Here is a 72089-nt window from a genome sequence, read left to right on the forward strand (position 1 = left end):
TTGACCTTGTAATAATTCTGAAATAAACTGCAATGGAATCGCACCTTTTATGGATCAGTAGGATTTAAGTGTGTATTTAACAACAACAAACTACACAGGCTTATTCAGAAGTCACTCATAGGCATCAGCACTGAAAGGCACATGTTCGGGGGTTAGGTTTCTGCGCATGAATGCACAGTTGCTGCTTCCCTCTACGTGGAGGGGACTGGAACCTCCACAGCTCTGGGTGGTGGCCACTATCAGAGGCACTGGCTTCTTCCCCTTCCTTGGGTGATTGCTACTTTTCCTGGCCTCTAGAGTGTAATCAACTCTTGGTTCTTATTCAACATTAACTAGCCTGTGAATGAACCATGGGGGAAAAGTTATAGTTAGTAGATGAATGAAAACAAAATGTAATTTGATATAATTTAACAAAAATATCTACATTTTAGAGGAAAACTGCTTGAAAGTATATACCAAAGATGCAAGGCCAGTGTCACCCAGCCAGTTGTAAACACTCCCATGTGCTGAAACCACCCCCCACCCCTTTTCCTCCATATACACAGGGAGGGAAGGGGCATAAGACCCAACCAGTTGGACGTTCGCATGGGGGCATATTCCTTTTCTTTTAAGGTTTGGGCCAACCAAGGGCTTCGTAACTCTCCCTGCTTCTCAGATTTTGTGTTCTTTTAATCTGAGAGTAGAGAGAAAGATAGGGGGTATGCTCTGCAGAGAAAAACCCCAGGACCTGGAGCTTTTAATGTAGTGCTAGAACACTGAGGGGCCAAGGTTGCAGGGAACCACCAGGGAGGAAAAGCCACTGAAGGAGCTGACATTAAGAAGGTGGGTAATTTACCTTCCGAGCTATGTGGCTTGACTGTGATGCATGGGACCTGGGGTGTGAGACACCGCACAGTGACACGTCGCGCCGTTGGCTGGCGGAGGAGCCCTGAATGATTGCCTTAGTGGCAAGTAGAGGCTGCTAGCAAAAACAAGATAAAGCCAGTGCTGCACTTTATCACCTCAACCATCTGCCGGATGACTTAGAAAGCAGAGGACCATTTGCTAAGTGACAACCGATGTCATTTTATTCTAATGTTCAACAATAGAAAAACTCTGCCAAGACAGAGACAGTAATAGCACGCTATTTTGCCACTTTTCATCAAGCAATTTGTGTGATGTTTTGAATCCCTTCAGTATTATTCTTGTGTTATGCTTATACTTTGATAGCATCTGTAGAACAGGAAATGTGTGCCAGAATATTAGATGTCATTTTAAGGAAATTGTTGTTCATCAAATCCATTGTAGACAAAGTTTCACCTGGATTTGTTGGGCTGCCATTGAGGTTACCTGTAACTTCTTCCCCCTCTTGCACTCTGACCTGTTCATGTGCCTGACCTCAAACACCTGCCAGCTCATGGCATGTGGGTGCCTCTCATGATGCTGCCAGTGACTTGGATTTGACTTTAGACTTGCGCCACCTGGAGCTGTAAGCAGGTGGTCTGCACATTGCAAAACCCTAGCCAAGTCCTTAAAAATTCCACAAGCCCCTTACATGCCCTATCTTTGTCTTTGTAAAGCATATGTTTGCTCTGCTATAAATGATGAACGTTGCTTCAGAGTTCTGATGGATATCACTGTTGATCACACATGTGCATGCATGCACAAACACACACACACACACACACACACACACACATGCACACAGACTTACAAATGATAATTCCTTATGCAAGAAGCTTTGACTTGATCTCCTCCACATTTTACCTTTGTCTCCGTCATGGAGACATCTACATATGGTTTATAATACCGGATTTGTAAGTGACCTGAGGATAAACTCTTACGTTTTACCAAATATGCAAGCTTGTCTTCTTTTCGTTCTTCCCCTCTTTTCTTCTTAGAACTTAGATTTCTCGTGATGAAGCCATCGAACTACTCACTGTTCCTCTTGGTGGTCCTCAATGATAGAGATAGAACAACTACTATCATTTATTGAGGTCCTATTGGGTGCCATGAGCTGTACAGGTGCTTCTATAGAATTGTGGTTCTCATCGTTTTCATGTCATGGCCTACATAGAGATTAGTAATACTTTAAGAGCACATTGATGTAAGCGGATGAGGCTGTCTGGACCCAGAGGCCCCTGGCTTAGAGCTCCAGCTGCTCTAGGTGGGGATCCTGATGGTTAAGGGGACAGTATCTCATCCTGCCTTTCTCCCTTTTATGGTACAAAAGTAGGTCATGGCTCTGATAGACTCTTTCATTTATTCTTCAAAATAATCCTTGGCGGTAAATACTTAGTAAATGGTAAAGCCAGGGCTTGAATCTGGTCTCTTTGATCTCAGGCTATTTTTTTCCCATCACAAATCAAGCTGCTTTTATAGCTGCTGATGCTGACTTTATCAGCCTTGGAGACAGAGATGGTGGTCTAGCTCACATGCAGGAAGACCTGGGTTCTGGGGGCCAGGCTGGTACATGAGTCAGGCATGCAAGAGATATCCCTATGTATCTTCACATAGGGATCTGCAAAGATCAGTGCTACCAAGAAGTCCTTCATCAGTCTTCTGAAGAAGTCTGAAGAGAAAGGCAGGTTGACCATCTAAAGGTGTCATCCATCCAAAGGAGCTAGGCACTAAGGACAGCTACAGGTGACAGGTCACCCCAGAAAGGCACCAGAGACAAGAATCAAAGGCAAATCAAAGCACCAGGGAAAGGTGATGACTGAGACAATTCCCTGAGCCAGAGATTCTTAATCTTTAAGTCCTCAGAATTGTATGGACAATTTATTCAAACACAGATTGCCCCACACACAGAATTTCAGTTCCAGCAGATCCAAGACATGGCTGCTAATTTGTATTTCTAACAAGTTCCATGGAGATGCTGATGCCACTGATCAGGGCCATTTGCCTTAGCAAAAAGTAAATGTGGCTGCTTTATATGGAGGGCTAGATTCTTGTCAGGGGCAGAAAGGGAACAAATGAAAGGACAGGGGTCTCCAATTCTTTGTCTCTAGCCACTTACACTGCCCTTACGGTGTACCTGAGTTAGGTCAAAAGTCATTAGAGCGACTTCATCTAATGCCTTGTGTCGGGCAGCACTTGCTATCTCCTGCCAACAAGCATCCCAGGCACTTAGGCCCCCTCCTAGTTCAGGGTGAAGGAAGGAAACACACATTGGTAAACACTTGCAGCCCCTGGTGTGTTTAACTTTTGATGTTTTTGCCGATAATCCAGTGTTCTTCTAGTTCCCATAGTTTCTTAACCCAAAGCTTAGAAATAACAGTGTTAATTGCCCCCAAAAAAGTAACGGACCTCGTCTCCATTTTCCCTTCATTCAGCTGAAAAGCGAATACCGAATATTAAATCCTCTTATTTTAGTTGTGGGGTTATTCAGTCAGTGAGATCCTTACAATGCTATAGGATCCTGAGTCTTTTAAGGTTACCTATCCCTTAACCACAATTTCTTTCCTCCTTGTATCCTGAGCACAGCTAACACAATTAACTGGGCATGGATTGGTGGCCTGTAAACTATTTCAATCCCCATCTGGCTTCATTCCCTGTTGGAGAGCTTGTCAAGGCAATCCGACTCTAAATTTGAGTAAGCCTCTCTTCACTTATACTCCTTGGGGGTTGGGGGGTTGGCAGTGAAGAGGATTGAATTTCTTCCGGAGCAGGTTTGTTGGTTGTTTTGAAGGATGCAGGTAAGGCACAGGCAATTGCACCTTTATCCCTGAACTTTAAAGAAGCCACAGATTTCAAAAGAAAATAAATCTTTTAATCCTTCTACAGCTATTCTCCCTTTTACTAAGTAACTGGCATTTAAAAGAAACCGTTACCGAGCATGCCTTCTGAGCCCTTTTCTAAGTGTTAACAAGCACTTCTCCTAAGAGACAAGAGCTCCTGTCTTTCCAGGAGATAGGTCCCATTGTGAGTATTTAAGAACAAGTCATATTTAGTCAAAATAGGCAATTATTTTTATTTCACCAGAAGCAAGCTGAAAATAATACCAAAATACATTTGTAAGCCCATAGTCCGTTTCAGGCTTTGAGAACTCCTGTTGGGATCCGTGTGTGAGGGAATGTGGTCCAGAGAGCATCCTGAAGGGACCAGCAGGCAGCTGTGCGCTAGAGCGGGTAACGAAGTTTGAAGAACGCCAGCACCTACCTCCACCATAACCAGTTCATTGGTATCAAGGGAAGAGTTACATCATTAACAAAAGTGACCAAAAACTAAAAACTAATGAGGAACCCAAAAAGAAATATATAGGACCTACATTAAGAAAACTATAAAGGTTTTACTGAGAAATGTAAATGAAGGTTTTATATAAGGCTAAATATATAATATTTCTAAGTGGGAAGACTAAATAGAGTAAAAATACCAATTCTTTCCTCTCTAACATTGTGATTTATAATGAGAAATAAATACATGGTCTTCCTCCAGTTATTGGTGCAGAGCTCCTAAAACCCTTTGAATTTCCTAACTGATAAGAACAATAAAAGTATCTTTTGTTATTCATAACAAGCTTCTTTCAGCCACTCCTGAGTTTATACTAGTGGGGAAACTTTTGGAAAGCCACTGAGTTTGGAGGCTGGTTGCCAAGAGAACCAACCACGTGATTGGAGGGGTGAAACTTTCAGCCCCGCCCCTCAGCCTCCAGGAAGAGGAAGGGGGCTTCATCCCAATGGTCAATGATTTAATCAACCACGGTTATGTCATGAAGCCTCCATAAAAACCCAAAGGATGGGAGGCAGAGAGCTTCTGTGTTGGTGAACATGTGGTATTGGGAGGATGGCACATCCATGGAGGGTATGGAAGTTCTACCCCTGCTCCCACATACTTTGCCCTATGCATCTCTTCTATCTGGCTGTCCCTGAATTGTATCCTTTTATAATAAAGTGGTAATCTAGTAAGTAAACTCTTTTCCTGAGTTGTGTGAGCCGCTTTAGCAAATTAATGGAATCTGGGCAGGGAGTCATGGGAACTTCTGTTATATAGCCAATCAGAAGCACAGATGACAATCTGGACTAGTGATTGGCATCTGAATTGGGAAAAAGGGACAATCTTTTGAGCTGAGCCCTCAAGCTGAGGGATCTGACATGATCTCCCGGTACCAAGCATTAGAATTGGGGTAAATTGTGGGATATCTACCTGATGTCACAGAATTGCTTGGTGGGGTGGGAGGAGCCCCACAGGGGTGACACCTTTTAAGTACAAAAGTATTGAGAATAGAGGAGAATTCCCCACTAGTGTTATTACAAAACAAGTATATACAATTAATGAAATTCTAATAAAAAATTCAATGAGATTGGTGTTTTACCACCCTTCAGAGAGAATCAGTAGGATAAATACAGATACACACACACACACACACACACGAGGAGATGTATTAGAGGAATTGGCTTATATGATTATGGAGGCCAAGAAGTCCCATGATTGGCCTTCTCCAAGCTGGAAAACCAAGAAAGTTGAGGTGTATTTCAGAGTGAATTTGAAGGCCTGAGAGCCGGGAGAGCTGATGGTATAAGTCCTAGTCCAAGACTGAGGGTCCAAGAACCAGAAACACCAATATCTAAGGGCAGGACAAGATCGATGTCCCAGCTTAGGCAAAAGGAGCAAATTTGCCCTTCCTCCCCTTTTTGGTTCTACTTGGGCCCTCAGTGGATTGGATGATGCCCACCGACACTGGTGAGGGTAAGCTTCTTTATCTACCAATTGTCCCAGCCTCTTTCAGAAGCGTTCTCACAGACACGCCTAGAAATCATGTCTTCTCAGTTCTCTGGGTATCTCTGAGCCCAGTCAAGTTGACACTTAAATTAGCCATTACAGCAGGGTTTAGGGGAGAAAGGAACTTGATAAAGCTACACAAAAGTTGACTCATAAAAATAGCTGTGAAAATTTGAAAGTGAGTACCAAACTGTTAATGAAGTCACAAGAATCAGAAGGGTGGATACCAGAAATGGTGTACAGAAAATGGCACTGTGTAGACAACCCTAAAACTGAGGCCAGTCTAAGTACATTTTTCTCAACCAGTGGTTTTGTAAGAGTTGACTACTCAAAACAAAAATCAAGTTCTATCCTCATCTCTCTCATACACCAGAATCTCTCTTATGATACCATTTAACAGATAAAGGAGAGATTTTTAAGAAAATATTTATTTATTTGAGAGAAAGAGAATGAGGGAGAGGGAGAGAGAATCTGAAGTGGATGCCACACTGAGCACAGAGTCCGACGTGGGGCTCGATCCCACAACTGCGAGATCATGACCTGAGCTGAAACCAAGAGTCAGACACTCAACTGACTGAGCCACCCAGGTGCCCCAAAGGAGAGATTTTGAATACCAGAAAAAAGTATGAAATCAAGAAGAATGGTAATTTTGACTATATACCAATTTTAAAATTTGGGAGGTCAACTCACTCCTCATTACCGTGACATGCTGCCTAAAATTCCATTCTGTGTTGTAGAGTGAGGCATTGAGAAGCCAGGCATTCTGTCAAAATATAAAAACCTCAGGAGTCAGGGATAGAAATGGAGACCAGCACATACCACATGGCTGTTTCAGCTGTAAATATATTGAAGCACTTCTGTTCTCACTTGTAAATAGCAATTTCCCTGAGACCCCTCCGGTGCCTTCTCTTCACCACCTTGGCCACCCCGACCCTTCCACAGGATTCATCCTGACCACCCCAAGAGCTAGCAACTAGAGGAGTCATGTTTGGTCTGAGAGGGCCTCCGCCTGTGTCCCCTTCTGATCCATGAGCGCCTATGCCAAGTCATTTGTTACATTTTTAAAATATTCTCCCCTGCTAAGAGGTGTGACAAATGGGTCCTTATTAAGGTTTGGTTGATGCAGTAACTGCCATGTTGGACAGAAAATAGGGCCCTGGAAGCAGAGGTGAGAAGTCAGATATGCTTTGATGGATGCAGAGTAAAATGGCAGGTCTCAGCGAGAGGGCTGCTAAGAGTGATGCAGGCATGCAAAGGGAAAGGAGGTAGTTCCTGATCTGTAGAGGAAGCCTGCACGAAAAGAAAAAGAGGGGGGAAATGGAATATTGAGGATTCCACAGACTACCCCTCTCCAATTACATAATTTTACCAAAGGCCCTCCAGGTAACTGGGTCAACTTTAGATGCTGCCTACTCTGACACTTCGTTCTGGGTCAATTAAAGTTGTACCAAGCCAGGAGGTCACAGTCCTCCTGCAGGATGTGCGTGAAACAGAGTAGGCACAGAGTGTGGAGTCTTTGTTGGTCAGCACACGCCCTCTGGTTTGTGGGGGAAGGGAGTATGGCTGGTAGCAGGTGCACGGGTACAGGAATGCCAAATGTACGCCCTGCCTTGCACAGGCAGGCATGCACCAGGAAAATTGTCCCATCCAAAATGCCAAAAGCATTTAAGAAGTATTGAGAAACATTGAGAAGGAAATCCAGTGCCATGGATTGGCCGAGATTTGTCATTTCTTTTTTGTTGGAGGAGAGGAGCATTTCTTTAATACAGAGCAATAGTTTGAAAGGTTTTTTTTTTTAAGTCACGGTATTTTTTTTCTTTTTTACTTTCTTTGGTGTAAAAAGAAAAAGATTCTAATAATGATATTTTGTACCAAGAGTCATTAGACCAAAGTATCTGCCTGAAGCAAAATTTTATGGGCAAGTTATGAACCTGCAAACAGAACCTTAACTATTGTGATAGGAGCTGACTGTAGTAATAAAAGCAAATTTGTTAAATAAAATATGTTTATAATTCACTGGGCTCAGAATCAGGTAGGTGGGAAGAAACCTCCTGTGAGTCATTATGATTTTGCAAAATAGTCAAAAGAGCAGTTTGCTCGGTAGGCAGGTAGAGGAGTGCATGCCCTATTGTCATTATTACAGTGTGCGATTTCATTTATTCATGGGGTGCCAGGGATGCGTGGCCCTTTTGAGCTGCTAAAACACAGTGGACAAAAGCCAGAAAATGAAATGAAATCCTGGCCTTAAAGAGACTGCAATTGAAATGTGTAAGCAAGTTCAGTTTGGCTGATGACAAGCACAGAAAGAACATTAATGCAATAAGCTTTTGCAGATCCTGGTGGGTTTTGCACCGATTTTGAAAGAAAGTAGGAAGGACAGGATATAGATGCATTTGGCAGTTATTATTGTGAGCGGCTAAAGCAAAAGGAAATAAAATAAGTCCTAGCCCAAAAGTAAGAATCTCACTGGGGCGTAAAGACTAGAACCAAATGAAGGAAGGACACAGGCTAATACTGCAGAGGTTGGAATTCAGAAGTTTTTTTCTATGTAAAAAAATATCTTGGCTAGTGTATAAAAGAAAAGCTGCTCTAGCTTTTCCCACAGATGGATGGTCTATATCATCACCATCAATAAGTGAGATGAGGATCAAACACAGGGTGAAAGGACATAGAAAAGAGAATCCCAGCTTAGGGAAGGTTGTGCCTCCATACCAGCCTAGGTATTTCTGGTTGCAACAAGTTTAGTTCCAAAGCAGCTTTGAAGAGAGAGAATTATGGGCTGACTGTGGCCCCTCCCCAAATTCATATGTTGAAGCCCTAACCCCCAGGACCTCAGCATGGGACTGTATTTGTATTCTCCACCTGCCCTCACCCCCTGCTCCTTGGATAGTAAGTTCTTGTTCATTTTTCAGGACCATAGGTCTTCTTTAGAGATCACTTCTTCCAACAGCCCTGATTCTGGATTAGCTGGGCTTCTTTTTTTCCCTAAATTCTCCTTGAATTTCTCCCATTTAGTGCTCATTGTATTTTATTGTATTTGAGACTCCAATGGGCCATAAACTGGATAAGAGCAAATACCAAGATTGTCTCATGCCTAATAAATACAAGGTGGGTGAATTATTATGTTTTAGAGAGGTATCATTTGTGCTGCTTTGGATTTCACAGACATTTGTTAATCTGACTAGCCCATTGTTCCATGTAGACGCTTAATAAATACTAGCTGAATGAGTGAAAAAGTTCATACAATATGTGCTATCAGAACACAGGAGGGAGGCTGTATATTGTAGCTGCCTATGCTTCACCAGCAATTTCTTCATCTGACCCATTTTACCCATCTCCACCCAAAGAAATTATAAGACCACAGAGCACAGGATGGGAGGATTCCTGGAGGTCATCTAGGAAATAAGCCTGCTGAGAAGAGGGTTGAAAACCTTGAGGAAAAGGTAGAACTCTGGGGAGCCTCTGGAACAGGTATTTCTAGAACCAGTCCAGCTCTGGTCCTGCCAGGGCAAGCCGACAATATCCCCAGGGAACTCAGGGAGGAGGGGCCGAGGTAGGCTTTTTATACAACAGTCTTCAAATCTAGCCAAAGCCCTGAAGACCTCGAGGCTAGGTGATTTGCCCAAGGCCATGAAGCCAGCCAGCTGGGAGGGCAGGGGCTGGGATTAGGTCCTAGGAAGTGTGTGACTCCAGGGCCCATGCTTTTAACCAGTACCCTTCCTGGTAAGATGAATTTCCTGAATTCTTCCATTGGTGAGAAATGGTGCCTGAGGGTCCTAGACCCAGACTTCCTCCCTAGGGTGGTTGAGTTGTTGCTCTGCTTCTTGCACGTTCGGCATGTCAGAGAGACCCAGCAGGCCTGTTCAGAAGGAAGATTTTTCTCTCTGCAGGTCCAGATTCCTACCAGTGGAATGTCACCAGTCAGAACAGGCAGGTGGCAAATTTAAGTAATTAGTGAAAATCAGGACTCACAGTCTTGAGAATAATTAATGTTGTCTTTTAATCTCTTTCCTCTGGGGGAAACTTTGCATATTGCTTAAAAGAAATGTCATCTATGCCTCACTGTTTCCAGAACCTCACTGTGAATAGCAGCACTTCCAGAGCTCTGTGAAAGCATCATTTAAAGGGTCTTTCCGTCAATTACCAGCCAAGTCTGTACATTTCTCTGCAAATTTGACACCCCTGTAATGGTAGAACTGTCAGCAAAGGTCAGATATGTTGTTAAAGGGGACAGGGAGCTTCCTGTCCCCCATTACCCCATTGCCAGCTGCTACCTCAAGAGCAGTGACGGGGACCCCACAGAAGAATACAGCCTAGTCATCTGGAGGAAATACAGAGTTGCTTCACAGGAATGATACTGCATGGCATGCAGTGAAAGGTGAGAAGAACATTCACAGGTGAAGAGCGGCAGAGGTTGTAGTCAGAGAAAAGAACAAAGGAAAAGAGGTGAAAATGCAAAATGCAGGGAACAAACAAGGAAGAGACAATCATGTTGGGTTTTCTCAGGTGAGAGAAGGAAAAATACTGCAGAGAGAGACTGGAGCTACTTTGTGGTGAACCTTTGAGGCCAGCCAAAGAAATGAGTTTAATCTGGAAGACATGAGAGCATCATTGAAAGTTTTTGAGGAAAGATATGCTATAGAGTGTTATTATCTTAGAACTGGAAAGGATCTCTGTTAAGGGAACAGAGAAGAGAGAGGACTTGGCCAAGGCACACCCAGAACTAGAGGCCACATCTCTTGACCCACAGTCTGGGGCTCTATACACAGATTACCCACTCTTGGCCAGTCCGTTAATTAATTCCGATTGTATGGCACCTAAGTAGTGTTAGCCATGGTGGCTTTCTATTTGTTGTTGTTTGTTTATCATACTCCCATCCTCATCTCATAAATGCAGGGAAGAAACAAGGAAGAGACGATTGTGTTGGGGTGTGCTCACATGGTTAAGAAGCAACTAGAAAAATTGTCCCATCCTGGTTGCTTAGCATGTCCCAGGCCGAGAGCTAAATGCCTTATATACATTTTCTTATTTAAGCCTCACCATATCTCTGTCATGTCTTATTATCCACATAGTAATTGGTCAAGTACTTTGCCGGAGATCTCACAACCACGAAGAGGTGATGTCAACAAGATATGGAAGTATCCTAAATATTTGTTGATGGATGAATCAACAGAGAAAATGTGTGTATATATATAAACACATACATATAAGGGAATACTATTCAGCCTTAAAAAAGGATATTCTGCCATTTGTAACAACCTAGATAAAACTGGAGCACATTATGCTAAGTGAAATAAGCCAGACACAGACAGACAGATACTGCATGCTCTCACATGTAGAATCTAAAGAAGTCCAACAACTCATAGAGGTAGAGGGTAGAATGGTCGTTGCCAGGCTGGGGGATGGGGGCTGTGGAAAGATAGTAGTCAAAAAGCAGAAAGTTCCAGTTATGCAGGATGAGTAAATCCTAGAGACCTAATGCACAGCATGGTGACTATAGTTAGTAATACTGTATTATGTACTTGAAATTTGCTAGGAGAGTAGATCTCAACTGATTTTACCACCAGAAAAGGTAACTCTGTGGTCATGGATAATTAGCTTGATTGTAGTAATCATTTTACAATGTATATACATAGACCATGTTGTATCCCTTATGTATGATACATACAACTTTTATTTGTTGATTATACTTCAATAAAGCTAGGAAACTGACAGATGATAGATAGATAGATAGATAGATAGATAGATAGATAGATAGATAGATGATAGATAGATGATATTGGTGAAAGGAAACCGTTGTTTTCTTTTCTTCAAAGACAAAATTCCCTCCACTATGCCTTCATCACAGGGTGATGCCCAGGGTCCCTTGAAAACCCCTGAAATCAAAATAGGTAGACATAATTCTACTTTCCCCATGATTGAATACCAATCGTCCCTATCCTGACATTGCTCTAACCAGAGTGGCCATGGCAGGGTCTTGATCCACAGCTGCCTGGCTCACCTCCTTATGAGTCTGTGTGAGCATCACCCTGGCAATAGGTGATCCTTACTTGGATGAGCACAAGCAGCAAGCTCCTGTGCTTTGGCCAGATACAGTTCACCTCCCCCATTTCTGGGTGGAGAGAAATCACACATATATTGTAACTTGATGGACATCAATGCCCCATATGCTGGGTCAAATGAGATTTGAGAGGGGTGGGCATGAGAGACAGGATGAGATTTCCTTCCATCACTCTACTCAATGGTCATATATCCTAACATGGGATTGAGAGAGGATATAGAAAATTGCCATCCTTGGGTCATCTCAGTCCTGGGGTGCTTTTCATAGTGACAGCGTGTCACCAGATGGAGTTCATTCTGGCAACCAAAAATATCTTTTTCATGTAATATAACCCTTCAATTCAAACCACCTTCAACCCATGCTGAACAGAAGAAAAGCAGTGGGCTTGTTCAATGCTGGGAGAAGAAGAGGCATGTTTTATACATCTCCAATGCAGTTCCTTCCTGAAGAATTTTCAAGGATGATTTGCACTGTGTGACATGTTTTCTTTGCATTCTGCCTTTAAAACCTAACCTCCAGTAAGATGTAAGTCCATTCTCTGTTCCAACTATTATGGAGAACTCCCTTCTGCTTCTTTCATCTCTCCATATAATCTCTCCACTGTTAGCTCTTTTAAGTCCAAAGCAAAAAGGTGTGTGTGGTGGTAAGAAACTCAGGGTTGATGAAAGGGTTGACTAGGGCTCGGAATACCTGGCTTTTTTTTTTTAATGGAACACTATCTAGTACCATTCTTCATTCATTCTACCAGCATTTTTTGAGCACCTACTTATGAGCTAGATTCTTGGCTAGAAACTGGGTAGAGAGTTGTGACTTCACTGGCGACCTGGTCAGTCTTATTATAGAAGGAAGCACAAAGTGCCTGGTTTTCTCTATAATATATAATGCGTGCCACAGGCTGCATTAACATTCCATCACACTGCTCTCATCCTGCAGTTAAATTCACCTCATTGTTGGTACACTAAGGCATTAGAATATTACTCCAGTATTACTGCAGTAGCTTTACAAAAAAGGAACAAACTTCTTCACATGCTCATTCGTTATGGACTAAATGTCTGTGGTCCCCTCCAAATTTATACATTGAAGTCCTAACTTCCAGTCTTCTCTCTCCTATTTTGCCATCTTGTTTTTTTAACTTTTCATCCCTAAAAAATATGAGATACAGTACTCTCCAAATCGAAAAGCCTTGACAGCTAGTCTTTGTTTACTAAAATCCTTGTATGGACTCCTCTGGCCCGTCCTCTGTAACATACTCTCATACCTGCCTTGCTTGCCTTCTTGTGGAGGGCCCGCCCCCTGCCTTTCCAGTGGAGACTTGCTGCTTTCTGAGCATCATCATGCTCCTGTTTTTCTGCCCCCATACCTCGGCTCTCTTGTTTCCTCCCCTGGAATGTCCTCCTGCCTGTATTCACCACAATCCTTTCTTCACTATCAAGGCTCATCTGAAAAGCCATGAACCTGGCCCTGGTCTCACCAAACACATGTGACTTCTCCATCCTTTGAACTTCATTTGAATGCCCCTTTGGAAATTTATCTGACTTCACCTTCCATTTAGCTATGTCTGTAGTGTCTTAGACCTCCTGCTAGACTGTGGGTTCTTTAAGAAATGAGGGTGCAGCTTGGTCACTTTTGCCTCCCCGGAACGGCACCTCATTGGCACCCAGTCCTCGGCTATGAGTAGGCAATTAAAGAGTCCTAGAATGAGGTTACGGTTTTCTGAATCATTTGAAAGCAATCTCCAACCACACCTTTCCTTCTTGACTGTGTGGAGCACTGGTCATTCACTGTATACATAATGCATGTGTCTAATTGGGTGCTAGACAAGCTGGACCAGAAATAGCCAAAGTGGATAGTCAGAATCTTTCACTTGAACATCCAGAGTCCCAGGTTCCATTAGAATACTGAAAAATCTGACGACCCTCGACTTTCCCTCACAGCGACCATCAGCAAAGGCAAATGTGCAGGCGCCCTCTTTGAGGGGGGCACGACTGCTCCGGTCCTCCACAGTCCCCTGGGCCTGCCCTGGTATGTGTCACCCATCAGGTCCTCTGCTTGTTCGAATTTGCAAGCCCTGGTTTAAATCATGTGTGGCTTTTGCCATTTCCAAAGCACCTAGCCTTGGATGTTGCTCAGAACAAAAATCGAACACTTAAAGCTTGCAAGTCATTTTTTAAAACTGCACTCCTCTGAATACTAACACTGAGAACTGATGATCCTGATGTACTTCTTTCTGAAAATCTCAACGTAAATGAATCCTGAATGATTTCCTGATGTACTTCTTTCTGAAAAGTTGTCTCCAAGTGCGTTTAGAAATTGTAAATCGACAGCACACAAAGGCAGCATGAAAGTCACTTCAATGAATATAAAAATAAAACAAAATTGTAACATGTGAAAATGTCAAACCCTCATTAAAATACTGGAAATGTCATTTAATAAAAGAAGCTCGGAGATTCACATTGTTAAACTGAGATACTGAGGAACCTTATGCACATATTTTTAACACATAATCAAGAGAAAGAACTGAACTGGGAACTGTAAGGAAAATAATTTTGCCATATGTACCCCAAAATGTAGTAAATAAACAATGAGCAGAGATATGTTTTTACCCTTTGAATACAACATCGGGTCCCTAGAGCTGTGCTACAAGTCAACAATGTGTATTGCATTGAGAAAAAGAACTCACTTTATTAAGCATCAAGAACAAAATCCTCCACAAATGTCTTCTCTGATAGAAATCACTTTCACTGCTAATTTGGAATTTGGAGCAATAGCCTTTTATTAAACTATTTACAAATAGCTTTTATACGTCAGAATATATAATCATAAATCAAGCCGAGATTATTGCATTAGCCTCAAATAGACTCAGTCAGAGAACCGCAATGGAGATTTTTTAATGCCCTTCCTTCCAGTTTTACCCATAATACCTTGCAGTGCAACTTAATTTTGATATTGAGTCTTTCATATAAGTTCTATCTTGACTAACTCAGATAACACTGTTAGAAATTTAAATGAAAAACGAAACATGGCAAGGAGAAAAAATTAACAGAGGTAGTCAGGGACTCCAGATACATCTTCAAGAGAAAATAGAAAATATATGGAAAGTCAGTAAAGAAGTGAGGCAGAAAAGCAGGCTCCTATATTTAAGCTGCATAGCAAGTGAATTTTCACCAGCTGTGGCCTACTGGCTTGAATAAACAGCACAGAGATCATGGGAGAAGTCTGCATGAGGAAGTAGCAGGAAATCATTCAAAACAATGTGGGCATTATAATTGGATTTTGCAATTATCTTCGAGTGCCTTTCCAGCCAGGTGGTATATCTTAACAGAGGAGAGCATAGACTTTGGACTTGGATTGCCTGGTGATAGAGGGCAAGTTACTCTCTGTCCCTCTGTTTCCTTATCTGTAAATTGGAAATAACAGTGCCCACATCGTAGGGCTGTCGTGAGGTTAAAGGAGCTAATGCATGTAACACCTTTAGGACAACTGATGTTACCCTGGCATCCTTCATGTTGGCATCAAGGCAGATTGATACATTGAAAAGTCTAAATAGGTATTAAGCTTCAGAACAAGCACACTCAGTCTCTTGACTTATTCCCTTTGAAAAGGAACTTACATTGAGCCAAGTCACAAAATAAAAATGCAACATTTTTGAGCAAGAAAATAAAAAAGATCTTTAAAAAAAAATGCAACCAAGTCGACCACTTGAAACCTATAAGTAAAGAGACATAGAACGATTGGACCAGAATAAAATCAGAATATCAAAGTGTTTTCCAAACAAAAAGCAGAACAATTGTTTAGTTAGGTTCAGTCCCTGGAAGAGAAATGATGAAAAAGAGGCAAATAACGATGCCCACAAAGTCAAATGATTAAGTTGTTATAGGATAGTGTGAGCCTAGGTTTGTGGCTCATCTTTCCCCATTCGTTAGGTGTTGGCCTCGGCCTCCAGGATCTGGTTTTTCTGTTCAGCCTTTGCCATAGCCGTTCTTGTTTGGGAATGTATTTATCTTTCGCTCCCAGTGGATTTGGTGGCAGTGGATTAGAGGTGGTGCAGCCGCGTATCTGTGATCCAGGGAAATCCTGGTCTGACCTGAAGGCCAAAGCAGTTCTGAGAAACCACTTAGTAGGCCTGGTGTGGAGATGAGGACCTCCGGCCAGGCCTGTCAAGCAGATACCAGTGGTTTCTGATAACAGGAAACAAAAGAACCAGCCAAATCCAACACCTATATGGAGAGCAAAGATCAGGACCAGTTATGAGTACAAGTGAGGGGAATGGACAGAACCGAAAGGTAAACGAAACAATGTCAAGAGTTCCAGGCAATCTATCAAGAACCAGGCTACCCAGAATAGAGCTGGCACATAGTAGGAAGTCAATAAATGAATGAACAAATTAATGACTATGAAGAAATGAATGAAAGAAAGGATCATGGAAAAACAAGCAGGAGGACAGGTATAAGCTGTGTGGGGGAAGGTGGGCGACCCTTGATAACACTCTTGCCTCTCCCTGAGAGTGGCCAGGAGCCTCCTTTAAGATCAGAAGGGTGATTAAGTGTGGCTAGCTAGGCAAGTGCCAGTGTGAGTGCATCAAGCTTGCTTCAGTAGGAGTAATGAGGGAAAAAACCAAATTGTCACTTACAAGCTCCATCTCCTACACCTAAAGAGCTTCTTTCCTTTTCCTTTCCTTTTCCAAGTGCCCTTTTATTCACAGGTCTCTAAGCAGACCTTCATAACTCCAGCTCCCATGGTTCCAGCTAGGTCTCACGGGATCTACACGACATTACTACACTGTTTGTTATTCCCCAGGGGTGAAGTTCTCTGGGGTTTACCTTATTCCATTCCATTCCTGGCCTTGTTTAGGACAAAGGAGGGAGAGAAGGGAAAGGAGGAAAAAGGGTAGTGATTTTTTACAAATTTAAGTTGAGCCTTATGGAGAGAAAAAAAAACCAAGACTGTATAAAAGAAATAGTGTTGTTCCTTCCTACCTCAGTCTTTGTCAAAATTCCTTACCCAGGATTTCCTAAGAATGGGGCTAGGGGATAGATGGTGCTCCTAGATCTCTCCTTAGGACTAGCCCCTCATTTCTCCAGCTGCTGGGAGTATTAGCGGCTGATCACTTGATCAAAATTGCTTTTGGCCACAGGGCCATGCCCCCTCCCAGAGAGCAACCCAGAGCCAATGACTAGATGATATGGAGATACAGAGGTCATCTCAGCCTCAGAGCGTCCCCCTAGGACAAGCTGAGCTGCAAGCGCAATGCAAATCCTCCACCACTCCTGACTTCCTCACTTTCCTGCGGGAAGCACATAATCATCTGCCTCAGAGTTTGTTTCCTGAGAGCCCAATCTAAGACAAGGCATACCATGTTTAGGGACACATGTCACATAAATTCCAATTGGAGAGAAAATAGACCAGCCATATGTGCCATTTTGACTAGCCATTGACCAGATAGTCATGATGTCAAGAGATGGTTAGCCTGAAGGAATGCTTCGAAGCGGCAGAATTACATTTGGAAAAAATAGAGTTGTTCCTTTTCCTGTGAGAGAGATGACAAAAGGAAGGAAGCTATCAAAATACAGGCACCACTGTTACCTAGAAATAGCTTATGATTTCTCACACTGCTATGTAATTGGGATATTCTCTCATTAAATATAGAATAACATATAATCCCTTATTGAATCCAAACAATTTCAGTAATGTTATAACCCTAAAAAACTCAGCATGAGTAGTTTATGTAAAGCAGTGGATAGATGGGATTTAACGACTGTCTTGGGGTTTGGTAAAACTGTGTGGTAGTATTTGGACGATTGTGTCCAGGAATAATTGTTTCATTCATATTGAATACCAGGAAGGCCTTAGGAATTAAATAATTTATATTGAATTAAGTTAAATAATCCAGCCAACAAACCTAATGAATCATGTACCACATTCTGATTGGTGGAGAGACATTAGCCCCCAGAGAGTAGCTGTTTTCTCTACATAACCATCCAGGCATGCTACAGATAAATTTGCAAGTTTGCCAATATATTTGCAAAAGATGAACTGACTCTACAAGATAGATACTGAATTCCCCAGGGTCTGAGCTGACCAGTGCTGACTTGGTGGTGAATACTAAAAAAGTCTTACAGAAACAATTTAAAGTTAACCCTCAAATTTAGGAAATCAGTTCAAGTTATGCAGCTTGAGAAATTAACCATGCTATTTTTTGTAAGATTGCTAATTACAGTTAGGGAGAAGTGTGCCTTTAAAGAGATACACTTAAAGCAAGAATGGCAGATTGGCTTCTGTCAAAATATTGAGCATCTATAACGACAAAAGGAATAGGCAAGAATAACAGGATGATTTCTCTGAAATATATGTAAAATTACCTTTTATTTGCCATAGCCATTTTGAATAGTAAACACAGGGTTAGAATATTATTTATCTCTGAGGATCTTGAAGAACATCCCATAAAAGCAAAAGAATGAATGAAAAAGATAGCTAGATGTTTGACATGTTTTCAATAAGCACAATTAATTTAAGAATTTACGAGAGCTCTGCATGGTGCCTAGGTGGAGATGTCATCATGTTAGAAGTTGGCGTTTACAGGGTGTGTCCTCCTAAAGCTTTTATTTCTCTGAGGAGGCTGTTTTCTTTAAGGAAAATCGCCAAAGTATCAAAAGTCCTGCTGGATCTGTAGCTAAGAGGACCAGGAGGATGGCTTCATCGGCAGCGGTCACCAGGACCCCTAGAGAAGAGCTGTCTCTTCTAGTTCATTCTTTTTTTTTTTTTCTAGAGAGTTGAAATCATGATTAAAACAACCAAACATAAGATTTGGTGATTATCATGTTTATTAAGGGAATATACAACTTGAACAAAGTTTTAAGACCTAAAAAGACCTACCTGTCTTTCTCTTTAATCTTTATCTAACTGTAGAAGTCACTAGATTTTCTCACGCTGGATAAAACATAAATTTCCAATATTTTTAGTTTCCTAAATTTTTCCCACACATTCTCACAGACTATCCTTTAGGCTTGTAGGTCAGCTCTTTTTAACTGTTTTTTTTTTTTTTCCTTTCTTTTAACAGAAGATTTTACCTACCTCTCTATTATCCATGGAATGGGTCTGATCACCTTTCCAGATGTCTGGCCCAAAGTCCCTTCCACTCCATCTTTAGAGGGTCTACGTCCGGATTTTCAGCACACGTTTTGCTCACCTCATAGAGTAGATGCACTTATCAGAAGTTGGGTATGACAGATAGATTCCCACAGGACAATAAAACTGAGGATGTTTCTGAAAATCACACTTAAGAAATCAGAAAAACATTTAACATTATTTAACATTTAACATTTCAGAAATGCATTTTAGTAAGTATTAGTAATATTACAAACAAAGTTACTATGTAGCACAGAACGAGAAACTGTTGTGAGTACCAGTGTTAGGTGGGCAGAGAGTAAAAAACCTGCATCTCACTGACATGCCACAAGAAAAAAAGGAATCTCTAGTAATAGTTGTTTTGAGCAGCTCTTTCTCCTTGGTTTTTCATCCACACATTCAGGGACCTTACTAGACAACCTTAGCAGAGGCGATAACCTTGTAATTTGATACTAGTAATGGTAGTAGGGGTTACTACAATCAAAAAGCCATGTCTGTGTTCAGGTGGACCCCCCACCACTGATTAGCTATGGGCAGGTTTTCTCAAGGCATTTCATTCATGTGTTGTCATGACACCTAACATGCTGTGACTTACCTTCTTATTGCTTTGCTTAATTATCTCTCTCGACTGGAGTGTGAGTTCCTTGAAGGCAGAAATTGTGTCTTTTCTGTCCCCAACTCTCTGCCAAACACCTATAATGCATGTAGTAGTCACTAAAATATTTGATGAAGGAATAAAGAAGTTAATAAATTTCCTTAAGCCTCAATATCTTCATCTGTGAAAGGGGAGTAATGAGACCACCTACCTTAGGAGGATGAGCTAGCATGCATAAATGAGATAGCGTACAGAGCAAAGTACAGTACCTGCCTAGTATTAAGCAAATGTAAAACATTTTCTTTAATTTCTCCCCATTACAATCCAGGTTAGTCTCATGATATGTTTATAGTGGTGATCCTCAACCTTACCATATTGTTCTTATATTTTATTACGTCCGCCATTACTATCCTAAAGTGTAAGTGACAGATAGGTAACCTACCTGTCTACATAATTAAAAATATATATGTATACACACACACATATATATAAAATGCCTTGTTGTACAAAGAAAAAAATTTTAAATATGTGAAAAGAAAACCCATGTGTTGTGTCATTTATTTTTTTCATGTGTTTTAACATTTAAATGTTCAAAATTTACTATACTAAAAGACCAAAAGCCCACAAATTTCCAAAATGCTCCTTGGGGTGGTGAGTACTGTGCCCAAGGATAACTGCTGGTTTATCCTTGGCTGATCAAAAGTCATTAAAATAAAAACTAAACAAAGGTGGAAGAAAGGACATGAGAACCAGAAAATTACATCAGGACAAAAGAAGATCCCCTGGAAAGATGTCCCCCCTTTACAGCCAGGCAAGTTACTCTGCAGCCCAGTGACCAGCAGGGGAGCTTCTGAGTCTTCACACACTGCCCACTAAGTCTACACAATTTTCTGTTGTCAAATCTAACACTGCAAAATGCAATTGTGTACTCACCAACTCACAAAATGTCAGCAATACAAGGAAACTTACAGATCATGGGCTTCAACCTCTTTGTTTTATCAGTGAGGACACGGAGTCCAGTGAGGGCTGGTGAGAAGCCCGTCTCCCTGTTCACCAGATCTCATCTTAGCAGTATAATTAATGATGAATCTACTTGAATCAGGGATACTGTATGTCTTGGGTCAAGCTCTATAACAGAATACCACAGATCGGGTGGCTTATAAATAACTCCCAGGGGCCCGAAGTCTGAGATCCTGGTGCCAACATGGCCAGGTTCTGTGGAGGGCCCACTTCTAATTGTATCCTCCAACGGCAGAAGGGGTGTCTTCTGGGGGGGCACTCATCCTGTTCATGAGGGCTCCTTGTTCATGACCTAAACTGTCAGTGGTTAGTGGCCAGAACCTGAAGCATCTTGATAGTTTGGTCACCTCTTTGTTCATGTCATGCAGCAAGCTTAGAAGCTCTCTGACCATGCTCTACTGGTTGTCCTCATGGAAGATGGGAAAGAAACCTACCTTCTCTTTAGTCTCCACTAAACTGATACAGTGTTTTTCCCATGATCTGTGGCAAGTGGATCTCATTTTTCCAAGTTTAGTGTCAATTTTCAAAATGTTTCCTGTAGGCCCTCACAGTTACTGTGTGCTAATTAATGTGATAATTTTCCCCCTACAACATCAGGCCCATTAATTTGCCCTGCTTACGTCTGGGACTTCCCTAGTATTGTAGCGCCGGCATCAGTGTGGGGTCAAACAACACTGAGATTGAATTCCAGCTTCTTTGTTTATTACTTGGATGACTGGAAGAAAATAATTTGTATGAGCCTAAGTTTTGTCATCTTAAATGGGGGTGTAATTTCTACTTTCTTGGGTTATTGGAAAGATGAAGTGAATTATTCATACTTAATAAATGTTTCTTGCAAACATTTAAAGGCTCTTTAAGCCTTTATCAACTAACACTTTTATTGTTGGTTATATAGAGGTCTGAGGTTGGGAGGAAAGGGGTATACTTGTATATATGTGGTCCTTGAGTGATTTCTCCGCTTAGATTACTTTTTGTAGAATTGCTCCTTTGGTATTGTGTGGGGTGTTGGTGGGTTGGTAAATCCAGGTGCCCAGCTTCCACGTATAATCAAAGAGGCCAGATCCTGCCTCTCCCTGGCCTAGGCATCCAGAGGCTGCGCTGGTGACTTTTATCATAACCAAGCAGATATTCTCCTGGAGAACTTGAATTTTGAGCATGGGTGAAAGAGATGGGTAAACTTACCTATTTCTCATGGTAGCAGAATTCCTCCTGCTGCAACTAAAACTACAGGTCTCCCATATATCCCAGGAAGAAGTGTTGAACCCACACCATCAAAAACAAATAAAAAACATGTTTCTTATTGGTTCCATTTCTGGGGCCTGAAGAAAACCTAAAAGCCGTCACCAGCTGTTGGTAGTCAGGTTTGGGATTTCTTGAGCAATAGAGCCCTCTAAACACTTAGTAGGCATCTGTCTTTTTGCTCCCAGGCAATTCTGTGTATCTGCAGCTAAAACCAGAGGTCTGACATCAAGTTTGGGAAGCCTGTCTCCTGATATCAACCCTCTGGGGAGCCAAAATGATCTTTAAAGAACGAAGAAAGATACAAGTAATGGAAGTTGAAGAGCCAGCAGCCACACTTGACCATTTATCTATGGTCAGTTCTGCTCGTTGATTTTGTTTCTTTGCAATGATAACCAACGGCCTGAGTACATGGAATATAGAGTAGGATGGAAACCCAGACTAAAGAGAAAAAGTAGAGTAAGAGGCTCAGAATATTCCCCTCTGTCTGCCAGTTTGTGGGCATATCTTGTTCATTTCAGTTTGTTTATATTTCTTTTATGTCCATGGGTATTTGGGGAATGCCTTCTATAGGAATTGTGGTCAAATAAAGCATATAGTTAATGAAAATGACTGTAGTTCAGTACACCCACAAATCTATATGGCACAAATACTCAAGAATCCTCTCATCTTTGAAAAAATTGCTCTTACAGAGTCTCCTCAAGAACAAAGTAAGTTTTCTGTACTTTCAGTATGTTCTCCTAGAGTCTCTAGAGGGACCTCAGGAAGCCAGGCATGGATGTTTTTAAAATGTCATTATTATCTGGTGCTTAGGATGAGTAAGCATTGGGTCCAGTGATCATTTGGGGGACTGTGTATTCTAAATGTTAATATTACTTGGGAAGATTACTTTGTGTAGGTCATAGAAAAGGGAACAAATCACCTTTTGCCTTTTGGAAAAAGGATAAAAGAAGATATGTCTTGTGTATCTGTAATTAATGGGGTTTACAAATGACTCAATCTGCTTCCCACCTGAGTCCAGGGTTTAGGGAGCAAAGTGATAAATGGCCAAGGAGATGATTTTAGCCAAAGGTAACTCTGCAGCACAACACAGAGGCCTATTATTACTTTTTTTTTTTTAATCTGCACAGAATTTAACATGTATCTGGCTTTCAGTACGATTTCTTGGTGGATGGAAGAAGGAGGCCCTGAGCAATGAGCTTATCCATTACTTTCTTATCATTAAAGCTCTAGGCATCATTCCCTGGTGATGAAGTGCCTCTGCCATGATTAAGACTATAGAATTATTAAACCACCTAAGTCTCAAAGATGATTTAGAAATGTGTCTATGGAGAATTGTCTAATCAGGTACTTCACAGAGGAGGAGCTATCCAGCCATGTACACACGTACCCAGCCTTGACCTCTTTGGAATAAAGATCACTTGCTCAACAAGTAAATGTTTTCACTTTCTTATCAATTTGCTTTCCTTATATTTTTAACTTAGTTTTCCCTTTTCATGAAAGATATGGGCACACACACAGAGGGTAAAGACATGCATGACCTGTCTTGTAAGACAGTCATTGTGAAGGCTCTACCTGTATTTACACCTCTGTCATGAAGACACATGTTTATGGTATTTCTTCTGGACTCTTCCTTTGTAGACATTATCTACACACTTACCACTCTCACACTCCTCCCCTCCTCACCACCAACCAGGTGCCCTTTCCATCTCCCAATTCACCCATCCCAGTTATAGAGCTATACCACAGTTTCGGTTGGAACAGCTTTAATATTGACATTATCGTAACTATAAAACTTCTGGACTTGATTTCATTTCTTGCATAACTCCCTAACCTTAAGGGAATTAATAACTCTGTGTGTGTGTGTTCATTTTTTTATGCATTTACCACTGAATCAGTTCCAAACTCTCCCCAGGAGTCTAAATCTCTCCCAGAACGTTCAAACACGTAGCAGGCCATCTCTCAATTTCACCATCTTGCAGACATTGCTTCTGGCACCTCCTGACCTGCTCCAGCTCCCAGTTGTTTTCCTCTATACCCAGTGCCTAGTTTTCCCCTGGAATTTCCTTCCATGGCAACTGTGGAGATTTCCTTTGTTCCATCTTACGTTGGTCTTCTGGTTTTCAGATTTCATCTCTTCTGTCCTGGCTCCTTGCTCATTTTAGTGTGAAACCATGTTGAATGACTTCCTAGAAATTTGATACATGAGAGGAAAATTGTCTTTATTTATACAAAAATGTCTTTATTCTACCTTCATTCTTTTTTAAAAAAAAATTTATTGAGTTATTCGAGAGAGAGAGTGAGCACTAGAGCAGGGAGGGGCAGAGGGAGAAGCAGACTCCCCGCTGAGCAGGGAGCCCCGTGCAGAACTCGATCCCAGAACCTTGGGATCATGACCTGAGCTGAAGGCAGATGTTTAACCTACTAAGCCACCCAGGCACTCCACTAACTTCAGTCTTGATCAGTGATTCATCTGAGTAGATAATTTTACGTTCAAAATCATTTCCCTTAGAATTTGAAGGTATTTTTTTATTTTCTACTAGCTTCTAGTGTAACTATTGAGAATTCTCATGCCAATCTCATGACTTTTTTCACCCCCTCCTCCCATCTCCTCCCATTCACCTCCCCTCTGGTAACCACCAGTTCGTTCTCTTTGTTTAAGAGTCTGTTTATTGGAGTGCTTGGCTGGCTGTCAGTTGAGCATGCAACTCTTAATCTCAGGGTCATGAGTTCAAGCCCTGTGTTGGATGTGGAGCCTACTTTAAAAAAAAAAAGAGTCTGGTTTTTTATCTCTTTTTTTTCTTTGTTCATTTGTTGTTTCTTAAATTCCACATATGAGTGAACTCATATGGTATTTGTCTTTCCCTAACATTTCACTTAGCATTATACCATCTGGATCCATCCATGTTGTTACAAATGGCAAGATTCCATTCTTTTTTATGGATGAGTAATATTCCATTACACACACACACACACACACACACACACACACACATACACCCCACATCTACTTTATCCATTTATCTATCAGTGGACACTTGGGTTGCTTCCATATCTTGGCTATTGTAAGTAATGCTGCAGTAAACATAGGAGTGCATGTACCTTTTCGAATTAGTGTTTCATTTTCTTTGGGTAAATATCCAACAGTGCAATTATGCATCATATGGCATTTCTAATTTTAATTTTTTGAGAAACCTCCATATTGTGTTCCACAGTGCTTGTGCCAATTTACGTTCCCACCAACAGTGCATGAGGGTTCCTTTTTTTCCCATATCCTTGCTGATGCTTCTTATTTCCTGTGTTTTTTATTTTAGCCATTCTGACAGGTGTGAGGTCATATCTTATTGTAGTTTGATTTGTATTTCCCTGATGATAAGTGATACCGAGCATCTTTTCATGTGTTTTTGGCCATCTGTATGTCTTCTTTGGAGAAATGTCTGTTGCTGTCTTCTGCCATTTTTTAATTGGATTATTCTTTTGGTGTTAAGTTGTAAAATTTCTTTCTATATTTTGGATACTAACCCTTAATTGGATATGTCACTTGTAAATATCTTCTCCCGTTTTTGTTTTGTTCACAGTTTCTTTCATTGTGCAAAAGCTTTTTATTTTGGTGTAATCTCAATAGTTTAATTTTGTTTTTGTTCCCCTGATGGGACATATCTAGAAAAATAGTTCTATGGCTGATGTCAAAGATATTACTGCCTGTGTTTTCTTCTAGGAGTTTTATGGTTTCACATTAGGTCTTTAATTTATGGTTTATAGGTCTCACATTAGGTCTTTAACTCATTTTGAGTTTATTTTTATGTATAGTATAAGAAAGTTTTCCAGTTTTGTTCTTTTGCATGTAGCTGCCCAGTTTCTAGCATCATTTATTACAGAGACTGTCTTTTCCCCATTGTTTATCCTTGCTTCCTTTGTTGTAGATTAATTGATCAAATATATGTGGGTTTATTTCTGGGCTCTCTATTCTGTTCCACTGACCTATGTGTCTATCTTTGTACCAGTACCATACTGTTTTGATTACTCTAGCTTTATAGTATATCTTGAAATTTGGGATTGTGATACTTCCAGGTTTGTTCTTCTTTCTCAAGATTTCTTTGACTTCTTTGGGGTGCTTGAGTGGCTCAGTTGGTTAAGCATCTGCCTTTGTGTCAGGTCATGATCCTGGGATCCTGGGATTGAGCCCTGCATCAGGCCCCCTGATCAGTGGGGAGTCTGCTTCTCCCTCTCCCTCTGCCCCTCCTCCCTGCTCATGCTCTTGCTCTCTCTCTCAAATAAAAAAATGATAATAGATAGATAGATTGATTGATTGCTTTGACTTCTGATTCTTTTGTAAATAAATTGTTTTCTTTTCCTTAAAAGCTTTTGTCTATTCTCTTGTTTTCCATGTTCTGAAAAATTTCAAGAATATGCTTCATTTTGGGTCTTATGCTAGGCACTAGATGTGCTCTTGTGATCTGAAAAATTATTTCCTTCAATTGTTGGAAACTCTAAAAATAATTTCCCTCTTATTTTACTTGTTCTTTCTTTCTGGGATTTCAGTTATTGGGATTTGTGCATCCTGAAATGATCCTCTAGTTTTCTTATAATTTCTCTCCACTCTTTCTCATATATTTTAAATACTTCTGAGAGACTTACTCAATTTTATATTTTAGCTTTCTATTGAGTTTTTATATCTAGTATTATATTTGTTTTATTTCCAGGAACCTTTTCTGTTTTCTGATTTTTTCTTTTTTATACCATGTTCTTCTTGTTTCCTAAATACAATATCTTACTTCTCTAAAGATACTAGGTATTTTTTCAGGTTTTCACATCCATGCATGATCTCTGTTTCCTACTCCCTGCTTTTCTACCATGGTTTTGACCTCTCCCTTTTACCTCATAGACAGCCCTCTAATGCCTTGTGCTCCCTGTCTGTCCTCTTGCCATCACAGTGGGCCACTGTGAGCTGCTTGGAGCCACAGGACATGCAGGATGGTCTGTCAGTGGGAGGCATTATCCTGTGTAGGCTCATTTGACTCTGAATTTGGGGGGGAGCCCCCAGTATCATTTTCTTTAGGGATTTTCTCCTTAAAATCCCTATACATGGAGGCTGGCTTTTCACATTTGCTAGAGAACAACCTTCCAGAGTAAAAATTCTATTTTTCCAGTTTGCAAACTTAACTCTATATAAAAGTGTCTAGTATAGCAGATGCAGAAACCAAAAACATTAGACCCAGCCTTTTTCCTCACTGCTTTGGTGCAGGTTTGAAGTTGGTTCCATCACGTACTGATGGAGAATAGTGAGGAACTAGGAGATCCTCCAAACACCGTGAAGTAGGGAGATGTCTTCCCTATGAAGCAGGAATGTTGAATGGATTATTTTCTTCTTTTGGGTTGAGTTCTGCAATATCAGAAACAAAGATTCAAAGCGGCTCCAATGCTTTATCATATTCTATATAATAGTGTCGCATGTATTACTTATTTTACACACATGATCTTACCCTATACCATCCTCTCCACTTGTTAATTTTTAGTGATTCTTTCCCTTTTAGTCTTAAGTGTAAAGGTCTTTTTGTATTTGTCTGCTTCTTCCATCTCTTGAGTTTGTCATTTCTATTTGAAAACCTCTCTGGCCTTCTTTGAAGAAAACACCATAAAGAAAGAGTTGTAACTAGCAAATGAGAGGCCCCAATGACACACGGAATCTGGCTGACCTAAAATGCTGATCCATTTAACAGGTGCATCCAGCTCTACGTCTAGCAGTTTCCAACAGCTTCAAGACTTCTGGAGCTGGTCTTACTTTTCAGAATCTGTGTGAAAATTGGGATAAAGGATTTGCTGAGTGAGCCAGCAAGCCCCTGAGAGCCCTTACCATAAATTGGATTAATACTGTTTTGAGGGAAATGGCCCAGGAAGATGACACCTAACTTCTGACTCTGTCTAATAAACCAAAGAGCATTCATTATTCTAAATACTTTTAATGCTGAGTAAAAATCTAAGGAGAAAGGATCACCATTATTTTTAAAATGTAATATCCCTTTATCACTGGGAAATTGAGCTTAAAATCATATGCCTGGGTACAGAGTTTGTATACACTAAATGGATGTGCTTAAACAATAATTATATTGTCCTGCTTGCCTTAATTGTCTAGTTAATGACCTTACCAGTCCACTGGTAAGGACTTTGCCTGAAGTCCCTAGTGTCTGTCTCTGCTAGGTCTACTCAGGTTTCTCTATCTAAAGAAGTTCAAATGAAATTGTTTTTTCAACAAGTTGTCTCACACAGTTCAGTCATTCACCAAATATTTACTGAGTGTCTCCATACACCTAGCACTGTGGCAGATCCTAGGGATACACGGGTAAGCCACAAAGGCCCTAACTGCTGCCTCTGTGGACCTCACAGTCTAGGGAACAGCAGGCATTAACTAAACCAAAACTAAAGCTGTCATTACACAAAGTATATCATTGTTTGAAGATATATCATAAGGGAAACTGAGCTAGGTTAGGAGAAGTTCACAAAGCAAAATATGGGATGTCATCGACAGGAATTGTAGGTGGTCCCTAGGCCAAGGGAAGGGGAGAGGACCTCAGGAAAAAGCTGGTTTCAGGTGAAGGAACACTCTGTGCTGGGATGAGTTTGGCACTTTTGAGGAAAAGAAGAAAGTGCAGTATGGCTAGACCACACAGCCTGAGAGAAAATTGTGTGAGTCCAGACTATGGAGGTGTTTCGGGGGTTCACCACCAAGTAGGGCTTTGCAATCCAAAGAAAGGACTTTGGTCCTCATCCAAGAGGCGATACAAAGTCACTGAAGGGTTTTCACAGGAAGCGGTGCCACATTAAAACATACCTTGCGAAGGCCCCTCTGGCTCACTGAGGGGAGCAGATTGAAGAGTGGATGGAGGGAGACTGGTCAGTGACATAGTGTTATCGTCCCAACAGGAGGTGATGAGTGATGATGGGAGCTGAAACCAGTGCCAGAGCTGTGAGCGGTGGGCGTACTGTGAGAAAGGGAGGTGCCATCTACATTTTGTGTTGTAGAATTGGCTGGGCGATAGCACCATTTCTGGGGCATTCAAGTGGGGATTTTATTGCCATTTTGATGTGAGTGTGGAGAACAATGGTTTCATGTGGGCCATAGATAGCAATTTGAGAAACATAGTATCATGGGCATGCAAAGGACTGGGTAACGCAGTGTTTCTCTAGACATAAGGAATTCCTGCATCAGAATCCCTTGGAGCTGTCTGGTTAAAATGCAGGTTTTTAGAGCCATCTCAGAACTGTAGAATCAGAGTTGGTGGTAGTAGATCCCAAAGAATTTTTATTTTTCAACAAGTGTCCCAACTGATTTCTTAAGCACTCTATATTTGGGCTCCACTGGCCTAGAGACTGAGATGGCCCTGAGGAGCTCCAACATTTACTGCCTCAGTGGAAGAGGGTGGGCCCACAAAGAGGTACCTCCTTGAGTTTTATTCTCCTTACTTACTAAAAAAAATTAAAAATACAGCTCAGGTTTCCCTTTAGAGCTGATTGTCTATCTAGATTAATCTCACAATTCACATAAAATTAACACTCCTGCTCCCCAAGGTCCACACAAAAGAAAGCGCTGATGCACATAACTTGGGCTGATCCCCCAGCTTGGGCCCTTGTCCTTTGTTTCATGGGCTCCCCCACCTCCCTCTCCCAGACACTGACCTTTTGACTCATCCCTTTCCCTAGAAAGACAGCATTTCCAGTGAGCAAAATGTCACATTACCTTTGCTGAACAGGACATTTCAAATAAAATATTAGCAATAACAATTACCTCGAAGCCACTAATCCCTCTGAAGCTACTTTAAACCACCAAAGGATTTAAGGCAGTTCCCTGAAAATATCTCCAGCTTACTAGATTATGGTGCTGGGCAATGAAATATATTGGCTCACATAGACTTAACTTGCATTATGTGGCATTTTCACCTCTAAAAGAAAGTCATGACACAAACTGTTTCAACTACTACTTAATGTAAAAACCTGGTCCTGAAAATCATCGTCATCATCATCATTGTCATCCTCCTGCAGCACACATCCCACTGTATGAATATTTCCATGCCCAGGCTGTAATTGGAAAGAGAAGCCACTAGAAAACAAAAAAAAAAATCTGTTCAAATACTCACTTCCCCGGGCAGGTTGGCAGTTTGCTGTAGTCGGCATACACAAGAGCATGCTGAAAAGAGTTCTTTGCATGGATTAGTGTGGTTGGCGGGAACTCTGAGCTCTGATCCTCCAGGTCAGTTTCCTTGGCCGCAGCTGAGTTTCTGAAGACGGGCCTGTACCATGTACAGCAACATGCTTTCTGGGGAAAAAATGTGGTGTGTGAGACCCTACTTTCAGAATACTTTGTTTTTCTTTTTAGAGGTGAGTAACCCAACTTTGATAAAGTGAAGACATTTCCCCTCTATGCCCTAGTCAGGCAGTGACTGGGCCACGACTCTTGCCCAGACCTCTGTCCTGGGAAGGTGTGCCTGACCCACTAAGTGACCATTTGTGAGCTAATACTTTGCAAACACAGGCTGAAGGCACTGCAAGTGCAGATCCACTTCTTGCCAAGATGCTTCTGCCATCTGTCAATGGTGGCTCACCTGATGGTCATTTTCTTGAGAGCACAGCATACAAATAAGTACCTCTCGCCACCCATTCTCTGAAGAGAAGCTGAACCCAGCTTTGTGTCTTCATCATTCCCCATGTGGTACGAGACAGGGTAGATGGTTTAACTACATTATGTCCTTACATGACAGATGGGCAGCATACATCTTTCCTTGTGTAAAAATGTCACTGCAGCTACAGATAGAGTTGGTGGCTGAAAATGGAAAGTGATGCAGATTAGCATTAACCTAACAGGACAGGCAGAAACTTGAATAAAACACACAGACCCACCTTCTAGAGCTGTTGGTCTCTGATCCTGACAAGCAATTGACAGGCAATAGGGGGAAAGTCAGAGCATCAAGAATCTGGAGTATTTCCAGGTGGTAGATATTTAATTCACCATTCTTTTTATCTGTCCTGAGGAAATGGGCTTGAATTCAAAAGGCAGTGCAACTTTTGTAGGTCTCTATGTAAAACAGATTGGAGAGACTACAAACAGTTCAAAATTTTTTTTTGCAATAAACCAAAGCATATTCTTTGTCCCTTAATGATTCCCTAATGAAATTTTTAAAAATACAAATAGAAGCCCTAGAAATTTCTTTTCCCCTCTCATATAAAAATGTAAGTATTAGGGTTTTCATATCCTTGGTGATCTATTTTGAGTGATAATCGTAGTGACGTATCAGTTCTATTCTAATACCAATAATTAAGGAATATAAAAGAAACGTTTCAGAGAACCTGGCATTCTCTGGAAAGTTTAACACCAGGATCTGAATGAAGGAAAAGGGTATGAAGTGTGAGGCCATCTAACTGTTTTTTCCTACTTTCCTTTCTAAATTCCTGTCCTTTGACCATTTTTGGTGTTATTTATAAACAATAATAGTTCACATTGATGATAATATGGTTCAACGCTAACATCCTAAAGACAAAGTTTACTCACTTTATATAGGTAATTTCTAGGGAAACTCAACCTTGGGGTAAGATTTAATGCTTTGGCAGAGTTATTTCATTATTTTAACTCACATTTTTTTGCTTCTAAAAGTAACTTGAAATAAGAAAAGAAATATTAAATAATTTGCTTCTAAAGAGAAAGTTGAAATATGAATATAGATATTACTAAGTAAAACGTTAAAAAAATAGTGCAAGTTTTGAAAATGGGCAAAGGACATGAACAAAGAGGAAGAAGTAAATAGGGTAACAGAACAACATGAAAATGTTTTACCTTACTTTCTAGAACACCTGAAAACTAAAAGCAAGAGCTACTTGTAAGGTGTAGAGTGTGTCTGTGCAGGGGCAGTTGCAACATGACCGTGTGTGATGCTGGTGTGGGCTGGGGAACAGGAGTGCTCCCAAACACCGCTCGTAGGGACCCAGAGACAGTGCCACGGTTGCGGTCGACTGGAGAGCCACTCAATGACTATATGAAGATGGAAAGACAGAAAGATGGAATTCCAATCAATAGGACTGTGTGATGGATCAAATGAGGGTGGTGAAGCAAGAGAGGTGATTATGGAGTAAGAATCTGCAGTGGTTCTCAGATTCATGATGCGGACCACAGCGTGGATGGTAGCGTCATGAGGCAGGAAAGGGAATACAGTTCCTAATTTCCAAAGGCTTTCAAGTCTCCCAATAAAGGAAACCACATTAAGGAAAGACAACTTTCAGGGTGCCACCATGACTTGCCTCTTGAAATTTGTGTCTCTACTGCTGACTCACTTCCTTTGACTATTGACCAATGGGATGACCTTTCACAACCTCCAGGATATTTTGTGTTACACTGTTTCCCAATAATAATCATTTCCCCTTCTCAGCTATTGGGATGTAGACTTCAGATGACTGCAGTAAGGCAGCTCTCCCTTCCTTGTAGGAATCCCGACCACCTCAGACACTGTACATGACCCCTGGAGGTGTACCACACGGGTTATGGAGGGAAGCAGGCAGAAACAGGGATGTGGGAATAGAAAAACTCCTCTTTGTTGTGTTCTCATCAAATGCAACCAGTGGCTTAACCTCTCTAAAAAGCAGTTTCCTCTTCAGTAGAACACTTCTCTTCACACACACCCCACGGAGACGTGAGAGAGAGCAGTGCAGTGGGAGGCAGTCCTCTCGGTGTTTCATTCTGTTCTGGGGTCAGAGATGACGTTCGCCAGAGAGGTGGAGCCAATGGTTTCCAGCCATTGGCTGTGTCCTATCTGTGAACTTTAAAACTTCCTGGTGGTCTGCCAAATCTTGATTCGGGTAGAAAATTGCCTTTTGCTACAACGCACCAGCTGAGCAGACAATTCAGACAGTTAACTGCCTGCTGGAGCATTCTGCTGAGTGGATTGTGTGGCAAGATTTGGAACTGGGAACAATTTTGCCGTACAGTAGACTAGATAGGAGGCAAAGCAAACAGGGCAGTCAGCACCAAAGAGAAGATCATGTCCTGAAATATGTGAAATCTTGGCTCTGTGCTTGGAGGCATATATATATAATCACCAGGCCACTTCTACTCGGAGGGACATTCTGCTCAGGGTAAACTTTTCATATTGAAAGTATAAAACCTCTATATCCTTTGGGAAACACTGTTGTATAGTAGTAATGACCAAAGTGTAATCATTACCAACTTACTCAGTTTTATTTTGAGTCTTAAATCTCTTCAATGGTGTTGCCTCAAATTCCAGGATTTGGAAGAGTCACCTGAACAAAGAGATTGGGACTCAAGGTAGTAAGTGCTCACCTCTGATCACACAGCCTGAAGTGAGCTGTCACCCCAGCAGGCCACTCTAACTCTGAGCCAGTTTTCTCAGCAGTCCTGTATGTAAAGTGGGAAAGACCTTTCCCAGCTGCGGGGTGCCTGGAGTACAGATTCCCTAGACTCTGGGTTCATTCTCTTTGGGGAGCAAATGTGTCTTTCTTGAGTTGTACCTTGTCATGGTGGAGAGAAGCAGGCTCTGGATAAAACTCTGCCATCTGCTCACTTTCCCACCTTAGACGCCTGGGCCACATAGAGTCTCTGCTTTCTTTTCTCTTACATTCTTGGGACCCGGTGTCAGTCTCATCTACAGATAAATCCTCCTTTGCACCTTCAGAATGTGCCTCTTTCTTCTTTATAGCATATTTTATCTATTTATCTTTTTATGTATTTGTTTATTTATAATAAACATTAAGTGGATTCCATTATAACACAGAGGCTCCATGCATGGCAGTGGTCCCATTAGCTGCTTGAATGTCATAACCAAATACTGAAAGGACAAGCAACAGTGAGATTCTGTCTGGGTTTTTTTGTACCAGAATTTTATTTTATCCAGCTAACATATGGATATATTTTTAAAAAATCAAATATCCCCCAAAGTCTTATGACAAATGGCAATTTTCCACCCTGCCCCATCTCATCTCCTGTTCTACTCCCCATCGAACAACTCCGTCAATTTCTCCCCATGTTGGTCACCTCCGTGTTCCCAGAAATATGTGTATACTTCTTTTATCAATGTTAGTTGTCATCTAGCAGTCTCTTCTTATAGTAGATGAGGATTAGCTGTCTTTCATCAATAACCACCTGTCCTCTCTCCCATCCTCCCAATATAGTTATCTGCCAGTTTGGAATAAATCACTTCCAGTGTTGATGCAATTCTGCCCATATCAATACTGTTCACTACACAGTCAAGTACACTATGACTGCATTTACTTTCCTGATCAGCTTTTTATGTTCCTTGAAAATGCCAGTTATCTAACTAGTTTACTAGCACTGTCTGGAATCTGCATATTATCGTGACTGAATCCTGCTCCTGGACCGCTCCATCCTCCTGGTTTATTCAGAGTTAGTCACTCTTTAGACCAGGGCTGTTCAATAGAATTTTAGCTATTGAGCACTTGAACTGTACCTAGTGCAACAGAAACACTAGAGTTTTCACTTTAAAAAATTTTAATTAGTGTGTGGAATTCATTTGCATTTAATTTAATTATTAAAATGGTTGTATTAAAATCTTTCATCTTGATATTTGTTTTATCCCATTTGTTCTTTACTGCTCTATTTCTCCTTTCCTGGCTTCTTTTAAGTGAATTGGTTATGTTTTAGTATTGACTTATATAACTCTGCCTGATTTTATTTATTTAGTGGTTGATCTAGAAATTACAATATGTATATCACTCAGTCTTCAAAGTCTCCCTTTAAACAGTATTTTATTTCTTCATGAACAGTATGGGAACCCTAACAAGAGCATGGGTTTATTTCTCCCCTTGTGCCCTTTGTGCTAATGCTATTCTTATCCTTTATTTTAACTCCCCCAGAAAGCATTTTAATTATTTTGCTTTAACTATCAATAGTCTTTTAAAGCAACTTAAAAGTTTATAAAAAAACACACACACACACACACACACACACACACACACACACACACACATACAGATACATATGTACATTTAAAGATCCTAAAAAATAAAAGCCTTTTTAAATATCCTAAATAATTTCTTTCTGGTGCTCTTCATTCATTTCTAAAGATGTGGCGTTCTATCTCTGAGCCCATTCTGCTTTCTAAGTCTTAAGTGTGTAGTGGGAAGATGATGGACTCCCAGTTGCAGCATTCTTTGTATGGAATGGGGGAGAGATTTTGAGCATTGACCTCTCTTCACACTAAAGTTGGACCAATCTTTCTGTTCTTGGCCCCCTACCCAGTGATGTGCCAGAGCCAGTCATGCACATTTCTTCTCAATCCATCCCATTCAGTGATGGCTGTTGGTAGCTTGGAATTGGCCATAGTGGTGTACTTCCATTACAAAAATCAGTAAATGCTAGAAATTTGGATTTGTTTTCTTTTTCTTTCTTTCTTTCTTTCTCTTTCCTTTTCTTTCTTTCATGCTTTTATTCTTTTTCAGAGAGATGTTTGTAAAACATTGAGCACACTGCCCCCTGCACCGTAGCCTCACCTTCTATTGTGCCTGATGATGTGCCATGACGTAGGGAGGGAGGATGCTTATTTCTGATCCCTATCCCCGTAAACACCCTGGACTCTGACTTCCCTTCCCCTGCCATATCTGGCACCTTCCTACATCCTTCTCTTTGTGGGGACATCCTTCTCTTTGTCCTCATGGGCTTAGTACTATTTGACTGGAGTGTCTATCACTAATCAAATCATCTTTGTCTAAAAAGCCCTATCTTTGTCTTTAAAAGTAGAAACTTTAAGAAATCAGCAGCTTCAAGAACTCAAGAAGGCTTGGTAATGAATCAGGCCCAATACCCAAAAGTTCTGGTAACCTCCACATTGGTCCAGGTTACCTTTTAATCTTAAGCAAAAAATAAAATAAAAAAAGAGGATGATAGCAGCTATTTTTCACCTCTAATGAGAGAAAAATGAAGAAAATTGGTCTTTAACTACAGCATGAATCATTTAGATGTCAGTAATTTGATTCAAGTTAACATGTATTGAGTGATTACTATGTGCTACCCAGTGTGCTAGGTGCTAGGGAAACAGGAAGGAACAAGGCAGACATAGCCCGGCCCTTTCAGAGCTTACAGTAGAGCAGGAAAGACAATCGAGTAATTTAAAACACCTCTACAAACATGGTGCCCATTAGAAAAGAAAAAGTACTGTCTACCCTAAGAGCACATGATCTATGTGCTTCGGAGAAGACCTCCGAGAGAAAGGGATGCTGTGACTGAGACATGAAGGGGGGGAGCAGCATTCCTTTTTGGCTGCAAATAACAGCAATCTCATGGCTTGTTTAAACAAAGATGTAATTTATTAAAGAACATTAGGTAGCCTACACAATCTCCAGGAAGGTCAGAGAACCAGGCTCGGAGGCTATGAAGCCATAAATCATGCCTAGATTAAACCATTAGCTTCCTCTTGCAAGGACCCTCCCGCCCCTGGCACAGGCCGAGGCTCTGTGCTGGAACAGCTGAGCTGAGACGTGGCCATGCGGACACTCTACTCTTACCACTGCTTCCTCTAAAAGAGGAGTGTCTCTCTGCCCTCCTTGCCAGAATGGGCATTCTGTCTTCAGTGACCTTTTTCTAAACTTAAATCTCAGAAGAGGTATGTTTTACCAGGGTTGAGTAACATGAGTGTGGCCTAGCTCCAGCCTGAAAAGGCTAAGAAGTTGAGTTTGTCCCATCTATTTTGAGTTGTGGGAATCAGAAGATGGGAAACTCTGAAACATAGAATCTTTAAAGGGTACTTAGTGGCCATAAAGTATGAAAAATATCTCTCCCAAAATGCCATTGTCGCTGGATTTCTAGTGATACTGTTTGGATTTGATCAGTATATGGTGGCTACTTCATTGTGGGAGTCCATTTGAGGTTTTGCATAGAATCACTGTTCTTAATACTAACAGTGCTTTCTAGAGATCACCTGGCTGAGCCCCCACCTCTTCGAAAGCAAATTGTTATTTATTCCCAATGTAACAGAGGAGGCAAGTAGGTCCTTGGGAGGTCATGTGCCCTGCCTTAGCTCACACAGCCAGTAAGAGGCAGAATCAAGACCAGAATTCCTTTTTTTTTTTTTTTAAGATTTTTCTTTTTGACAGAAAGAGAGAGAGAGTACATATGCATGAGAGGTGGGGGAGGGGCAGAGGGAGAAGCCGACTCCCCACCGAGCAGAGAGAGCATTGTGGGGCTTGATCCCAGGACTCTGGGATCATGACCTGAGCCAAAGGCAGACACTTAACTGACTGAGCCACCCAGGCACCCAAGACCAGAATTCTTATCTTCTGGGTATTCATATCCTTCTATCAACTGGTTTGGCACCCTCGGGTGAGGGGTAGTGGATGTACATCATGTGTGGAGGCAGCAAGTACAAGACCAGTAGCTTAGGTTAGGAAGGTGGCAGTGGAGATGAATCAAAGTAGGCGGGTGGTAGAGATGGGTGGGTGGTAAAACTGGCAGGGCTTCGCAATGGATTAGATGTGGCAAGTGGTGGAGAAGAAGGAGTTAAGGGTAGCCCCCAGTTTTTGGCTGATTAAACCAAGGGATGATGCTCTTTACTACAATAGGTCAGAGTCTGGTGTGGGAGTGAAGGGTAGGCAGAAGAGGTGAGGAATGGAGCATATGATGTGCCCACTTTAAGATATGTCCAATTTGAGGGGCCCAGGGTACACCTTTATGGAGCTGTTAAGGCATGGAGACACAGCTTTTGGTTTTGTTGGCATGTTTATGGTAGCTAAACCCAGGACATGGATGAAACTACCCAGGGAGAGGGTGTAGGTGGAGATGATAGGAGGGATGGGGCCTAACCCCAAGAACTAGCAGGATATGAAGGACTGGTGGAAGACAACAACACGTGTAAGGAGACAACAGGAGAGTGACCCCAGGGGAGGTAGAAATCAAGGAGGAAAGGAGCCCACAAAGAACGCAGCTCCATCCCCTTTCCCTGAGATGTTGGTATTATGCTTCCTCTTAAGTATGAATGCTTGTGAGGTGGGGGCTGGATGTTCTCCCTACGTCTTTAGAGCTATATTTATGAATCTAATGCTGACATGTGGGCTCAGTAGCTGTGTAGTCATTTGTTTGGCTTTCATTTCAGTTTCAATTAGCTTACTGGTTTTCTAAGCCCCAGAGAAATGTGCTCCCAGCCCCAGAAAAATGAATGTTCAATGAATAGCTTCAGATAGACAAGAAAAAAAAGAGATATATGTAGAATATATGTGGCTCTAGGATGGGGTCCGAGTTAAACTTTAAAATGTTCTAGGGGTGCCTGGTGGCTCAGTCGGTTAAGAGTCTGACTCTTCGTTTCTGTTCAGATCATGATGTTGGGGTTGTGAGGTCAAGCCCCACATCATGCTCCATGCTCAGTGTGGAGTCTGCCTGCTCCTCTCCCTGCCTCCTGCTTGCGTTCGCTCTGTCTCTGTCTCTCTCTGCCTCTTTCATTTTATTAATTAATTAATTAATAATAAATAAATGTTCTATACTTTTTGGAAAGCCTAGCAAATCAGGATGACTGATTTGATTCCCATTTCTATCCATAGCTTATGTAAACTCAGAGAAGTTGTTCAACCCCCATGTAACTCAGCAGCTCACTTTGCAAAATGAAAATAATATAACCGTGTTCTCTTGGTTTAGTGAGTGAATGTCTAGCAATGTAAGTTTCTTATAGCCAAATGGAAAAATACAAAAATCAAAATTTTGAGGGGTACCTGGGTGGCTCCATCAGTTAAGCATCCATTCTTGGTTTTGGCTCAGGTCATGATCTCAGAGTCATGAGATCCAGCCCCAAGTCTGCTTAAGGTTCTCTCCTTCTGCCCCTCTCCCCTCTCCTGCTCACTTGCATGCACTCTCTTTCTCTGTGTCTCTCTCAAATAAATAAGTAAATAAAATCTTTAAGAAAATTTTTTGATTGCTTTCCTTGGAACTGGGGTCTTTATTGCAGACTTGTATAAAATACACAAGTAATAATCATGTTGTTAGGTTATGTGAACCAAAGACTGGACACCAAGGGTCAAAATGAGCTATTTCCCATCTGTCAGACACATTAAGAAGTTCATTTAGAACATGGCCTATAGACTAGGAATATAAGGACCCTGACCTGTTTAAGCAGTTATCACATGGAGCACAGAATGTGATGTAGCTTCCATTCTAACTGGATAATTACATGAAATTTAACATCTCTCACTGTTTTCATGATGGAAGAGATTTGCTAGAGTTTTCCAAGCCATAATTTCCCCGTAACACAAACATTAGAGTTTCATGCTTTACTGCACTTTGGGGGACCATTTATAGGCTGAGTATTTACCAATAAGCATTGGAAAGTGTCTGGTCTTGCAGATCCCAGAAGAGTTTACAGAATTCTTTCCTGACTTTCTCACCCCAGAACACTATTGCATTTCATATTGATTAATATTAGCAATATCTTATTAATACAATTTTGTTTTACATTATTCCTTTATCCAAAGGGTCATGCACAGTATATCAGCAAGCCTTGTTATAGCTGGAAGAAAGAGAAACTATATTCTTGATTTATCTGAATAAAGAAAATGCAGTGGGAAGACAAGTTCCTTGTGTATGTCCTTTGTTTATAGATAAGCATCATTGTGCTGTTTATAAAGGGGAAGTTTCATAGTGAGAGAAGGTGCTGGAATAGGATTCTGGAGACTTGGCTCCTCACTTTGGCTTTGCCACTAACCATCCAAGTTCCTGGGGCCCCCAAGCACCCTCCTGTGAGTGGTACAGGAAGGTGAAAATTTTGATGCCCCTTCAAACCTAGACTCTTTAAATACTTATGCAAAAGTTAGGGGGAAGGCTGAAAACTAGGTGTGGGAAGAGAGAGAAGAAAAATGTATACACCCTAGTCATCCAAACATGTAGCGCAATTTGTGCAGTTTCTCGGCTCCATCTTCCTTAAAGGCAGTTTTATGACCCTGTTTGACATCATAAGTGTTCCTTGAGGTTGTCAGTACCCCAGATGAATGCAGCTCATCTTCATATGCCTTCAGTTTCCATAAATCCTGCAGAGGTCTGGGAAACATAGGTCCCTGCATCGTCTTACACCTCCAGGGAGGTAGTTAGCACTCTCTGTATGCTGCCACCCCAGGAAATGCCCAGGCATTCCAGGTCTGCCTGAACAGGGCACTTAACCTCATTGAATCTTGTTCTCAGAGATCTCACACTGGTATTAACGGTGAAACTCTTGATTAAACAAAATCTACATGGAAACCAAACCTGTGAAACACATAAAAGCTGGAGAAGGAGAAAGGGAGTTGCCGGAAGTCCTCTTGCTCCCTCCCTGTTGTTGCTCTTATATTGTGGGGGGAGGGTAATAAAATCTTAAATAGTCTGAAGCCTAGTTGGAAGTCACTGAACTGAGCTCTCTGTAGGGTGTACCCAGCTCTCACATTTTATAATTCTGCATGACTCTGTTAAGGGACTTTGGGTAAATAGGAAGAGGGCAAGAAATAACTGGAGACTTACATAGTGTCACATGCTTTCCCCAACCTTTAGTTAGTCAGTCTGTCTTTGGATGGTGATTGTCCATCACCACTCGGTTGATCTCCAGTGGGGGAGGGGAAAGAAGTGGTGATTTCCTCCTTTAAGTCAAGGGAAGGAGAGAAACCCTAAGAGAAATCACTCAAACTACTCAGACATGGGGGGTTGACCACACAGTAACCCCTTCCACTACACTGGGGACTGTTGAGCATCTCCTTCTGAAAGCACTGGGGCTGCAGAGCCCCCCCAGCTGCTGGAGTATACAAAACTTGAGAGGATAAATGGCAGCATTCCCAGGACTCACTTGGCAAGCATGCATTTCCCCTGGGAGGTATGGACACTTCTCAAGATGCCTGGGCTCAAGCCTTTTGCTTGGGATCCCGCCAATGATCCTATACACAAGATAGTGGGATGCACCAGGTGTATGCAGTCTTCAACCCTGCCATCCATAATTCTTCCCCTCTCCATCAGCACCTCCTGTCAAGAGGCATAATTTATTTCCTTTCCCCTTGAATCTCAGCTGGCCTATGACTTGCTCTGACCAAGAGATTGTGTTGGAATACTGTCCTCAAGAATCCTGGGAGCTCCTGCTTTTGATGTCTTAAAATGGCTTGAAAAAGTGCAAGTTAGATGGCTGCAGGGTGAGAGGCCACAAAGAGAGAGGTTCTGGAGGACAAGAGGCTGCCTTGGACATTCAGCCTCCACCAAGCTCCCAGCAGAGTGCAGCTGCCTGAGTGACCTCAGCCTACACCAGCAGGAGAGCACCACCTGAGCCCCAACAACCTTCAGAATTCTAGGAAATAATACATTTTTGTTGCTCTACTCTGCTAAGTTTTGGGGTGCTTTGTTTCACAGCAGTCAGTCACTGAAACAATCAAGGGGAGAAGCAGGCTGGAGGAGAGGAGAGAGCCCATGCCAGATCTCCCCTTGGAGGGGACTGTGCAAGGGGAAGACCCTGTAGAACACACTGTGTGGCTGATACTCATGAGAATGTCTGTTTCCAAAGAGGGACGTGTTCTGTCATCAGGATCTCAACACCTGAGCATTACGTTGAAGTCACAGCAGAACAGCAATGAAAGCAAATGCTTCCGTAGCATCTCTTCCATTCCAGGCACTGCTCTCAGTGCTATACGTGTATTTTTTCCACTTAATCCTCTACAGTGTCTGTTAAGGAAGGTTCTCTCACCATTCCATTTTACAGATTAGAAAACTAAGGCACAGAGAGATTTAAAGTTTGTGATCTTGAGAGATTAGAAGACATAGCCAGTACATCTAAGGTAGACTTTCTAACTCCAAAAGCTGTACTCACAACCACAAAATAACGCCACTTCTTGTAAGGACCTAAGTGTTCAACAGCGTGGTTGATTTATTAAAACATCATAGGATAACATTTTTCAATTTTTAATACAGAATCCAGCTGTACCTTAAAAGAATAAAACATCATAAATGAATAGACTTTCCTCTAGAAGTGTAAGACAGGCTCAGTAACTGAATGATATAGAACATTGTATTAGTTCCCTGCGGCTGCTGTAACAAAGCCCCCACAGACATGCTGGCTTAAACAACATACACGTATTCTCCTACAGTCTGGTAGGCCACAAGTCTGAAATTAGTTTTCCTGGAGCAAAATCAATTTGTCAGCAGGTCCAAACTCCCTCTGAAGGCTCCAGTGGAGAATCATCTCCTAACCTTTTCCAACTTCTAGAGCTGCATTCCTTGCATTCCTTGGCTCATGGCCTCTACCTCCATCTGCAAAGCATAACGTCTTGCTTCAGTGTCACATGGCCTTGTTCTGCGTCAAATCTCCCTCAGCCTCCCTTTTATAAAGATACTTGTAATTACATCTAGGGCCACTCAGATAACCCAGGATAATCTCTCCATCTCAAGAAGCTGAATCACATCTGCAGTTCCATATAAAGTAAACTTCACAGGTTCCAGGGATTAGGATGTAGATACCATTGGGAGACATTATTCTGTTTATCTTAAATATTAATTATATTACCAATATAATTTACCACATTAAACATAAGGAAAAAATAATTGCATAAATTCTTTAAAAAAGCATAAATATCAACATTTATTCCAGATTTTTTAAGTGATTAATAAAATGGGATAGATAATTTGTTATGTTTTATCACTGTTAATCCAAGAGGCAACATCCCCCTTAATGAGAAACCCAAGGACATTCCCAGTCCCAAATGTCACAAACAGAGTGTTTTCTATGATCATAACTATTTATTTTGTTGGAGGGGACTGGTGAACACAGACAAAAGGGTAAATGTGTAAAAATTGGAAAAGGGGGGGGAAACTATTATTATTACAAGTATATGATTCTCCACCTGGAATATCCAAGAGAAGCAACTGAAAAATTGTTTGAAGAAATGGGAAATGTCAGGAGATATAAAACTAAGGTAGAGAAATAGTCTCTATATTCACAAATAATATCAATTAGAAGAAATAAAGGAAGAAAACACCCCCAATAAAATAGCAACACATAAGAAACATGTAAGATCTATATAAAAACATTCATGTCCTTCTGAGAGGCACAAAAGAATACCATGTTCTTGGAAAGAAAGCTATCACATCATAATGATGTCACTTGTCCCTAAGGTATTGTAGGAATACAATGCGGTCTCTGTGAAATTACTGACAGTGGTTTTTGTAAGTTAGATAAGGTGGTGGTAAAGTTCAAATGGAGAAGTAAACAAACAAAAGTATTCAGGGAAGTTTTTTTAATTTATTAGCTCCATTGATCAGATTATAAAGATACAATAACAAAAGGACTTGAATAGAAAAATCAATGAAACAGAATAGAAGTACAGACATATACCCAAATACAAATTTTAGGAGTTGATAAAGGTGACATTTCAACTCTGGTGTAAAAAGATGGATTGCTCAGTAAATGGTGTTGGCACAACTGGGTAGACATCTGAAAAAATAAAATGAAACTGAATCTACACCTCACACGTTAAGGACAGATTCTAGATGGAATAAATATTTAGATGTTAAAAAATAAAACTGTAAAAGTACTAGAAGAAAATGTGGAGAATTTTTGTCATGTCTTCCTGGCTTTTAGAGGTATGACAAAATCCAGATGCCTTCAAGAAGAGATTGTTCAGTTCAACAACAACAATTAAAAGGTGTTTTGGCAGGACAACAGACAGGAAGCAAAATGATATGACAAGCACCTAACTAGGAGAACTCTTTGGAGGTTATAGTTAGTTATCCTAACACATTAAGAATTGCTACACATAACAGATAAAAGTTAATAATTAAATAGATAAAAGGGGAAAGAATATAGTCAAGTTACAGGAAAAAAAACACATATGGCTTTGAAACATATAAAAACATCCTTGCAATAGGAGAAATAAAAATTTAAACTACAGGGGCACCTGGGTGGCTCAGATGGTTAGGCATCTGCCTTTGGCTCAGGTCATGATCCCGGGGTCCTGGGATCGAGCCCCAGGTCCGTCTTCTGGCTCAGCGGGGAGCCTGCTTCTCCCTCTGCTTCTCCCTCTGCCTCTCCCCCTTCTCATGCTCTGTATCTCTGTGTCTCAAATGAATAAATAAAATCTTTTTAAAAAATTTAAACTACACTGAGATCGTTTTTTCACTTACCAGTGAGATAAAGATCAAATAGCTTACTGGCATACAGTATTAGTGTGAGTGGGAAAAATAGGCCTTCCCATACATTGCTCATTGGAGTGTAACTTGGTATAATCTGTACAGAGAATAATTTGGCAGAATCTGTCAAAACAATTCATAAACATACTCTTTGGTCCAGCATATCACCTCCATCAATTTATCCCACAGATATACATGCACAAAATGATGTATACAAAACTGTATTAGTTACAGAAGATTGGGAATTACCTAAGTATCTATCAGTAGGTAAATAATTAAGTAAAATATGGAGTGCTAATATATTGGAATATTGTACAACCATAAACAAGAATAAAGAATCTTCTTATGTACTGATATGAAATACAAAAATATATTGGTAAGAGAGGGAACAAGGTACACAATAGTGTCTATGGTAAGCTACCATTTCAGTTTTTAAAGGGCATTTAAAAAGATCAATCCATATATTTATTTGGGTCTATTTATGGTATCTCTAGAAGGATACAAGAAACTATTAATTTTGGTTGTCTCTGGGGAAGTGAGCTGGGTGCCTGGGGACAAGAGTAGAAGTTAGAATTTATAACTGTTGAATTTTAAAAACACTTCCTATTCTTAAAAATGTTTTAAGCATCAATCCTTTCAAGAAAAGGAATCATAGTTATATAAGATCCCCAAGTTAGAGTACAGTTTAGGTACATATGTAAGTTAAATTGAATCGGGACTCTTTCTCATGAATTTGCCAATTTTTAATCATGGCTTCATCTCATCAGGGTCTGTCTCTGGGCATGAGAAAGTGCATTCTTGTATTTCATACTAACCCTTCTGGGCTTATTTTGAACTAGTTTTTGGAGCAGATTCTTTGCCATCTGGATGGGAGACCTCTGTATGGTTTTTTCCATTTGCCTCTCATTCCTTCTACTTCCTGACTCTTCCTTTCTTCATATTGATATGGAAAACTTCAAGCTTATTCATAGCCCACATAGTTTTATTTTGGAATTTTAAACTCCTGCAGCTTCCTTCATAGCTCCTAAATGTCTCATGTCTAGGTCTGTTCCCTGCTTATCCTAGAAAAGGTTTTGGGTTGCTTTTGCTCTGCCTCCCAGAACCCACATTTCCTGCACCTGCCAGAGCAGGAGAAATCAGACTCTTCTTATTTACCTGTGGGTCTTCCTATGACTAGTTGAAGATTTGACTAGGGAAGGATCCACTTCCAAGTTCACATAGTTGTTAGCTGGAGTTTTTCTCACAGGTTGTTGGACTGAGGACCTCAGTTCCTCTCTGGCTGTTGGCCAGAGACCACACTCAGTTTCTTGCCACATCAGTCCTCTTCAGCATGGCAGCTTGCTTCATGAAAGCGTGCAAGATGAGTAGGCAATGAAGAGATTCTGCTTATTTGGAAGTCAGTCTTTGAAACCTAATCATGAAAGTGATACCCATTCACTTTTACAGCATTTCATTGGTTCAAAGCAAGTCATTCCAGGGGATGGGATTACACGGAATGTTTGGAGGTGGGAGTCAATGGGGGCCATCTTGGAAATCAGCCCCACACAGTGGCAGTACAGATTTACTTGGTACTTACCTACACACCTTAACGAGCTGGAGGTGCAGAGATGGCAGGTGTGAGGAATTGTAGTGTTGTGTCAGGAAACCTATTTCAGTAAAAATTCACTGTCCTCCCTTTATTTGATGCAGTCTCTACTCTTCCTTCATGGAGCCCTATGCCTCATTAACTAACAGGTAGTGATATGGTCAACTCTCCTTCCTTTTCTTCTGTTATCTCTGTCCTTTCTCTAATAGAGGTGCTAAAAAGTAGCACAATCTCTCTAAAATTAAGGAGTCAAAGGAAAATAGAGGAGTAAAGGAGCTGCATAATCTATTTCCTTGATCATCAGCCCTTGGATAATTTACATTGACTAAAATGTGATTCTTTCTTAAAAAGTGAGAGCCAAGCAGACCACCTCAGCCCTGCTCAAAGAAATAACATCGTAAGAAAATACAGAAATAATAAATTTGCTATTTTCATCATCACTAAGTCTTTTATTATATGCCTGGTTGCAAATGACACACACTGTTAAATTAGAAGGGTGGAATGAAAACTTTATATCAGTGTTCATTCTAGCCCCAAATAATATGTCATAATCCAGAACTTTCTCTAAGCTTTTATTGTTCAAGTAACATACCCATCAGAAACAGGAAAATGCTTGAAATCATTCCTGGCCCTTTAATGGTTTTAATCAAATGTGTTCTTCAGATGGAGGCAGCAAAAATCGAGAATCTGTTGTATTTGTACTCCAAGCCATATAATTTTTTTAAAACTTCTCCTTGTAAATTACATAATCTTCTCAAAAGTCCTTATTTTTCTGTACATGAGTTATAACAAGAGGAATTAGAGTACTAATTCCTTTCCCTAGAAAGCACGGAACTCTCACCCACTTTCTTGCTGTGGAGGTATCGTATTATCTTTACTTTCTAGATGGAAACTGACCTAGTGAGTGAAGGGCCTGGACCAGAGCCACACAGTGAGGGAGGGAGCAGGAATTCCAACTCAGAGTTCGGGGTCTAAGGCCTGGCATGGAGGCTGGCTGGCTAACCTAAACAGCACAGAGTAGCACCCAGCAAAGCTGGTGTTTGCTTCTGACAGCAAGAAGTGTGTAGGGGGAAAAAACTGGACCTACACAACTCCTGCTTCTCCCTTTGCAGCTTCTGATGACTTCTCCTTCATATTTAATGCCTGGAGAACTTGAAATGAGCTCAGACCTTTCCATACCAGGCCCTCCTTTTTCCTCAGACAGGAAGAATGTCTTGCTCACCCTTCCACACCCCCTAATCCCACACTTAGCTCCCTCTCAGCAAAACTGTGGCTCTGCATTTTGTCCCATAGCCTGGTCCCCAGAAGATCTATTATTACTCGAAAGAAAGAAAGAAAGAAAGAAAGAAAGAAAGAAAGAAAGAAAGAAAGAAAGAAAAGAAAGAAAGAAGAAAAGAAAGAAAGAAAGAAAGAGAAGAAGGAAGGAAGGAGGAAGGAAGGAAGGAAGGAAGGAAGGAAGGAAGGAAGGAAGGAAGGAAGGAAGGAAGGAAGGAAGGAAGGAAGGAAGGAAGGAAGGAAGGAAGAAGAAAGAAGAAAAGAAGAAAGAAAGAAAGAAAGAAAGAAAGAAAGAAAGAAAGAAAGAAAGAAAGAAAGAAAGAAAGAAAGAAAGAAAGAAAGAAAGAAAGAAAGAAAACCAGTTACCATCAGCCTATTGCAAATCCTATAGCAACCCACGCCACCCCCAGCCAAACCAAACAAAAAGTGTATTAGAAAACAGTAGGCACTCTTGCCTGCACATTCAGAAGAAATGGGGGCACAGTCTGTTATCAAACATACAACTTGGGCACTGCAGAGGGTGTGATCTCATCTAAATGGCTCTCAATTTAACGTGTGACAGGATGGAAATTCAGGAGATTCTTTTCATTTCCCAAAGACATACTTATTCTTTTGGGACACATTCATGGTTTGCTTTTCCATAATCATTTCTGACGTATTACTTATCAGACTCCAAGTTCCCTCAAAGAATGGAATTAAATAGTCAGTCTCCATTAGAAATGCTCTGAACGACCAAACAATTTTAAGAACCTTACTCTAGACAGTACAAAAAGAGACATGCTATCGAATCAGTTCCACAGTTTAGAAATATCACAAACTCTAATTATTAACATAACTGAATATATGAATAAGGCAATGATTACAAATCATTATCTGTATAAAGCAAAATAAATCTACACAAACTTGCACAGAGATAGCATCTTTTACCAACAAGAAAAGACTAATTCTGTTCACGTACACACAAACGTACATGCACATAGACCTAAACACTCACAGACCTCAAGTGGATTGAACAAAAACTCTCCATAGAAGCTCTGCAACATACTTTTACACTGGCATATCTAAATTGAAACTATGGTTTTCTGTGGATACCACCTAGTGGCTCAGAAATGAGGCATCAACCAAAAAAAAAGGTTGTATCAAAGTTGCACTAAGAAATAGAGAGCACCACATCCCCAGTATGTTGTAAAGCCTGCAATCTCTCTTTACCTACCTCACTCTTTTCTACACCAGGAGGAAATAGATAAAAACTGTAGCCCTGTTCCCACTCTTCTCTTAGTAGCTCCTTTTATGAGACAGCAGCTCCTCCCACACCATGTAAAGTAATCTATAGCAAAGCTGATTGTGAGCCAGCTCTCCTAATATTGGTGGGAGCATTTGTGGGGCCTGGATAAGAAGGGAGTCTCTCTGATGTCATCTCAATGAGACCAACTTTGCAACACTTATCCTAAAACTGCGACACTGTTGTACTTCTGATCCCCTTATTTTGCTCTTCGTTTTCTTTCTTTACATAGTACTCATAGCCTTCTAATATACCATGAAGCATGGCAGAATATGCCACTCCAAAGTATGCAATTTTGGCATAAGGATTATTTTGAGCTGAAGGCAATTTTTAGAAGAAGCAAATGTAAGAAAAGCTCTCTGTCCTCCCACTATTTGCCTAGCAGGGCATAAATTTGTAAAGATGTCCTCCGTCCCCTCTCTATCAAGAAGGACAGAAGTTAATCACCAGAGATAACTCTACACTCATATCAGCCCATAGACAGCACCAGAGGAACTTACCTAACAAACTTCACTAACTAGCCTTTATCTTCCATTAGTTACCCCTTATATTTATCTTCTGACAATTTGCTGCCCTAAAACTCAAAGTTCTTTTCCTTTGTCTTGTCACTTCCCCAAAAATGTATTGTTGTTTGTTAAGATGCTATACAAGCCTGAGTTCTAACTATCCCTTTGAGTTACTCATCACCAAATACTCCCATGTATACATGTGATGCACATGTTCATAAACTTCTGTTTATTTTTTCCTCTTCTTAATCTGTCTTCGGTCAGTCTAATTTATAAAACCCCACCCAATGAACCTAAGATGGATAGAAGGATAAAGAAATTTTTTATTTCCTATAGCTGGATAATTAACTTATATATTAGATTTATTATGTATTGTTTTTCTTTCCAACTAAATCTAAGACCCACAAGGACAAGGATCTTGGTTTGTTTTGTTCAGTCATATGTTCCACTACCTAAAACAGTGCCTGGAAAAGTTGTCACCCAATAAATGCTTGTTGAAGGAAAGATGATTTGCAAATGACTTACATTTAGCAGTGCTTATCTGTTAGCCTCTGGTTTGAAAGTAAGCCTCATAGTCCTGAGTAAGGAAGTCACAATTCTGCTGTGATTCCAACTCACTGTTCATGTCTCTGGAAAAGACTGTGAACTCTTTGACGCATCAAAAACACTCCATCTAGAGAAGAATAGAAAAACACAGGAAAACAGTGAGGAAGGAAATAGCCGGGCTGAGAGAGAGAGGAATATCAGTGGAGTTCCCCTATTCCTCTCTTCTCTGGGGTGAGCTGTCTGTACTTCCTATTACCTGACCTCTGTTTCCCTTAAGACAAGCTGTTTCATTCAGAGAAAGCTATTTGCAGCAGCAATTACTGTTTTCACAAATAATTGTTGTTTTTTTAAAGTACCCAAAGAAAAATTGACAGTGGAGGCTTAGAGTCAGATAGACGTTTTTCTCCAATTTCTTTTGTAAATGTTAGGAAGGATAAGCAAGAAATACTAAAAAAAAAACAACTGTGAAAATGAATCAAGTAATATTCTTTTATGGGTGGAATAACAGGGGGTAGACCTGAGTATGCATTTACTAGTTCCTAATTTGTATATTATTTATAAGGTTTTAAAAGCATGATCTATTTTTCTTCTTCCTATGAAAATTGCAAAGATTAGCAAATGCCTCAAATAGGATCCAACACAAAATATCCTTTCCTTGCTATGTCCAGTACAGTGCCAACCACAAAGTGAGCATGTAAAAGTTTGTTGTGGTAATTACTATGCATGAGTGAATAAAGAACAAAAAATCTCTAAGAGAACGTCAGAAGAGGAGATATTAAAATAAAGACACTGAGATTCAACAGAGAAATGTAAGGAGGAGGAGGAGAAAAGAGGGGAGAAGAAGAAACCACAGAAATGAAAGAGGCAAGTAAAAGATAGTGTGGAAGACCACACCCTTCCAACATTCATCCTCCACGTGGAAGTAATCCTTAAAATGTTGAGTGAGCTAGACAAATAGGGGTGAGTTCAGTAGATTCTCTCAAAGCTCAAAAGCCAAATTTTATGGGAAGAAAAATTATTTGATGTAGATGGTGGTCTGAGACTTTTTTATTAAGTGCTGACAGCTAACAACACTTAGCGCATAAAAGAATATTACCTGATTCACTTTCACATTTTTTAGTATTTCTTGCTTATCCTTCCAACATTCACAAAAAGAATTGGAGAAAAACGTCTATCTAACTCTAAGCCTCCACTACGAATTTTTCTTTGATACTACTTTAAAAAAACAACCTCTCACTGAGCTGCCTCCTTGGGTTTAGGACTATTGGGGTCTAGTACTGCTTAGTAATCCTGCTCTTTGAATTTTCATTTGAAAGTAAAAGCCATGTACTTCATGACTAACTGCGCACAAAGGTGCTTGGCTCCAATGTTGGTTTTCCAGCCAGAAAACAGCTTTCCTTGTGGAACTAGAGGGCCGTCTAAGTCCTGGGAGAGTGAGGGTGACCTACTCAGTCACTACACAGTGATCAATTCTCAGTAGTTTCCCTTAGTCTTCCTGTCAGAAGGACTGTCAGAAAATGTGCAGAAAATTGAAGGTAGTTTTTATATATCTTAGATGAGCTAATTTCTTCTTTTATTAAATCTAAAACCTACTCATTTTATGGTCATTTCTCTTCCTTTGTGGAAAAACAAAAACAAAACAAACAAGCAAAAAAAACACCCTACCTTCATTTGTATGTACTTTCAACTGAAAGACCCAATATCTTATTTTTCTTCTCTCAGAAATGCATCATGGGTGTGAATAAATCTGAGCTCGGATCTGACCTTTACCTTTACAATCTAACACGAGCACAATAATAATTTATAGGGCTCAGTCCTAAGTGTGACATTTCAATGAGCCTGGTAAATATCATTACCTGAAGCCAGCAGCCCCCCAGGATACAGACTGAGAGGCAGGTGGGTGAGGGCATTTTCCAGAGAGGAATCATTAATATGATGGTAGATATGGTCCTGAAATCAGCAAAAGGTTTCACTCATCAAAGCTATGTTGGTTAAAAATTGACAGTAAGGTAAAAACAAAACCAAGGGGTGGTGGGAAGGCTTTCATTTAGTTGAACAACAACAACAACAACAAAATCCTAGCCCTTGTTATGCAGGTTGATGGACCGCTGAACATCCGGATGCATGAATAATTTGCTCAGGTCTTCCTTTTCTCTCTGTGCTTGGAGAGGGAAGGTCAAGGAGGTCACACATGCTATGAATGGAGCAGAATCTCCCAGGGGGTTGGGGTTAGGAAAGGAAGAAACTGGGGAGGAAGAAACAAGGAAATGGACTGATAGTTCTGCCTGTCTTCAAAGCCCAACCAACTTGTAAATCATGAAAGGTTCTTTGGCATCCAATCTCACTCTGCTCTGGGAAGGCAAAGCTATCAAATATCCTTTCTTCCTACCTTCCCAAATTCCCAAGGCTACTTTCATCTGACTTTTCTAGACAACATACCTCATCATATGACCACAGGATTTCATGAGCCACCTGATGGGCAGGTCACTCTGGGGAGTTTTTTATTTTCCCCTTCTCTGAAAATGGAAGCCTCTAGACTTGTGAGAGACCAGTAGATGCCCCTCAGCCTGGCTGTTGCCCATCAGATTCTTTTTTATGCAGAAGGAAGTGTAGACACCTTTCAGCTAGTGGAGAATATTTAACAGTGACATAATGTATATGCTTCTTCCCATGTTTGTCTATTTGCATCCTATTGCAAGAGGCACATTGTCACTCCGACACTTCCTATTTCTTGTCAGTTTATCCTGTCCCCAGTGTAGAATGGCATTTCTCCTTGTATCACATCAAAGTGATGTACAGAAAGCAATTTCTCAAAAAATTAAAAACAAATGCTAAAACAACAACCCACAATATGTTCTGCTAGAATTTTGTGCTTTAATAGGGAAATCACTCTCCCAGGGATGAAAGCCATCCTTGTGTTGCAGAGAAACCCCCTTGGTTCAGAGGCTTCTCCTCTAAGCTAGCTCTGCACCTCCCACCCCAATACAATTTCAAATCTCAGACTTTGGTAGGCTTCAGTAATATCTTGACAAAATTCTCCTTTGTATGAGAAGGGAAAGTTTGGTTTTTGTGAAATACATTCACACCCTCGTCTTGCCCATAACCAACAGATTAAATACACACACATATCACTTGCTGAGAGTTCCAGCTGTTTAGATTTTCACCCAAACATGTGAATAAAAACCGCAGGCAAAACAAATACTGTCTCTCATACCTTTTATGGATTAACAAATAGCCCTTACCCTGCTGATGCCCATTCTTAATTGGACTGTGCTGTGAGGAGCAATTAAGCCTAAATGGCCACTTGCTGAGAGCTGGAGAAAGAAATGCCGCAGCTTGAGGCATCTGCATTCTCCAAATAGAGCACATATGCTTTACTTTGGTGCCCATAAAAAAAAAAGGAGATTTACTTTTTAGTCCTTTTAAAAGTGAAAAGGGACCATTGTTTCATGCAGTAGGTAGAAATTATTCAAGGAAATTTTTTAGGGATAAAATAATTCTTGCAACTTTTGTGCAAATAGAAGATGCAGGGATGAAAGAGCTTTGTTCCTCCACGAAAGAGGGCAGGAGCTAACTATGCAAGTGAGGCCTCTCTCTCCCTCCACTCCATGGTGGGTCTCCACTGCATGTGCAGAGCACAGATTGGAATGGACAGAGTGAGACAGACAATGAGATAATCCCCTGGACACAAACAGACCATCACCTGAATGGCATGGAACAGAAGGAAGAGAAGTTTTATTAAAGAATTTTCAGAGGCCTTCTTTTTTGATGTGTTTTGCTCTTGAAAATGGAGGCAAGCAAGAATAAGGAGGTTAAGAGAGGACTGGCCTGCCCCTTTCAGCCCAGAAAGGTCATTTCAAGCAGCCCCCAAGATATTCTTCTACTATGCAGACACATGCATTGTTGGCCTTGGTTACTGATATTTGTGTCATTTTATTTTAGTACTGACAAGGGACTTTTCTCCTGAGCCATGTGGAGAACCACTGAAAAGGTTTTGTTATTGTTTGCTGTTGCTTTTCTTGTGGGGAAGAAGAGAAAATCCATTGTTTTTGTAAACATTATATTCATCATTATTGAAAAATAAACTGCAGATTAAGGGGAAAAAAGAAGAGAAAAAAAATCACTCCAAATCCCACTACCTAGAAATACCCATCATCAATCATACTGTGAACACCATTCCAAACATCTCTGTATGTACATATATAGATAGAAGAAATAGAGATAATTCAATAAAACCAAAATTGTGGTATAAGAGCTATATATTTTTAAGTATTCAGTTTTATTTCACTTAACTTTAACAACCACTACAAAACTGTGGTAATATTGGATAAATTATTGAATTTTAGGAAAATTTCCTCTTCAACACTTATTTTAATTTTTAAAATATATCTTTTTGTTGTTGCAGGGCTGGCCTGTGCATTGTAGGTGTTGGGAGGGAAACTTTTCCTCTATTCACTTAGGTTCAAATGTTTGGGAGCCTACGAATTAACTGAAAATAGATAGATTGACAGGAGAAGAATTTGGGTTTATTTACAAAAGCACTTGGGAGCACTAGTAATGAGTAACTCACTGAAAGGCCAGAGGTAAGAGTTTATAAATGAACTTAACAAAAAGGCAGAGGGGGTTGGGCATCAATGGAAAAGTATAGAAGAATCTCTTAGGCTTTTTTGATGCTCATGGACAGCTGAGTTTAAACATCCTGCTGCTAAGTATCAGTCTTCTCCCAAATGGGAAACTCCTTTGGAGGAGGATCTATGGCAGCTCTATTTTCAGGAGACTCTGCTTAAGGGTAGGTGGTGTTTCTTTTTGTGGCTGCTGATTGTTCAGATGGTTTGAACTTAAAGTAATTTTGAAATCACTTGGGTGAGCTATTAATCCCTTCCTGGATTTTAGCTGCATCCCTGACCTTTACCCAGTAGGCACCAGTAGAAACATCCTCCTTCCCCAGTGGGAAACCAAAAATGTCTCCAGGCAGGCCCAAATGCCACTGGGAAAGTGGGTGAAAATCACCTCTAGGTGAGAACATTTACTCTAAGGTTTAAAAAAAATAGAATTAAGGGGAAAAAACACTGATAGATTGAAAGCATAATTTTTAAGCATACAATTCAATTTTGTTACTCCTTGCCATGAAAGATTTTTAAAAATTGGCAATTTCTTCCACATTTCCTCCTTCCATCTCCCAATATCAGTTAGCCTTGATTTTTATGTTTTCAAAATTCAAAACACATTTTACTCTGTAACTATAATTCTGACAGTTAGTAAGCTATTAAAATAAATCCACATTTACTCCATGTCCGGTACCACAGCTTCTCCATTCTTTCCTGAGTGCATGAAGCAGATGTACAATAGGAATCTTCCAGAACTAGAGATAAAGCCTCTGAACTGTACATAGATATAAGGTACCCCACATTCTAGAGACAAGTACCAAGGAATCCCAGACATACTCTCCAGAACTTTCAGGATGCATGGCAGTTCCAACCCTGCTATCACCTCCCACTCCAGCCTACATATGCAGAAGATAATAACTCAGGGAAGATTGTGGGGGTAAGAAGGATTGTGCTGTGCTCTTCCGCCTCCGCACTCCCCCACAAACACACACAGCAAACCAAAATGAGGGACAATGTAAGAATCACTGGTAGAGATTTGTGGTGCCTGAAAAAAAAATCTGAGACAGGCCACTCATTCTCTTTGGGCAATTGCACACTTCCTGGTCTTCTACTCTGTGCATAGCTGAGACAGACAAAAAAACACAAAACCTGGAGAAAGAAAGGAAGGAAGAGAGTGCAGTGTTGGTGGAACAGCTTGTACTCCAGATATTTCATGAGCAGATGCATGAGTTTCCTGAGGGTTGGGTGCCCACAAGCTAGCTGGGTTGAGCCATCTTGTTAGTATGCCATCTAAGGAGACAGCCTGCCAGGCAAGAGAATCTCAGCAGGGAGACAGACTATGGAGTAGACCGTGGCAGGTAGGAGCTGAGTTGGAGTCAAGGAGGTCTTACCAAAGCACCAGTTGCTTGTCTAAGAAGAAAGAGGTCCTGGAAGGACCTCAAAGAATTCAAACGTGCACCTCTTAAGAACACGAGCATGTGGACTTCTTGTCAGGCAGAGTGAATGAGAAGTAGTAACACTCTAAAAAACACCCAAAGACACCATCAAGTGCTCTTCACCCCTTTTTACCCATTTCTCCTCTCCCCACAGTGCACCAGAGGAGAAAAGGACTCATAAAAAGGAGGCTGTGCAGAAGGGAGACACGGGAAGGCAGAGAGAAGAAGGAAGGACATCTGTGTAGGGGAGGAAAAAATCTTTGTTCCTCCACTGTCCTGGGTTTAGTGGCTGGAACCCACAAATAAAACTGATCAAAGATTAACAAGAGAAAAAACAGTTTTAATTATGTACTACACATAGAAATCCACAAAGTAAAATTGGCTCAAGGAGGCGGCCAGATGGTTGAGGCTTACATACCATCTTAGGCTAAACAAAAGATAAGGGGTTTTGAGCATCTGTGGTGGGAAGGAGTTACAGGAGCGAACCGAGGTGCAGGAGTGCGAGAGCAGCCAGCTCCAGGGGTCCCAAACAGACCAGGTTCGGCCACTGGCTGCTGATAAAATCCAGAAGCAGAGAAATGAGTGGTGGTGAAATAAGAAAGGAATTTATTTCAGCGAAGCTCTCACCAGGAAAACAGCAGACTAATGTCTCCAAGACTGTTTCTCAAGTGAAAATACCTGTAGGTTCATACTACAGGTGGGCAGTAAAGGTCAGGTTGATCATTGTCTTGGGGTCAATCACATGGGGTCTTGCTGTCGTCAGGGCAGTCCCCGTTGCTTGAGGTAGTAGTCTCGCTTCCCATCACGGGATGCTTTGACCTCCTTGCCAGCAGGGTCTTTCGCCTGAGTTAAGAGATAAGCTGGGAAGAACTTAATCAATTAGAATGTACAGACTGAGGTCAAAATGGAGGGAGTTGAGGTCCTCTTTCAGAAGGAAATGTATGATTAATAAGGCTCGTCTTGTTATGCAGATAAGACCAGTGATAAGAGCTGTCTCTGGGAGTAGCTCTCTTCCTGGTATGTAGACATCTTTACAAATGGAAATTTCCTTTATAAGTATAAATGTATTTTACCAAAGGGAAAATTTGTGCTCTGTTTTTAGACAGTTAAGGGTAAGTAAAGAGCTTTTCCTAGTCTACTGGTGGTCATTTGTATTTCACTCGAAATAATTCTTATACCAAAGAGGCATATTTGGGGGTGGTGTATTCTGGTACCCCTCATTTGCCATAGGTGCCCAACCTTGGAGTGAAAAGAAAATAAGAGTTAAATTGAATATGAGATATAGAAGAAGCTTTGTTGGAGTCTGAATACTTGAAATTACTGGAAAAGTGATGAGATCAAGGTAAGATATTGTTATAAGAACAAGAAAGGAAGATTTGACTGGGACGGTTTGAAGACTGGAGAATGTGAATAAAGATTTTCAATTTGGGTGTTTCAGGATCAACCCTATTCATTAAACTGACTACATTTGTTTTGAATCATCTCTTGGTCTATTGGATTTATTTTTTCCAAGGACTTCTATTTACTGTATTGCTTAAATACTTACATTATTGAGAATATCTATGGCCTTTAGACTTGAACTTGCAATTAATAAACTATTTAGTGACACTTTGTTTTATTCAGAACTTTGTTGGCATTCTTTCACCATCTTTTGGCATTGAGCATTAATTACCTTGAAGAGGTCTGGAGTCAGGCAGACATTCCTCTTATTTGTGACTTCATTTCTTTTCTTCATGTCCATATAAATCTTTCTTTACCTCATATTCAGTGACTTTTTAAGGATATGGCTTGGTGTTGACTATGTTGTGCCAAACTTTACTGGATCATGCTGTTACCCTTCAGTGTGCTGATTCAAGCTCTAATTGATGGAAACTGTTTTCTTTTATATTACTGAAATCATTTCTGTTCCATCTGTTCTGTTCTCTTTCTCAGAAATGTCAATTAGTATATATTGGATCTCCTTTGTTTTTCTTCCATATCCAGTACCTTGTCTATAATCTTTTTTTATGCCATTGTTTTTTTCTATTTCATTCTGGGTGATGGTGTCAAACCTGCCACTATATATATGACTGTTTTCAGTCACATTTGTTCTTTTTGTGTTGTTTTTCTCTCACACTTCTCTTAGTTCATTTCTCATCATTTTCTTTCTTTTTTTTTTTAAATGGTTAAGGTGATTTTATTTTTTTTTTAAGATTTTATTTATTTATTTGTCAGAGAGAGAGCACAAGCAGGAGGAGCGGCAGAGGCAGAGTGAGAAGCAGGCTCCCTGCTGAGCAAGGAGCCCAGTGTGGGACTTGATCCCAGGACCCCGGGATCATGAGCTGAGCTGAAGGCAGATACTTAACCAACTGAGCCACCCAGGCATCCCTTTTTCATTATTTTCTGTTGCCTTTTCATTTTTCTCTGAAACTTTCTATTGCTTCTTTGAAATCTTTTTCTCTGACTCTAATTTTTGTCATAGGAAATGTCTTTGAGACTCTGGGGACAGTTTCTCTGGACCCTTTCTCCAGTTCTATAGGCAACTCTTCCTGCAGTATATTTTATATCAACTTTCTAAAAATTATTTCTCTGTTTTCCAATCCACTCTCATTATTATTATTATTATTATTACCATTACTATTATTATTGCAGGGTTTATCCATAGGGACCCATTCTGATTATTACTCATCTTTGAATCATTTAAATGGCTTGCTGGTTCTGTATGAAAACATCACATGTAATTTTGCTGAGAAATGTGGTATGAATCACACATTCATACCAAATCCTCGTTTCCAGTGCTTTGGGGCACTTCTCCCCTCAGCTTTAGGTGGACAGGAACTTCCATTGCACATTGCTCTCTTCTTTACCTTACCTTTGAGATCTTCCCTCAACCTGGAGTTTAGAGCATTTGTAGAAGGTCTTTAAAGAGAAGAGTGTATTTGTGGGTGACTAACCTAAAAGTCAAAGCACATAAGACAGGAGAAGAATGAAGGCAGTGGAAAAAATTATTATGGCCCATGAGTTTTAGTATTCCCTCCCCATTCCTAACACATCTTAACAACACATAAAGCTATCTTTACTCAGTTTTAGCTCCTCTTTTTTAGGAGTAAAAAAGTGTGAAATCAGAGTTACCTTGAGAAATTTATATGTGCAGACAATACTCTCTGTCCACATCGGCTAGTGTCTGAGCTTGGAGGTGTAAGAGCAGTATCCCTGTACCAGGTGTATAAGATAACCACACTAGGGGATGCCTGGATGGCTCAGTCAGGGGACCAACTCTTGATTTTGGCTCACGTCATGATCTCAGAGTTGTGGGATCGAGCCCTGTGTTGGGTTCTGCTCTGGGTGTAGAGTCTGTTTGGGATTCTCTCTCTCCCTCTCCCTCTGTCCCTCCCCCACTCATGTGCACACACTCTCTCTCTAAATAAAGAAATAAAATCTAAAAAAAAAAAAGATAACCACACTAGACCCCTCTGCATACTACATTATGGGCACATTGTTGCCTAACAGTGTCTATCACAGTTCAAAGCATTCCCCAGCTGTCCCTCTCTACCTATACCCCTGACTTTCCTTCACTTGGAAGCTATTGACTGGGTGAATTTTTCCATGGACGGCTTGTACTGCCTACAGTTACACTCCAGAAGGTTTGGGGGACACGGAAGTAAAAGAATTATATGCCATGCTTCTCATGGTTAGTTTTCCACTTCATCAATGCACTGGAATTGTAGGAAGTGAAAGGAATATTATAACTTTCTCACTAGAAATAAAACATTTGACTTATTGAATGGCATTTCCCATCTAACATTAAAAAATTCCTAGAAGGCTAAGTAGATAGGGATGAAGACCATTGAGTGCAGCCCTTTGATTTACCAATAAGCAGAGCAAAAGTAAGAACCTAGACCCACTGATCCCCAGGCAAGTATTCTTCCACTACTTGAGATGCTACTCCTCCCCACAGAAAATGTGAATGGATAAAGGGAAAAAGAGACCATCCTTTTTAAATAATAGGAAAACACATTAGCAGAGAAGTCCCACAGTTCTTAGTAAGGGAAAGCTCATTCCAACGCAACTTGCTTCCATCAGGTGTCTTCTCTAAGAGTTGTTTTGTTTTGTTCTTTTGGTTTTTGCTTACATTTAAAATTGAAATTGATGATACATTTTGGTTAAAGATGAGTGAATATAAAGGGTAAATTTGTCTTGTCCAAATTCACTGACCCTTTCTCCCAAATTCTCTCCATGACCTCTGAGTTAAGAGTCCTAGTTAACCTTTAAAACCACCAGTTTCGATTCGGAATGCTAGGAATGTATCTTCTGGAAGAAACATGCTGTTAGAGATTTCTCAGGTAGCTGGGGCAAGAGTTAATCACTCTCGGAAGAAGCAAGGAGAGCTTGATTGGACTTCCCAGGAGGCCAGGGGTGGGCTTTCCAGAAATGGAGTTTTTAGGGCAAGAACTAGGAATCGAAAGATTGTGGTGGCAGCAGTGGCCCAAGGAGTGAAGAAAGATCCTGGGCTTGCAGAAAGTCCTGGTGATAAGATTCCTTCTGCTCCTACTCCCTCCCCTTTTTTCTCTTTTTCCCTTGTATTAAAAAGTAGGGAATAGCAAAGTCCTTTTGGAATCATTCAAAAGAAATGGCATGAAACACCGACAATCATTTGATCAGAGTTTTGTATTGTAAAATTTAAAGTTACAAAATACTACCATATGATTGAAATGTCATCAATGAGGCAATGATGATGAAGGGAGATAACACAAGACACAACAAAGATCACATTGCCAAATAAGACCGACACACATCAGAGATCTTACCAAGTTCCAAGCTTTATAACAGTTTCAAAGATACAAGTAATGAAGAGGTACAGGTACAAGTGGGAGGGGTCCAGAACTCCCAGTCATGCTCCCTGGGTTTTTATCTTCCTCAGTCAGAGGTGCTCTGGCCCGAGATAATAGATGAGGTCACTGAGAAAGATATGCAGCCACCTTACTTACCCAGAAAGAGCTGCTTAGGTCTGGAAACATCTGAAACATCTCTATTTTATACTTAGATATTTATATAATTTACATGACATTTTCCAGAGACCTCTGCCCTATAAATCCATAGATTCCAGATTTGTTTACCTAAGAAATTCTAGACAGCAAAGTACATTTGGCAAAAAGGATTCTATGGTAAGGACTCTCCTGCCAACAAAAATCATTTCATTTGTCGGGAGAACTGTCATTAGTGTGTTTACAAGATTAGGCTAGTTTACTTGCCATCTTTCTTATTTAGGAAAGTGCACCTCCTCTCCCCCAGTAAATGGAGAGAGTGGATCACAGAGCATAAGTTCAGTATTTCCATCATCACATCAACTATGCAGAAATCTTACAGAACTGCTACAAGATACAATTACTATCCAAAAACTAAAAAGATTTTAGTGTAATGATTATTTCTGGGCCCACAGATTATGGATGATTATTTTGTCATTTATATTTTCAGTGTTTTCTACAAGAATTTTGTACTACTTTCATCAACTATTTTTTTTTCTACTTTAAATTGAAGCATGGGAGACTGCAAGTAGCACACTGGACAGAGCATAGAATTTGAAAGTAAACTGATTTGGATTCCAACTCTGGCTTGACTGCTCACCATTATGAGATCTTGGGCAAATCTGCCTGTCTCTTTGGACGTAAAGTGAGAAGCGTAACACTCACCCTCAGGGTTGTTGTGAATTATAAGTAGATATATCATCTGCAATATTATGCACCTCCTTAGACACCTTCTGCTCACTAGCCCTCCTGTGGTGGGCCAACCAATCACTGGCTTTGGGAGAGCCTCCTCCTTGACTACCTCTACAACAGTTGGGCCAACGAGCCACATGCCCAAAGTTGCTCACTCTTCCTGCTATTTCCAGATCTGAATGAAACAAAACACAAGGCCTGGGATCTTGCATTCTAGCATCTGCTGAAGTGTGCAGAAATTAACTCTCCGTTGGACAAACATTAACTAGTGGAAAAGGAGGTAGGAGGGATCTGGGAAAATTCATCACCCCACCTTCTGCTCTCCAATCAACTGCTTTGAGGCATGGTTTCCAGAAAAGCCCCAATAGTTTTGCAAATACACCTGCTAAGTAGCCTGCCCGATCTTCCTGATCTCCTTACACAGCACTAGTCAGTGCATAACTTTGCATTGCTTCCCATCTTGTCTTACCTTTGTCTTCACTTTTGCAGCTCTAGGTTTGTACCTCAAAATAAATTATCAGTACTTTATTCCCTCCTCAGACTCTGTTCTGCTTTCTGGGAAACCTGAGTCTAAGACAGCAGATAATTTAAATAAGGCACTCAGCATATAACAAGCCCTCAAAAATACACTGTGTATGTATAAACTTATGAGGAGTGTGGGTGGGTGTGTGTGCATGAGCACACATGCACTAGATAATACATCAGATATTTTTGTTGTATTTTTTAGGTCTTTAAAATGCCACTGTGCCATAAAATATTTTTTGTTCTCATTCCCACCTCCTGTCCCATTCCTTCCTGTAAACAAAGTAGAAACCCAACATACTCATTTTAACCAACAATGAGATTGCCTTCATACTATGAATTATTATTGAAAAATATAAATTACATGCCCAGTGTATACAGGAGTTAGGAGAATATGGCTAAAAGAACATACTTTAACATAAAACAGACTTGGATTGGAATCCTAATTCTATATGATCTGAAGACTCTCTCCTCATCTGAAAACTAATGAACTAAATATCTTCCTGCAGTTTGGGATTAAATAATGATAAAGTTTTTAGCATAAAATCTGTACATAAGTTTAGGTTATTACTGTTTTATTATGATGATTGTATAAATGCCATTTATAATATATATTATAAAAATCAAGTGATAGTAACATTTAAAAATGTGTTAATGAAGAGTAAGAGTCAGTATGAAAGTGGAAAGTAATGCAGTCATGTGTTAACTGTGTTCTAATGCTGTATATAATCCAGGTAGGATCCAAAGTCCTGAGGCACATGTCAGAACTGTCATTAATCAGAGGTGTGGCTTGCTGATCATGGTAAGAAGCAGGGTGGCAAGGGGAGGCTAGACAACGCAGCCCGGGGCCTAAAGATTTCAACCCAGAACTATACCTGGTCCTCTGAAAACAGCTGTGGAGACTGATAGAGCAGAATCCATCACTCTCTCCTGAGATCTCAGGGACCCAGACAAGTCAATTGGGGTCCCAGTTCTAGTTTTTGCAGTGCAATGTCAGATAGGGAAATGGAGACAGCAACCCACTCTTTAGGAGATGCCACCATTCCAGAGCTCAGGGGTGCTTGATCATGCCTCTCTAGCCTACCTACCAGTCCACATGTCTCAAGCAGCACATCTCATCACGGATCTTAGTAGTCTGGGCTGCTAAGTTATCTTCCTGACTTGTCTGGATTAACTCAGGGTAGGGCTGAACTTAGAGATGAAAGGCATGTAATGATTCAGGTCTGAGAACTGAGAGCCACAGAGGGTGATGGATAGACCTATGTCAGGAGAAAGAAGCCAGAGCAGCTTCTTAAAAGTGTGAAGAAGGCCAGAGGCTACAGCACACCCATGACCAACTCACTCTAGGAAGCCTTGTGTACCCCGTGTCATGAGCAAGATGAGAGCAGATCTAAACACACACTCTGAGGTTGGCCTCCAAGGTCCTTGGGTCCTCGCCCATGCGAGGCCCAACTTTCTGCAGGGCCATTTTAAAACCAAATCTTTACTGAATTCTTGTCCAAAATAAATCTCTTAAGAAACTGCGCCTTAGACTACCTGCACCCCTCTGCTTTTTTAAACAAAGATTCTCTGGGATTCCTTATCTTTTTCATGCAGAAGCAGTATACCGTGGAACAAAACTTCAGCCTCCCTTGCACTCCCAACAAATACTTCAAAACTCAGTATCATTTGCATCTTTTCACATCAGGATATCATCCATCTCATGGCTTAACATGATGAGATGATGCTGGAGGACATTATTATTTTATGTTTCTATTCTGAGAAAGATGTCTCTCTTCAACTTAACTACTAGCTGACAAAAATAATGTTGAACATCTGCAAGAGATAAAACAACTTGAATCCAATTTCCTTTCACATAGATTAAGAGCCCCATTCTCCTGTCACTTATGTAGCCTATAACTCAATTTTTTGCAATATTTAAATGAGAGGCTAGTTTTTCAGGTCTGTCATGTGGATGACATAAATTTTGTATTTTGTCCCCTCCACTGATGTAGCGGATATATGAGACCCTGTCAGAATGTGGCAGCTCAGAAAAGAAAAGGGGAATCACACACTAAAAGACAGAAAGACCAATAAAAGGGAGAGGCTCTAAGAAAAATCTCTTCTTTTAAGAATACAGATAAGTAAGTCATACAATGAGATATGTTCCTTTAGGAAATGCAGCTTTGAATTGGAGCCTGAGTCACCTGCATGGATCAAAGAGAACACGGCCTGTAATTTGTAATTAATCTGACAGCCAAGATACCTAAGCAGATAAGTAACAATTGTGACCAAAACAAAAGGTGGTTTAAAGTCCAGGGGTCATTTTGGTTTCAGGTAGTGGTTGAGTAAGGACTTATCCAAAGTCTATTTCCTGATGTCTTTTGGCTCCATTTCTTTTGTGTTGGTTTCATTCTCACACAAACTTTCTCCAGAATGGGGAAAAGTTGACTCCCAACAGCTCCAGGCTTATGTAACTAGTTGGTTAAGGAGAGTCAACATGTTGGGCGATTTTCTGGGTCATTAGGAAAACATAAAACACTGTAGATATTTAAAGCAGAAGGAACTTAACTCAGGGAATTAGTCACACGGGTGACAGAATAACTGAGAACCAAAAAGGAGGTGATCAAGAAATTAGAAATAGCCAGAAGCCACTACCACTCCCGCGACTGGTAGGACAAAGGGAGAAGGTGGTGTTATTGGAACCCAAATGCTTCAGTCAACTAGAAGAATCTAGAACCACGACAAGTCTGACAAACAAAAAGTAGTCATTGAAGAGAAGTAACCACCGATGGAAATATTGCCAACAGTAGAAGGGAAAGGAGAAATTACCCTGGTTTCTTCCACCTACTCTTCCATCTCTTGTCAGTGCCCCCCACTGGAAAAACCTAGCTGGAAGCCAGTTGGAAAGGCAGCCTGGGATATATACTTGCCTATGATACAGAGCAGGGAAAGAGTGGGAGAATACACCTACAAGCAAGCAGACAAGTGACCAGCACAGAACTTAAGCCTAAAATGATTTTATTTCTCTATCATAATTACCTTCAACCATAATCTGTTGAATCTCCCTTCCCTGACCCATAAAGGGTGGGTACCTTAACAACATCTTGGTTAGATTCCCCTACTTTACCAATCGCTTTCAGTTACTGAACCTCTGTCCAGTGCCCAAGCAGCATGTGTTGGCACACTTCTGAGTCTGAGAGGTTATTGTTGACCAGTAAGCTAACAACACCATGGGGAATTCTCAGCCAGCACACAAGGGGGGTAAATAGGAGAAATCTCAGTTCTTGTCAGATACATCAGTGGAGCTAAAGGGAACTCCTGGTCCACATGCAACCACATTGGGGAAGGACTTTGAGCCAGTGGGGGCTGGTGTCAGCCACATGCTGAGTCAGTGGAGAACTCTAAACCAGTGTTCAACCAGGGCCAGGAGAAGGGTAGCTCTTGGTCTAAGAACCACTAGGGCTGGAACAGGGAAACTCTCAACAGGTCCATAGTGGGGATGGTAATTCTTAGCTGGCATGAGTTAGTAGTACAGGGCTAAGGAGGTGGTACCCGTGATCTGAAGATTAATTACATACAAGGGACTGAGAAAATACGGGATTGAGAATAACAAGAGCAGGACTCTTACTGTCTTCAAATGTGGAAAAGGAGAAGGCCCGGATAAACCAGTAGATGTCAGATTACAACCGGAGGTGTCTGTATAAACTAATGTTTTTAGTATATATGGATAGGAAAATATAGAAATGAATGTAGGTGCTTATATGTCTGTGTGTGTGTGAGAGAGAGAGAGACAGAGTTAGAGAATGCACACACACACATATATACCTCTATTTTCTAGCTGCCTGTTGAGAGGGCCTAGAAGCAACATCCCCATAGCAACAAGCACACCTAGTCCCCATGACTTGGTTTTTAAATATAATTTTCCACTAAAAGGAACCAAGCATCCTTGGAGAAATGGCTGCTTCCAGGGCTGGAACAAAGGCAGTGCAGATAAGCCTAGGACATCTTGACCCAGAAGGTAGGGAAGTGCTCAAAGAATGATAGGGACATGTTAAAAGGATACAGGAGCCAGGCTAAGCGGGCTTCCACTAGCCAAATCTGGGGCAAATTGAGCATTATAATAAATAATTATAGTACTGGATGATGACCCATTGAATAAAGTAGGAATCCATGGATCCATACATATATAAATAAATACGTAAGTAAATAGGGTAAAGAAAAAAGTCTAGCATATTGTCAACTAATAAATGTAGAAGGAATGATGGAATTAGAAAAATTGTTAATTGGTGGTAATAATTGATTTAGGCAGGAATTGTGGATGAATCCTTAAGCTAGTGAGTGAAAAATTGACAAGGACCAAGATATTTACACAGTAGCACCCCACAAAGCACTTATTAATTTTATAGCAGAAAGATCTGGCAGATAATATCTCAACCAAATGAAAAGAGTTCACATCTCCAGTAATGAAACAAATCAGCATCATGTGCATACTCTCACTTCTGTGGTATTCCTGGAAAAGCTTCATTATGTTCATCTCATCCTGAGGAAGAATCAGACAAATCCAAATTTAGGGACATTCTACAAAGTCACTGGCTTGGACACTTCAAAGTGATGAAGGGCTTGAAGGGCAAGGAGACACTGAAGAACTGTCCCCAGATGAAAGAAACTAAAAGGAAATGGCAGCTCAACACAACATGTGATTCTGGTTTGGACTCTCATGGTATAAAGAACATTATTGTGAAAATGGTGAAATCGTAATGGGATCTCCAAATTATATATTTGCATAAAATCAGTATTGATTTCCTGACTTTGATGGGAACATTGTAGTTTTAGTAGAGGATGTGTTTTGTTTAATAAATATACACTGAAGTGTTTAGGGTAATGGGTCATTTGTCTGGCACCCATTCTCAAGTGGATGAGGAAAAAGAAGACGTGTGTGTGTGTGTGTGTGTGTGTGTGTGTGTGTGTGTGTGTGTGTAAGGAGAGAGGGAGATTGATAAGGCAAATATTGTAGAATATTAACAATTGGGGAATCTGGGTAAAAGATACCCAATAGTTCTCTATATTCTTTTTACAACTATTCATCCTTCCCTATGTTATGCTTTGTAAAAATGCTAAAATAGAATTGCCTAGCCCCTGGTCTCTGGCATTGCAGATACTTGAATTCTCTACCCACAGCCCACTCTTTCCTCTCAGTGCCCACATGTTTTCAGAGGAGTGGCCTTCAGTGGTTTCCTGTGGCAGCCACACTGGTATGTAGGAACAGGCCCCAGCTTTGTGGGACCTAAATCTTACACAATTTGAGGAGCATTCTTAAAGAAAAAGAAATGTAAAATTAGATATGAAAGTGAATATTTATTTAGAAAGGACACAAACAACTGACAGCCACTAAAGCTCGAACTGCATTCATGTCAAAGTCAGTCTGCTTCTGCCTGCATGGTGAGACAGACCAGCCCTGCCACCTGGATCTTGTCCACCTGGAAGAGGCATGGACTGAGCAGATCAGACCAGCTCCACACTGGGCCCTGAGGTAGAAATGGTCTTTCTCTTTCCCCATTGCTTGGACCTTTCTCACCAACAGAGTAAAAACTACAAAGGTTTGATTGGGGCCTAAGGAAGAAGCTCCCAGGAGACCACTCATTCTAACTCAAATGTTCTAGGCCACAAAGCCTGCCTCCAGCATTAGCCAATGGACTAGAAGTGTAGCCTTGTGACAGCTGACTAGGAATAAAGTACAATGAGAAGCAAGAAGGAGGCTACCATTGGGTCGAGTCTAGGTGTCCAGGGGGCCATATCAGTATTCAGTTGAATACATGAGGAGTAATAAAGATCACGTGTCCACCTGGCCTTTTGGTCTATGCTTTTGAGACCTCATGGGGTGAGGGGTGGGTCCGAGGGGAAGGTGGCTGTTCCAGGATGTCTTTCCATCAGCCACATATGTCCCATCAATATCTATTCTTCATATTAGCCTGTGTGCCAGGATTGAGAAAGTGGCTGTCAGAACCCTTTTGCCTCCAACCCTCCCTCTTACATGGCAGCAAAAGGCAGAGATCCTTGTTCTTTGTAAGAGAGTATGTTGTTTGTACTTACTTGTTCATGAAGGAAGAAACAGAATTGAAAAACAGGAAAAAAATGTCACTAGATAGTGACCTGGAAATACTGTTCCTTCCACTAAGCATTTCACCATGATGAAACCTGCTTCAGTAGGTTTTTATAACTTTTATAACACTACTCATCAAGTAACTGAGACAGCTCATAATATTATCCATCATGCTATGGTAGTGTCCTTGGATGCTACAAAAGAACACGTGTGGGTAGATTGCCAATTTGTTATTTTTATTTCTTGAAAAATTTGACTATGAGGGGAGATTTCCAGAAAATCTCCCAGACCCCAGCATGTATATGGAGCACTTAAAGCACATCTGTCAGTAAGAAGCACCAGTTACATCTGCAGGTGACCGGAGGATTATTTCCCAGCCTTCCCCCATTCATCCTTCTCACATGGGCTTACAGAGGAGCTTCTTAGGACTGTCATCTTGGAGCATGGAGCCTGTTGGGTGGGAGGAGCACACTCCTTCCTTGAGCCTTTCCGTTTGTTTCCCTCTGGTGGGAGCGTTCATCCCAGATCCTCATGTGGCTGGTTCCTCCCCATGCTCCACATCTCACCTCAGGCTTTGCCTCCTTGGGGGGATCTTTCCTGTCACCATATGAGAAGTTGCATTCGTCCCCCAAAATCATTCTCTGTTACCTCACCCTGTTGATTTAGTCCATATCCTTCGCCCCTATGCACACCTGGCTAGTGTCTGTCTCACCCACCTAGGAAGGGATGTTGCCCTGTTCATCACTCTATTTCCAGTGCCCAGCATAGGGCCAGACATGCAGTGGGTGCTCAGTACAGTGTTAATTCAACAGCTCTGAAAAGAAAAAAAGAGAAAAACAGAGACTCGTGAGCTGAATTAATGAATACATAGATATGCCATTTCTGTTGATAAGTTTCATGAACATGGCCAAAGTACCGGGTACCTCCAAAGGAACTTATGGTTAGAGGATGAAGTCTGAAATAATTCTCAAAATGAGAGATCACAGTTTCAAAAAAAGCAGCTTACTCTTTCTCTCTCCAATTTGTTCAGCCATTCTGAAATCTCTAAGAACACACACAAAAAAAATAATGAAAGAAATAAACCACTTGGCTATGGTGCCTGAGAAAGTGGCTCAATGAGGATAAGAACTCATGATGGACATCATGTGGTAGAAAATAGATACAGAAGTTCTTTCCAACTCTAGAGGCTCAGACAACCAAACCAAAGCCCCCTGGCCAATAGTCAGGAACTGTGATAAGAGTCTAATGGGTCTCTGAGTTCCACGCAATCCCCTAGATGTCCAACAAGAAAGGTAGAACACTGTGGAAGCATAGGAGGTGTTCGAAAGGTCACACTTCACATTTTTACAAGCTGCTGCTGTTTGCCCATGTTAGAAACTACATTATGGCACCCAGATAGTGCAATAGCCTCCATTTTGCAAAGTCTGTTGCCAGGGTTCTTCATGTCAGTAGTGCCACCATTGGAAACCTCTACCCTGGGACTCAGGACTAATCATTAATGAGGTAACTGTGAGGTATTTAGGCACATACTACATATTTTTTTTTTAATTTGAGTGTAGTTGACACCTAATGTTACATTGGTTTCACATGTACAACATAGTGATTCAACTCTCTATATGGTAGGCTATGCTCACTACAAGCGTAGCTACCATCTGTCATTGGACAATGCTATTAGTGTCACTGACCATATTCCCTGTGCTGTGCCTTTTGTTCCCAAGACATATTCATTCCATAACCAGAAGCCCAAGATACCAGATTTTAAATGCACTTAATCAATCGTAGGTAATTTCTACCCACAAAGTTGGGATTAGAATGAGGCAAAAAAAAAAAAAAAATGTGGCCAAAATAAATTTTGTGTACCAGTTATCTACACAGCTTAAACTCACCAATGAATTGGCAGCACTCCGATTTATCCTATGAATAACTATGCTCAAAAAAGACCTAGAAACTTGATGTCTCAATTAACCCAAACAAAAATTAAACAGTTGTAGTTAAAACTATATTATTTTCTAACAAACTTTCCAACATATTTTTGGATGTTTCTAAGCAATATATTTTCCTTTCTGTTTCGTTATCTTCATGATTTTCCATAAGGATTATTGGTGGTAGATAACTTTATAATTTAGTCTTTAGTGAGGAGATATCCTAATGAGTTCATGACTGAATTTGAGCAAGAATTAACATTTCCCAGAGGTGGAAACAGTGACTGTCAGGATTTTCTGGAACCCTCTTTAGGAGTGTGAGAACATCTTTATTCATAAAATGGATATTTGCATCTCATTAGGCCAAAGCATAACATTGTTATTGTTCCTCTACTGGAGTTCAAATATGTGTAGAAAGGTGTACAAGTCCACTGAGCAGCTAAAGAAAAGGGCTGTGACAAGTATTAAGCCATTATATTATTGTATAATATGTATTGTTATTATTATAATTTGAGTTCCATACCCCCACTGCTATACTGAGGTAGGCACTCGCAAGCCACATTTCTCCTTTGTCCGCTGGCCCCATGTTAGATCCTGCCAATAGGGGGTGCTAGAGAGAAACTGGAAGGCAGGAGGAGGGAGAAGGCATGGCCTTCTTCCCGTTTGCCTGCTGGCTGTTCCTGGCAGTGGTATTACTCCATCTGTGACCCTTCACCCCAGGCACAGGAAGTTGGTTCTAGCAGTGGGTGTTTTCCATGGCTGGCTTCTTTCTACACTTCCAGAACCAGCCTCATCACACCGCACTCAGCAAGACCAGCAGCTGAAGCTTAGCTTCCTAAGCTCCTGGGTGTCAGGAGCGCTGCCTTTAAGGTCCTGAAGTAAAGCAGCTGTTGGGCAATGTCCCCTATTGAGAGGTGTCGTCCCAGCTCTGCCAGGTCCCTCTTCTGAGTTTCCAAGTTTTGATAAGCCAACCTCTTCCCTTCTTTCAGGATTATCTCTGAGATCTGTCAGTGTTCTCCTTTATGTTTTTTCAGTACTGCAACACATGTTACCAGTTTCTTATATTATATTATCTCCAATAAAATAGCTAGCATGGTTCCCATCTCTCAGAGTCCTGACTGATCCTTGAGTGTAACAGGTGTCTTTGGGCTGGGGGAGAGGGGGAGTGGAGGAGGGAACAGGGATTGTTTGTAGTCAAATAACTTTAAGAAATACAGAGCTAAGCAAAGTTTAAAAGGTTTCTCTACAGTGGGACTTACCAGAGCCTATGCATATGCTACTGTGCATTGATTGCAAACTTTAAAGTGAAGGACATTTCCCAAACTTAATTGAGCATGGAACCCATTCAAGTGTGAAGTATGTCGTGAGATTAATGCTCCGTAGAGCACACATTCAGAAATGCTGGACTCAAATAATAGGTCCTGCAACTCCCAGGAAAACTTCTCTGTTAACAGTAGTAAAATACATGACATCGGCATTATCTTGCCGTATAAAGGTACTTCATTTAAAACAAAATAAAAACCTGGGGGATCTATAATATATTCATTTCAGGCCAGGCCCCCACAGACAAAGCAAAGTGGAGAGTAAAGGTAATTCTTTTAAAAAGAAAACACCAAAAAAAAAAAAAAAAAAGATACATAATGGAAATACGGGAAAAAAAACACCAACATTTTGGTCAATATTCCAGATATTTAGATGGCTAGAAAATTATTCATAAAGTACATTCTCATAACAGTTTCTTTTTAAAGATTTTTTAAAAATTTTATTTACTTATTTGAGTGAGAGAGAGAGAGAGCACGAGCGAGTCGGAGAGGCAGAGGGAGAGGGAGAGAGATCACAGAGAGAGAGGAGAAGCAGGCTCCCCACTGGGCAGGGAGCCCGATGTGGAGCTTGATCCCAGGACCCTGGGATCATGACCTGAGTGGAAGGCAGATGCTTAAACTACTGAGCCACCTAGGCATGCCCGTTCTCATAACAGTTTGAACTGAAAGACTGACCTTTGATTCTCTCTATATTGATGTGTGATTGCTAATTTATTACTAGTGAAAATTCTATCCAGGCCTCTAGTCCAGCTAGCGACAGCATTTAATTTTCCAGTATCCTGGAATTATGAATTCCACTAGCTGAGAAAATACTCTTTGCTTTTTATAAAGCAAATGTACAATGATTTATATATTTAATATCAAAGGAAATTTGAGATGCAAGAATTGCCATGTAAGGGCTTTTTGTGGCCAGGTCTGCAGCCAAAATTAGGTAAAAACTGTCCATTGAATGCAGATGTGGGGAACAAGACTGCTCATTGTCTTCTGTCTTCACTACTCTGCATTCCTATGATCTTTGCCACTGTGAAAACCCTCTCTAATTGCTCTAGTCCATTAAACTCTCCCTTCTCTGAACTCTGCTGGTATTTATTGTTTGCACACTAATTTGGATATGTCATAAATGCATTTACATTGTTGTTTATTTATAAACATAAAAGCTGTGTCTCTAAGTGAATTGCATATCCTTTGATAGCGAGAACCATGGGCTGTGGCTACAATAACCATAACATCTGGATATGGTCTAAAAAAGAATTTGTTTCTGACTTCCAAGTTTATTCATATGAAAAGTATCATACATTTAAAGAGTAGTATTCACAGATAGGAAAGAAATTGACATGGAATCCCAATTCTGGGAACAGGAGTGGGCTATGAAGTCCATACGAACACCTGTTTGTGTTAGAACTTAGTGCCTTGCTTGTAATACGTGTTCAGTAGATGCAAGTTGATGA

This window comes from Zalophus californianus, chromosome 5 (genome assembly GCF_009762305.2).
Source record: "Zalophus californianus isolate mZalCal1 chromosome 5, mZalCal1.pri.v2, whole genome shotgun sequence".
Classification (NCBI taxonomy): domain Eukaryota; kingdom Metazoa; phylum Chordata; class Mammalia; order Carnivora; family Otariidae; genus Zalophus; species Zalophus californianus.